At 47.2% G+C, this 71,898-nt stretch overlaps 1 protein-coding gene and 2 long non-coding RNA genes across 4 annotated transcripts; 1 reads left to right on the top strand and 2 right to left on the bottom strand.

Annotated features, from left to right (window-relative positions):
- Nucleotides 1-16,162: 16,162 nt before the first annotated feature.
- On the bottom strand, nucleotides 16,163-31,250 carry LOC146177886 (uncharacterized). Of its 2 annotated transcripts, none has more exons than XR_014701387.1 (3): nucleotides 31,129-31,250; nucleotides 21,405-21,593; nucleotides 16,163-16,525 (listed from the first exon to the last, which is right to left on the bottom strand). It is a non-coding gene; the product is annotated as an uncharacterized LOC146177886 (long non-coding RNA). The 2 variants fall into 2 exon arrangements; XR_014701388.1 differs by lacking the exon at nucleotides 31,129-31,250 and adding an exon at nucleotides 30,893-31,089.
- Nucleotides 31,251-37,093: 5,843 nt separating this feature from the next.
- LOC146177885 (uncharacterized) lies at nucleotides 37,094-41,239 on the top strand. Its single transcript, XR_014701101.1, has 3 exons — nucleotides 37,094-37,163; nucleotides 37,397-37,462; nucleotides 41,201-41,239. It is a non-coding gene; the product is annotated as an uncharacterized LOC146177885 (long non-coding RNA).
- Nucleotides 41,240-41,366: 127 nt separating this feature from the next.
- LOC146177884 (uncharacterized) lies at nucleotides 41,367-47,026 on the bottom strand. Its single transcript, XM_084580629.1, has 3 exons — nucleotides 46,782-47,026; nucleotides 44,138-44,339; nucleotides 41,367-43,761 (listed from the first exon to the last, which is right to left on the bottom strand). The coding sequence occupies exons 1-3, from the start codon at nucleotides 46,823-46,825 to the stop codon at nucleotides 43,696-43,698; spliced, it is 312 nt and encodes a 103-aa protein (XP_084436755.1). The 5' UTR covers nucleotides 46,826-47,026; the 3' UTR covers nucleotides 41,367-43,695.
- Nucleotides 47,027-71,898: the final 24,872 nt, after the last annotated feature.

Genomic DNA, 71,898 nt, shown 5'->3' with positions numbered 1-71,898 from the left:
GATGTTGTCCATCCGGCGTATGTGTCGCCTTCCGACTATACAGGACAGTGTGCGTGGATCCGCCAGGTAGTGGAGGAACAGAGTGTGTGCTTGCCAATCGCGAACGTGGTCATCGAGGGCCCTTTCGGCAAGTTAACAGCCGAGGCTGCCGTTTCAGGAAAGCTTCCTAAGTGCTATCCGTATTTGTTCTCCAACAAATCGGACATGCTACTGCGAAAGAGGGGCATCCTTTTCGGAGACAGAGTTGTGCAAGCCTTAACACGTTCAAAGGCGCGAGAACTAGCTACACTGCTCATTCCAGAGAAAGCCACAGCGGAGGAAACGGCAGTTAAAACAGTGGTCGAAGCGGAAGACAGCAGGTCAGAAAACTTTGAGAGCGAGGCATCTCAAATAGGTCAACTTGAAAGTGAGCTTGATGAGACGCGGAATGAGGACGTTCTTGAGAATAACCTCTTGCCGCCAGTGTCTAATAATCTCACGAGACTTTTAAGTGGAACCCAAGAGGACTTAGCTATGAAGCCTTATGTGCAGAGGGAAGCCGTGGTAAATCTAACGTTAAACCTTCCCGAGGAGATGGAGGACAACTTGATTTGCATCAGCGGAAAAGGAAGCAACGCTCAGGAGCTTCTCAAAAAGACGGAGCAGAGAGGAGAACTAAAGAAATCCCAGCTGTCCGATCTGGGCGAAATAATAACAGAGTTTGAGGCCTGTTTCGTGGACAGGCCAGGCAGGACTGATTTGACTGAGCACGCTATTGAGCTGACTTCAGACGTGCCAGTACGATCAAGGTGCTACCGATTCTCTCCAAGGCAAAGAGAAATTCTGGATAGGGAAGTAAATCGCATGCTGGAATTGGGAGTAATAAAACCCTCGGAAAGCGATTATGCTTCGCCTATGATCTTAGTAGAAGCTCCAGGTAAAGACCCTAGGCCTGTGGTAGACTACCGAAAGCTAAATTCTCTCACCAGGGATCAAGTGTATCCTATTCAGAATATTGAGGAGAGAGTAGAACAGGTCAGTAGAGCGGCATTTGTGACTACGCTGGACCTTACTCGAGGATACTGGCAAGTACCGCTCACTGAACGCGCCAGCAGATACGCGGCTTTCGTCACTCCGACGGGCAGCTACCAGCCAACAATGATGAGTTTCGGGCTCAAAAATGCTCCATTTTGTTTTTCCCGACTCATGGATAGGGTTTTAAAGGGGTGTGAAACATTCTCGGTGCCTTATTTAGACGACATTGCGGTTTTTTCCGACTCATGGGCGGACCATATGGTACATCTAAGAGCTGTACTGAGCCTTTTGCGTCAAGCTGGACTAACCGTAAAGGCCGAGAAATGTTGCCTGGCAAGGGCGACCGTGGACTACTTGGGTCACAATGTAGGTCAAGGTTTCAGGAAACCCAGCGAGATTAAGATTTCTGCGGTAGCAGACTACCCGCGGCCGAGCACGAAGACGGAAATTCGAGCATTCCTGGGCCCTGGGTAAACGGCTCATCCAGTCGCTTCTCGCTATGAACTCTTAACGCTTGCCATTTTGCTGATGTACCCTTCTTTTTCGTGTAAATAACCTTGTAAATAAGTTTCTCAAAGTGCCATTAAACCTGCTTGTACATATTTCACCAACTTCGAAGATTCAATCCTACTTCAACCCCGAGTCTCTGCACGCTACCAAGTGAAGGCCGGGTCGACGTAGCCCCAGCGTCACGACAACTGGTGGCAGCGGTGGGATACGAACCCACGCCCCCGAAGAGAGGGGCTGGACATAGGGGGTTTTAAGGACGCTGCAGAGCACGAAATGGCGCTCTGGGCCCTGGGTAAACGGCTCATCCAGTCGCTTCTCGCTATGAACTCTTAACGCTTGCCATTTTGCTGATGTACCCTTCTTTTTCGTGTAAATAATCTTGTAAATAAGTTTCTCAAAGTGCCATTAAACCTGCTTGTACATATTTCACCAACTTCGAAGATTCAATCCTACTTCAACCCCGAGTCTCTGCACGCTACCAAGTGAAGGCCGGGTCGACATAGCCCCAGCGTCACGACAGTCCACAAAGCAAATGTGACAGATACTGCGCCTTTCCCTTCCTGTGAACCAACCAACCAACGGATTCGTTATTGCGCGTAATAAGGCTTCAGACGAACAACATGTACAATTTCTGGGCGCGCGCGTCGCCGTTGTGATGCTGTCGTACCGTCTGGAATGACTTCATAGTCCAGTTGTCTGACACGGCGAAAGATTTTGTATGGCCCAAAGTATAGACGCAGCAGCTTTTCACTTAGTTCACGGCAGCGAATTGGAGTCCAAACCCAGACTTTGTCTCCTGGTTTGTACTCTGCGTGGCGTCGTCGTAAGTTGTATGGTCGGGTGTCGGTGCACTGTTGGTCTTTAATACGCAGCCGTGCGAGTCATCGGGCTTCCTCTGCACGCTGCAGGTAGGCGGCGACGTCAAAGTTGTCCTCCTTGATGACGTGCGGCATCACTGCGTCGAGTCTCGTCGTCGGCTCCCTGCCGTACACAAGCTTGAACGGGGCCGCTCTGGTCGTCTCCTGGACTGCTGTGTTATACGCAAAGATCACGTACGGCAAGATGTAGTCCCAGGTCTTGTGTTCAGCGTCGACATACATGGCTAGCATGTTCAGGCGCTCCATAAGGGCATTGGTCTGGGGATGGTATGCAGGTGCTCGCCGATGGCTTGTATGACTGTATTCCAGGATGTCTTGCGTCAAATCTGCCGCAAACGCGGTTCCCCTGTCCGTGATGAGCACTTGTGGGGCGCCGTGTCGCAAGAGAATTTGCTTGACAAAAAATTTGGAAACTTCTGGCACGGTACCACTGGCCAGAGCTTCTGCTTCGGAGTAACAGGTGAGGTAGTCAGTGGCCACGATGATCCACTTAACGATAGACGAAGCTAGAAAGAGGTCGATGAGATCCATTCCAATTTGTTGAAAGGGCAGGTCTGGAGGCGGATTCGGGTTTAGTAGTCCTGCTGGTCTGATCAGCGGAGTTTTGCGTCGTTGTCACTCACGATATGTCTTCACGTAGTGGGCAACTTCGGCAGGCAGTCGCGGCCAGTAGTACTTCTGCTAGATTCGACGCAACGTGCGTGCAAACCCGAGATGGCCTGCTGTGGGCTCATCGTGCAACGCCTGCAGAATTTCTTGCCGGAGATTCTTACTCACAAGAAGCTGCGCGGTCCTATTGCGTGCCACGTTCTTCTTAACGAGAGGCCATTGCTTAACGCGAACGATGATAAATGTCGCCGGAACACAGCAGGAGGGGAAGCGGGCTTTTGTTCCAAGTAATCGGCTAGCGCTTTCAGCTCAGGGTCTGATCGCTCTTCTACGAAACTGCTGGCGCTAACCGGTCCTAAAAAGACGTCTTCGTCGTCTTCTTTCGCCGGCGCATCAACAGGGGCTCACGGCAAGCAGTCTGCATCGGAGCGCTTGCTGACTGACTTGTAGACGACTGTAAATACTTAAAGACGTTGGCTCCATCGGGCAAAGCGGCCGGAGGGGTACTTCAAATTTGCCAGCCAGCAGAGCGCGTGGTGATCGCTTACCAGTTACCACCTTGAATGGTCGTCCGTACATGCACGGGAGGAACTTTGAAGTGGCCCAGATGATCGCAAGGCACTCCTCGGTGGACGATAATACTCTTCAGTTTTAGAGAGGGACCTGCTAGCGTAGGCGTTGACTTTTTCCTGTCCGGCATTCTTCTGAATGCGAATGGCGCTTAGGCCCAGACTGCTCGCGTCGGAATGTATCTCAGTCTCGGCGTTCTTATCGATGTGGCCTAGCACAGGAGGAGACTGTAGGCGGCGGTTACGTTCCTCGAAGGCTTCCGCTTGCGGTTCTTCCCATTAAAATGGTACGTCTGCCTTTGTAAGCTGCGTCAAAGGTTTTGCGAGGTGCGAAAAGTTCTTTAAGAATCGTCGGTAATATGCGCGTAGTCCGAGGAATCGGCGCACAGCCTTTTTGTCACCTGGCTGTGGAAACTGTGCGATCACATCTGTTTTCTGTGGGTAGGGGGCAAACTCCTTCCTTGCTGACAATATGACCAAGAAACAACATCTCGTTGTAGGCGGTGTGACATTTCTCTGCTTTGAACGTTTAACCTGGCGACTTGATTGCGTCAAGTACTGTTCCAAGCCTTCTCAGATGGTCATCAATGTTTGACGAGAACACAACGACGTCGTCCAAGTATACCAAGCAAATCTGTCACATTAAGTCCGCCAGGACAGTGTCCATTACGGGTTTAAATGTGGCTGGTGCGGAGCACAAGCCAAATAGCATTACCTTGAATTCTAAGAGGCCGTCCAGTGTAATGAACGCCGTCTTTTCGCGGTCTCTTTCATCAACCTCAATTTGCCAGTACCCGCTCTTCAACGCTGCATTCAACGTTAAACCTGAGGACTTGATTGCGTCAAGTACTGTTCCAAGCCTTCTCAGATGGTCTTCAAAGTTTGACGAGAACACAACGACGTCGTCAAGTATCCCCAAAAAAATCTGGCACCTTAGGCCCGCCAGGACAGTGTCCATTACGCGTTGAAATGTGGCTGGTGCGGAGCACAAGCCAAATGGCATTACCTTGAATTCGAAGAGGCCGTCCGGTATTATGAACGCCGTCTTCTCGTGGTCTCTTTCGTCAACCTCAATTTTCCAGTACCCGCTCTTCAGTTTCGAGAAATACTTAGGGTTACAGAGCCGGTCCAGAGTGTCGTCGATGCGGGGAAGCGGGTAGACATCCTTCCTAGTTATGCCATTCAAGCGGCGATAATCAACGCAGAAGCGAAGTGTGCCGTCTTTCTTCGTCCCCAAAACGACTTGTGCCGCCCAGGGGCTGTTGGACGGCTGGATTACGTCATCACGCAGCATTTCCTCAACTTGATCGCGTATGGCTTGGCGTTCTCGCGGCGATACGGGTTTGACGTAGAGTCGAGCGTTTTTGTCCGTGATGATGCGGTGCTTTGCCAACGGAGTTCGCCGCACCTTCGACGCTGAAGAGAAGCACTCGCTGTAGTTTTCAAGAAGAGTGCGAATCCGGTCTTGCCTGTCTCGGGGGAGCGCTGGGTTAATGTCGAAATTGGGCTGCGTGGCCCGGTTGGGTGCATCGTCTTCAAGTTGGCTGGGAAGGGCGAAGACTTCTCGGGTGTGCGCTAGCTCGCCAAGGAAAGCAATCGTCATGCCCTTGTTCAGGTGCCGGTATTCGTCAGTGAAGTTCGTGACTAGCACGTCAGCTTGTCCATGAAGGAAACGGACGATGCCTCTTGCGATGCCAAGTCCTCTATCCAGTAACAACGGAGTGTTTCTTTCGGAGACCCCTTCCGTGATTTCGACTTCTGTGGTAACCACAGAGACAATGACGCTTGATCGGGGCGGTACGGTTAATTCTCCGTCGAAGACTTTGAGGGCGACGTGATGCGTCGAAGTCCTCGTAGCAGGTATGGCTTTGTCGGTCGAGAGCTTGATGAGTTTGGATCGGAGGTCGATCATCGAAAATCTATGCCCATAATCACATCCCGAGAACAGTGCTGTAGGACGACGAAGCCGGCAGGGTATGTACGTCCATTTACTGTAATCATTGCGGTGCATCGCGTCGACGGCGTGATAAGGTTACAACCGGCGGTGCGGATTAGCCGGCCGTCCCAAGGGGTCGTCACTTTCTTGAACTTGGCGGCGAAAGCTCCACTGATGACAGAGTAGTCGGAACCGGTGTCCACTAGGGCGGTAACCGTGCGTCTGTCGACAGCAATCTCAAGGTCGGTTGTTCGCGTCCTTGTATTGAACGTTGGCTTAGTGTTCAATCTCTGCTTCGTCTTCTGCTTACGTCGCGGCCGGGGCACACCGTCGTAACTTCGCTGGGCGGCGATGTCAACTTGTAGTCTAGTCGTGATCGCGTCGACGTCGTCTTGTGGATCGGCGATTTATTGGTTGTGTCGTCGTCACTCATCGCCGGCGATGGAGGATCTTCGTGTTTGCGTCGTGAAACAACCTCACCTCCAAAGGTTGTTCTCTTTAGCTTCCCCGGTGTGGGCTTGGGGACCTTCCGCGCACACTCTCATTGTAGTCACGGCCTGGTGACGCAAGGCGGGCTCTGTAAGGCGATGGAGACCTGAATCGACGGCTTGTTGGCGCAATCTCACCGCTTCGTAGATAGTTGTCGATTTCTTACGGTCGTTCACCTGGACGTGGCCGCGGAGCTTCGACTGCAAATCCACGGAGACGATTCGTGGGTATGGACAGTGGCGCAGAATGTGGCTGGCCTTACCGCAGTGGAAGCATAATTGCCGATTGTTCGCTGTCCTTCAGGCGTCGCACTTGCTGGGGCTAGGAGTCGTTGGTAGGCTTGGCGGGCGGGGGCCAAGGGGCGGCTTTCAGGAACAGGATGGCAGCGGCGACAGCTTGGAAAGTCATCACGTCGGGGCGCTGGGCGACGTAATGCAGCTGCGTAGTTCATCGCTGTTGCCTTTTGCTCTGAAAAAGTCGCCGCCGTCGCTTGAGGAACGCCCAGCGCCTGCTGAACTTCTTCACCGACGACGTCCGCGAGCGTCGCCACCTGGGGTTGTTGCGATGATGGCAGCACTCGGCGGAGCTCCTCTCCCACGATCTCTCGGATGAGGTCCCGAAGGTGCTCTCCGCTTGCAGGTGCGCTGGGGTAGGGGCTTGAGTAGTCCGGTTGAAGTAGTTGCTCGTAGTGGCGCATCCGGGTGTCCAACGTCTTCTCGATGGTCGATGCTTCACTTTCAAATTCGTCCACAGTTTTCGCGGGTTGCGGACAAGCCCTGAAAAAAGCGATTCTTTAACTCCTCGAATCAAAAATTTCTCTCTCTCACCTTCAGTCATATTAGGCTCGATGCGGCGAAACAAGCGCTTCATCTCCTCGACGTAAACCAGGACTGACTCATTTGGGAGTTGAAACCTTGATTGAAGAATGACCTTGGCTCTTTCCTTTCGAATGGCATTTGCAAAGGCACTAAAAAAACTCTTTCTTGAATATCTCCCAATCCTTTAAAGAAATCTCGTGATTTTCGAACCAAATTCGGGAATGTCCTTAAAGAATAAAGTAGACTTGCCTGAGTTTCACAGTGTCATTCCAGCCGTCGAAGTCTGCCGCACGGTCGAAAAGGTCCATCCAGTCTTCCGCATCTTCGTCTGGTCGTCCGTGATAGCATGGGGGCTCACGGGTTTGGACGAAAACAACTGGTGCTGTAGGCTGGGCCATTGTCAACGTCGATGCCTTCCGAGATCGAATGGGGTCCGGCAGCAGACCATGTTCAGGTTGGCGCCCTTGAAGCCGGTGACTTGTTCGGTGGCCTGTTGGCTAGTCCTCCAGGGTAACAGGAACAAGGCTGGGGTCTTCGCTTGAAGGATCAAAGGCAGCGCCTCCACCAGATGTCACGTATTGGTGACGAGGCCGTAGACACCAAATGAAGACACAGGCTTGATGGTACTGAAATGAACTCTTTATTGGGCTGACTTGCGCCCGCAAAAGAACTAAAAAACTCGGCGGCGGCGATAACAACAAACGTGCTCGTCGATCGTCGAACAAAGAATGCCCGGCACTCTCGTCAGCGCTCAATTTAAAGGCTGCTCAGAACAATCTAGATAACGTCACAAATTGCTGCTAGCACAACCTGGAACATTGTAGAAATATATGCATGAGATCAGAGTCTTCGAGGCAGAATTCGGCGCATCGTTCGCGACAAAGAAAATGATAACGCGTTGTATCGCGACTACGAGCATGAACAGACACGAGATACAGAATTGATACGCGTGCCAGAATCACAGTGATAAGTTCGCATGCCGGCGGCTGTTAAAAAACAACAAATGCAGCTTTGAAGGTTTTGCTGCAATGCATGTCAATCCAGAGCGCAGCTTTGTACAGTGTTGAAGGTCATTTCTGTGACCAGTGGCTGTTTTTTGCCTTTTTATTTCGCTACGAGCGCGTCATTCTCTGTACTCACCTACATATAGCATATTGTGAGGAAGCAGGTGTACAGTGGCTGACCAGTGGCTGACCAAAGTAACAAGTGCTGACCAGCAATATTGTTCACTTTTTGGGATGCACCAACGACAGCCCTAATGACGTCCAGCAGCTGCTACAGTGGGCCATTAAACCTTATCCATCAGCTCCGGAATTACTGAACATGGTTAGGCAAGTGGTAACTCCAGCTCCTGCGGCTGATCTTGATCGTTGTGTGAGTGCAGTTGTGTGTCCTCCTTCGCCTCCTCCTTAGCTAGCCGGCGGTGTTTTTTACACAAGACATCCTTTATCAGCTACATTTCTAGTGAAATATTTGTACAGTTAGTGTTGAGCACAAACAAACAAGTATGGCGCAACTCTGCTGCTGGTGAGGAAGAGTTCATAAGGTTTTCGAAATATTTTATAATATTCAATGACTATTCTAAGTACAGATATATGAAATTGTTATGTGTGAAATCAGTGTTTTATTCTTTTTTGGCATTTTTATTTCAGTTTTTTCACACTTAAAGAAGTCGACCTGAGAGCAAGCACTGAAAAGTTGCGACACTGCATGACAGAATAATGGTGCATGACAGAAATAGTCATTTGGCATCAAGAAATTCTATGCCTCCACTGCCTTGCATTAGCTAAAGACACCGATAGTTAGAGTTTAACTGACTAGGGTCTAATTGCAAAACAGTGATCAAGTGTACTGGAATGTCATTTATTTGACAGGCCAGCGTAGATTTGATGAAAGTTTAACTTGAGTGTAAACATGAAAAACTATACTTCTATGATGTATGTCATATCTACCCGAATCCTTTGCTTTGTTAACACAAATTTACAAGGCCATGCATCAAGTTAATTGTGCAGTGAATACATGTATCCTCAATACAACTTAAACAACAGAAACCAGTTGTAGTGGCTTATAAACACACCGTCCAGCTTTCCAAAAGAGTCATGACAAAATTCCACTTTGTCGTATCAAATTAAAAATCTCCTGAAAATACAACGTCAAATAAAGCTGTGCTTGGAACAGTGACCTGTCGCATAAAAGGAAAATGAAAGAAAGGGAGTGTATGGGGATGTTGGGAGTCCTTGCCACGGCAGGCTAAATGCCTTGCGAACCGCGATGTTTTGTACTCGATAGTTTGTATAAGAAGTAACAAATGGTAAGATAAGACGCAGAGGCTAATAAAGCAGCACTGAACTGCAAGGTGTTTACTAGAATATTAATATTATTGCATACAATGAGAAAGGTGCTGGATTATCTTGTCAGTCCGGTAACGTGAGTGCCAGGGTCCTAGAAGGCCGATTCTGATAGAACCGTCCCATGTGAAACGAGAGACCCAAGTTGGCAGCTCCTGGCAGCCCACACCCTACTGTAACGTGGGGTGTGACGTCAGAGCGTCACCTGGGTAAGACGTGGCTACCGGCCGCGCTACGCTGAAGGCTCAAAACCTAGAGTAGTATTGCTTTCGCAATAATAAGGTGCACAAGAAGCAGTAGTGCTGGCCAATGTAATTCGATGCAGCCCACAGACCTGGACAGTGAATGAAGGGAAACAACAAGTACATAAGTGAAAATGCCAGAGCAGGAAATGAACACACAACTCAGGCAAGAAAGCATCCTGAATGCTTGACAGGAATTTGAGCATGAGCCTGGAAACACCTAAAATTTTAAACATCCAAACACAGGCGAAAGAACAAAAAATAAATCATACAATCAAGAATGCATACAGAAACCCATAGGCACCTAACACGTAACAGAATGACATACAGCATGAGCTCTACAGTTGAGCAGAATCTGGTGGGGCGATCTAACCTCAGGGCTGTTGAACCAGGTGCAAACTAGAACCTTTCAGTGGCAATGAAGCGAGGGCGCCGTTACGCATTCAAGAAATTGTAACCCAGCATAAAATGACCAATACAACAGCGCAAGGACACGATCACAGAAAAGAACAGGGAAAGGAAGGTGCTCTTTCTATCCGTCTTCTTTTCCTGTGATCGTGTCCTTGCGCCATTCCTTTGGTCAGTATGGACCAACTAGCTAGAGTAAGTACTTCTACAAGCATAAGATGGTCAACAAGTGTGACATCCTAGCGGCATGTTTCCATTTCGAAGCAGATGTTATTTGGGACCAGTTGCAAATGGCTATTACACTTCACTCGTCCATACATTTACATTCAATGCTTTTGTAGTGACAGACTCCCTGACGGAGGATCCTCTATTGTTTGTCCAAAGCACCAAATGTGTTATTTACGACACCTGCAGCTTGGTGATAAATTAACATGACCCAGAAGTCTTCACGTGCATGTAAGTGCTCAAATTTGAATGAACAATCCAAAACACTAAAAGTAGATTAGGTGGATTTTTAAGCATAGGTGGCATTGAGGAAAAAAAGCGCTACCACTTTCAGTTGATTAAACGAATAAATGTAAGTAAACAATACAACCACAATTTCAAACGGTTTACTGAAGGGCGTTCCAGAATTTCTTTAATCGATCTGGAACAGGCCAGGTCATTAAAAGTCATTAAAAGCGTTATTCTTGGACTGACAAGATAATCCAGCACCTTTCTCATTGTATGCAATAATATTAATATTCTAGTAAACACCTTCCCTATAGGCCACTAAGGCACGTTCATACGGGTTGGTTGAAGCATGGCTTTATATGTGGGCTGAGAAACAAGAAAAAGAGAAGAAGAGCGCTCGGTCACCCACAGCTAATGCTTTCGCTCAACATTTGATTCAGCAGCGTTGAACCCTTGCAATTTTTTATTTTATGCTTTTCGTTGCCACCTCGCTCTCCTTGAAATTGAAGAGAAACGAATCATTGTAGCTTCACCCTTGGCAGAACCTATCTGCTTTAATGTGTAGTAGAGGACGGGTAGTGGGGGGTTGTTATGTTATATGCCGTTTTATGGCACATAATCAACAGTGGCTATCATGTGCCAATATAATACTGTTGGTCGCACCATGTGAACTGGCAGACAATGCTGTTTCCCCTTTGAGCAGAGTGGATGACCATATTGTAGGGCTCTTTTCTATCCCAAATTGAATAAATAGATCAGTTGGGAAAGCGCTACTCTCGCTTTTTCATTGCAGTTGTGTTTTCTCCACGCATGCAGCTTTGTAATGTAGTCTCACTCCTCCACACTTATGTAGTGTTGCATTCGAACACCACAGCAAAGAAACACAAGACGAGCGCTGGAAGCCATGGAAGCGGCGCAGAAGAATTTTGTCCCTGTTTCGGCAAAACCAGGAAAGGAAAAAGGCAGAGCTCTGCTCTTGTTGCAAAGCTTGAACCTGGAACGTCTTAAAGCAGGTGTCAATAAGGCGAAAGGTCTGAATTTGAAAATTTTCTTTTCAGCAAAACGCACAAAGAAGGCATGACGTTTCGAGCTATTGTGACTGAAGAAAAAAACAGCTCTCGTCTTGTGTTCCTTTGGTGTGGTGTTCGTCTGTCGCGCTGTTTTTACATCCCTTATGTTCCCCCATCTCGCCTGCTTGGCTATGGTGTTGCATTCGCATATAAGCTCTGTGGAATTTCCTATACAAAGGGGTCCTTCCAATGGCTATGTACAGTGACACCTTCATTCAGGGGAACATTATGAAAACCGGCCAGTGAGTTCAACAGGGAAAGCGAAGTGCATTACTATGAGAGGACACATAACATGTTCTAAAGTGCTGTGTTCCGGAGTCATGAAGCGCATTAAGCTTGTGGTCCGTCCGAGATTGCTAATTAGGCACATGCTGACGCAACAGCGTGAATTGTGACTTGACAACCATATCCTTGGAAAACGTGGAATCACTCCGGTGATTTTAGGCTCATGTAATATAACGTTTCTAAAATATCAGGTTGTTTGTGTACTTGACAGTAATTCTTCACTGCTCTGATTGAAAGCAGGGAAATTCAACTAGGTAAATGATAGTTTATCCACATTTTTGCATGCTAGACAAAGAACACAAAATGAACATTTCCTGTCTGTAGCTGCAAGCTTAAGCTGTTATACGCATATTCCCAGTTGCAGCGTCTTGCATCTGTGCTACCAGCAGTGGTTGTTGAAGCGGGTTAATTGGAGAAATATAGGATAGGCCTTCGCCCTGCAATGGGTATAGTCAGGCTGATGATGAACATGATGAAGCTAGAAAATAAATATTCATCCTCCCCATTCTGGTTCTATTCCACATTTGGTTCTTGGTCATTTCTTTTTTTTTCCTACACAAAGCAGCGGTATTTAACATTCTGCAGGAGCATCTGTTCATGCAGCTCAGGGTAATTAAAGGTAATGTGGTTTTGCGACAGGATTTCAACCGAATTATTATGTTGTACAGGGTTCACACTATCGGACCTTGATGATTTGGTCCCAAGGATTGCTTGTTTGAAAATTCATCTTGCTCAGTTGCAACTCATTATTTGAATTCGTCTTGCCCTCAGTGTAATAAAGGGCCCTGTCCTGACAAAATTGTGCAAGTATCTGTATATTTGTATCACTGCAACTGGAAGAATGTTTAGCCAATTTGAAAATGTCATTCATAGTGTACATTTCTTTTTAAATTCTGCACAATAAATTATCCAACGCATTTCAGTTATATGGTGGACCTTACCATCTTTCTCAGCCATTCATTTGGTGGTATCTTGCTCTGTTGGGACAAGGGCAGAACGAGAGTAAGATGATCATACGGTATGTGCTCTGTTGGGACACGAATCTCAAACCTCTTGTTTTCAGCTCAGCGCCAAACCCTTGATACCCATCTAGATATGTATCCTTTCTAGAGAGACAAGAAAAATAACAATACCGTCGGCACGCCATCATGATGCCAGCGCCCATAACACAACGATTAATTACAACAAGATGTGACATAGGCAAGACAGGCCTGCTATAATCGAGCTATAATCCAAAGAAATATGCTCCATGAAGAATCAAGCCACTGAGTGGTGCCGATGCTTCTGTAGTGGCGTCAGAAAGCAGACAGCCGAAACCATTTAATGTATGCAAAATAGGTTTCAGGAAGTTCACATCGTACCTAAGGCTGTTTTCAGACACAGTACACACGAGCCACGATCAATATTGAAGACGGACACATCACCTATGCCTGCATGGCCACTACAGGGAGAGGAACAAACGCGACTACCTTCACACATCGAACAGCATTTAGAAAGCAAGATATCAGTCGCGAGCTTTTCAAACAAATAAAATACTTGTAGGGAATTTCAACCATGAAAACAATCAAGAAAAAATAAATAAAAATAAAAATACAGCAATGAAAGCAGGAAATTTGCACTGAATAATTTAAGCATGTTATAGCGATTATGATAAGCATTTTGTTTTTTTTTTGCTGTTCATAAGACAAAACGGAAATTTGAATTAGACGACAGTAATTGGTACAGTATATAGTTTAGCACTGCTGTTAGAGGGACTAGAGGGTATGAAATGGGATGTCATAGGGCTTAGTGAGGTTAGAAGGCCGAATGAGGCATATACTGCACTGAAGGATGGGCTTGTAGTGTGTTATCAAGGTTTACCGGAGAGGTGAGAACTAAGAGTAAGTTTCCTTGTCAATAAGTACATAGCGGGTAATATAGATGAATTCTATAGTATAAATTAGAGGATGGCAGGCATCGTAATCAGGCTTAATAAGCGGTATAAGCTGAAGATTGTAAAGGCCTATGCACCCACATGTAGTAACGACGACCAGGCAGTTGAAAGCTTCTACGAAGATGTAGAATCGGCAATGCGAAAAGTAAAGACGCAGTATACTGTACTAATAGGCGACTTCAATGCCAAGGTTGGGAAAAGGCAGGCAGGAGACCAGGCAGTAGGTGACTATGACATTGGTTCTAGGAATATCAGGGGGAGTTACTAGTTGAATTTGCAGTGCGCAATAACTTAAGAATCATCAATATCTTCTTCAGCAAACGGAAGAACAAGAAATGGACATAGAAACGTCCTAACGGGGAGACTAAAAATGAAATTGACTTCATACTGTGTTTAACACCCGCCATTATGCAAGATGTAGAGGTAATCGTTAAAGTGCGATGCAGTGACCAAAGGATGGTGAGGTCCCGAATTAGCCTAAATCTGAAGGAACCCAACAGGTTAGTAAGAAAGAAATTAGCGATGAGGAGGAGGGCAGAAGAGTTCAGGATCTCGCTACAGAATAGATATCGAGCTCTAACCGATGATGGCGACATTACCCTAGAAGCAATGGACAATTTTTTCAGGGATATCATTACTTTGTGCGCTGTAGAAGTAGGCGGTAGGATAATTAGAGAGGATACCGGTAAGTTGTCTAAGGAGACGAAAAATTTGATTAAGAAGCGCCAGAGTGTGAAAGCTTCCACTCCAACAGACCAGATAGAATTGGCCGAGATATCCAAGCTAATCAGTAAGCGTAAGGTGGTCGATATAAGGAAGTATACCCTGGGGAAAATTGAGCATGCTGTAAAGAACGGGGGAAGCCTTCAAGCGGTAAAAAAGAAATTGGGAATAGGCAAAAACCAGCTGTATGCGATAAGGGACAAGGCGGGAAACGTCATCAAGAATATGGACATGATAGTCAAAGTAGCCGAGGAGGTCTATACATATCTATACAGTAGCCAAAATAGTCAGGACCGTAATGAGATTGGCGGTAGGAAAAAACAGTCAGACGTTCCACCAGTGACGCAGGACGAGGTCAAGAAAGCATAAAAAACTAAAAAAAACTATGAAAAGGGGGAAATCAGCTGGAGAGGATCAGACAACTACAAATTTGTTAAAGGCCGGGGGGGGGGGGGGGGGGGATATCGCGCTAGAAAAACTGGCCACCATCTAAACGGAGTACCTGGTGTCATCGACGGTACCGGAACCATGGAAGAATGCAAACATTATCCTCATTCATAAACAAGGGGACTCTAAGGACCTTAAAAATTACAGACCAATCAGCTTACTGTCTATTACGTATAAGGTATTTACTAAGGTAATCGCTAATAAAATCAGGACAACCTTATACTGCAATCAAGCAAAAGATCAAGCACGTTTTCGGAAACGGTACTCTCCTATCGATCATATCTGTACCATCAACTAGGTGATAGAAAAACGCTCGGAATATAACCAGCCTTTATACATAGCATTCATTGATTCAAACTGAGCACTGGACTCAGTTGAAACCTCGGCGATGATACAGGCATTGCGAAATCAGGGGGGTGGAAGAGCCGTACGTGGAAGGGCTAGAAGATATATACAGCGGCTGTACAGCAACCATAGTTCTGCATAAAGAAAGTAACAAAATTCCCATAAAAAAGATGTTAGGCAAGGAGACACGATGTCCCCAGTATTATTCACAGCTTGCTTAGAGGAAGTATTCAGACTTGGAATGGGAGCAGTTAGGGATAAGGGTAGATGGAGAGTACCTCAGTAATCTGCGATTTGGTGACGACATTGCCTTGCTAAGTAACTCGGGGAATGAACTGCATATAATGATTGATGACCTATAGAGGAAAAGTAGAAATGTAGGCTTAAAAAACAATCTGCAGAAGACTAAGTAAGGTATGTTCAACAGCCTCGAGAAGGAACAGCAGTTTACGTTAGGTAGCGAAGCACTGAAAGTAGTAGGCGAATATGTCTACTTAGGACAGGTAGTAACCGCACATCCGGACCATGAAAAGTAAATAACAAGAAGAATATGATTGGGATGGATCACATTTGGCAAGCACTCGCAGATTATGACTAGCAGCTTACCGGTATCGCTGAAGAGGAAAGTATACAACAGTTGTATCGTACCTATACTCACCTGTGGGGCTGACACGTGGAGGCTAACCGAGAGGGTTCTGTTTAAGCTGAGGACAACACAGAGAGCTGTGGAACGAATAATGGGAAGTGTAACATTAAGAGATAGGAAGCGTGCAGAGTGGGTGAGAGAAATAACTCAAGTTACTGACATTCTAGCGGAAATTAAGAAGAATAAATGGACATGGGTAGGACATGTAGTGCGAAGAGAGGATAACCGATGGTCGCTTAGGGTAACAAACTGGATTCGAATGGAAGGAAAGCGTAGCAGGGGGCGGCAGAACGTTAGGTGGGCGGATGAGTTTAAGAAGTTCGCAGGGGTCAAGTGGATTCAGCTAGCACAGAACCGGGTTAATTGGAGAAATATGGGAGAGGTCTTCGCCCTGCAGTGGGTATAGTCAGGCTGATGATGATGATGATGATGATGATGATTTAGTGCCGAATTTCTTGCCGCTGGCCAGCTGTTCACAGGAGTTCACGTGACGTCTGAAGTGTTTACATGTGCATACTGCCTGTCTTGGGAGTCTAAAAGCTTTTGGGATGCTATTTCTTTTTTTATTGTAATACATTTGAAAGAACTATGTAGGAGCCAGGTGCAAGGATATAGTGGAATTAAATGGAATGCAGCAACCCATCTCTGAGGAAACCACGCCCTCATTCATAACGTGCGTAGACTCGACGCTCCACCTCCACACCGCGGATTGGAGAAAACAGCCGCTACACCACTCCAGGGCCTCTTCGAATTCGCAAACGCTCCTCGGCGTTTCTTCCGGCAGTCTCCCCGACAACACGTCCTGCACTCGAAGCAAAGTAAATGGCGTATGGGGATGAGATTAATTGTAACGTTTGGCCTGAAAACTGGATGCTGAATTGTGTAACATGATCCGTTGTTCCTGTCAAGCATTCTAAACAACTTTCACAAGCAATTTCGACTTTAACTGCGTAGTAAAACTTGTTTCGCGGGCTGGATGAAAACGTTGACTGCTAAAATGGCGGAAAATGCTTTTGCATTTGGCAACAGTCGCTGCTGGTGATATAGAGTTTACGTAGAACATCAGGTAGCCTTCACAGAAATAGCATAAATACTTGGGCTTATTTGTTTAGTGTGAGATCTACGCTCGCCCTTTGTGCAGTTTTTATTGCTACACTTTCTAAATACACTACATAAAGAAAATGTAAAGCCGCCAGCTCTGGCCTTCAGAGGACTTGGGCGAGCGGCGGAAACATGCGTACTGTTTCGCAGCGCGCTGCTAAGCATGTACACTTAATTTGACTCTCCAGAAGTAATTGCTGCCAGCGGTTTTCTAACACGCTGGGAGCCCTAATTGAAAACGTGCTTGAAAAGCCATGCCCTTAACTTTACTCACAGCGCGCCAAAACAGGACTGCATGCGAAGAATAAACGCACCCAAATTTCCGATTTACCACGCCCTTCACCGGCCGCGAATATCACAGGACAAGCGCACCAACGTGCTCCTTCGACAGCGCCGCGCGTCTGAAGACGTATTGCGTACTCTCAGATGCCGGGCAAGCCATTGATACGCGGGTTGCAGCACGGATGTCCGCACAGCCCCATTGCGCCTCCGATGACCATCAGCTTAATACATGCAATACGCTGTTGCCCCCAAGTTTGCCGTCGTCTGCGGAAGTCACCGCGTAGGGCGAGCCACGGAAAAAGTGCGCAGCTGCCTCTTGAGTCTGGCCCCGTGCGATCTCAACATTATCGGTCAAATTACGTCTCAACTCGGCACTCGGTAGGTTCCTAAAACTTCAGTTCTTTGGTGACGACTGGAAATCTGCCCGTGCCGCAGAAGCATAATGCAATGATCAACTACAGCACTGGCGTCGACGGCTGATCATAGTTATCCATGCTCGGCGTGAGCGTTGGGATGACTAGCCACGGCCGCACCCGTGAAACGATAACGTGACTTGCCAGAAGCCCCGTGTCGCTGTCACTCTAAGCCAATGCTTTACAGAAAGGTTTGACTCGAAATTCTAGAGAAAACTTGACTTTTGTCCGTCATTGGAGGAGAGATTCGAGTGGACGTTCCTTTCTGAAACGAAAATAACGTTTCGAGGCTTGGAGTAGAAGTTCGTGTGAAGGCGTGTTCGTAAATACGGTGGTCAGTATGAGGTCACCTGTTCTATATATTACCACTGTGACGCGAACACTTCTGATCCTCATAGAACTCGACCTTAATCAAGGTAGAAGAATTGAAGCATCTGGTGCTGCACGCCTGTTTTGAATGACCATTGAGAAGTTTCCTTCGTATGCGTTCTGTGACGTCGAGGGTGGCGACGCCCGCACTAGAATATGCTCAAGAGCGCTGTAGGAACAGCTTCGATCTAAGCAGGATCGGGCTCCGTTGCACGGGTTGAATGCAGATCGTGTTCATTGAGGATCGAACGTCTTCGTGTGACAGGGGTATTAAATGCTTAATAATATTCTGCTCATTAATTCCTGCTATAAATACTAAGATCTTCGCTCCTTGAGCTGAGAGTACCAGCATTCACCATTTTCATGAGGTGTTAGTGCTTAAAGGTTAAGGTGTGCCAGATGGAAACATTCGTCTTGTGTCATGTTTATGCCGTTCAGGGTTCACACTATCCTTTGTCAGCCGCATGATAAACCTAAATCCATGGAGCATTATACACTTTCGTGCAGGTGGTTTTCTACTGAGAGAACTTGTTTGCAGATACTTCTTACTCATATTACTGCTCCTATTGCGAGTTTTGGTTTTCCTCTTTTTAGTGGGAATATCATGAGGACTGTCCTGCACAGTGTAGAAAACTTCCATCCTTCTATCCTTGTACTGCGCCAATTGGGAAACTGTGAATCCCACATAAGATGGAATTTCATTTGAGATTGTGTCTTTACCACATACAGACCTTCCAGCTTTATCAGCAATTTCTACGGTGATCCTTCCATTTACAGTACCAGAGTATGAAATTATTTTTTTCTCAACACTAAAACTTGATAAAGAGCCCGCCGTTGATACGTGCCCAAAAATCATGCTATATATAATAAGGCCAAGAACATTATCAACAATGCCATCGGCTCACGGTTGTAATAAAAGCATTCGTAGCCCAACGATTAATCGCAATAAATGCATCAGACAAGACATCAGACGAAGCAGCGATAATAAGCAACCATCGCCACCATCACGAAGCATCAAACAGCAGATTGATGCCGACGTCCCAACGCTTTTTCGTACAGCCAAAATGGTTTTGCGCGCTTAAACTCCAGTTCTGAGAATTGTCACGTCACACCCGCGGCAGTTCTGAAGCACACAACACACACGAAACACGATTGATATCAGTGATCGGCACGTAACACGAACATCTCACGCTCGCGATCCCTTCAAGCATACACATGAATGCGACTAGCAGCACAGCTCAACATTCATTTCTGCATTCGGAAAACAATACGTGCACAGTGAGCTTTTCACCCATAACAGATACTTGCAGGTGATTTCACCATCTTGACAAAAAACAGTCGTTTCGAACGTGATCACTTTCGCTACACTCCCTATTGACGCTGCTATGAAACTGACCGCGCACATGAGAATATTGCACGGTGGGGAGCTACTTCTTGTTGCTGTCTGGGAAAATCCGGCAACAGTCACAAACGGCGCCGAATAAACACGTCGAGGCACCGCAACTTTTTACGTAGGTTTCACGGCCACTCGTCAACTCCGTGGAGACCAACACAACTTGGGGGAACTCTACGCACAGGCAACGTCGCTTTGGAGAACCATAATAAACGAGCAATAACGACATGAAGCCACTATGTTTCGGCCCCATCCGCCTGTTTCACACTACGCTCGGCAGGCGCTTCGCGAACGGCCATCTTTTCAAAAGTAGGAGGGGCTGTGTTCGTAGAGCTAGGCGTAAGGGTTATCGTCCTACTCAAGGATATAGACGGGTTAGTTAAAATAAATATTTGCGATGGCACTGCTACGAACACGTAAGCATAAAGTCAGGTTTTAGCGGAAAGCTAGTGCTGACTCATCGCATTGCATGGCCCCTTTGAGGGCGTCATATTAACGAATTATTCCCGTCCAACAGCTACGGGGTGGTGGCGGCGCCGGAAACCAATTTACGACAAATGCTTTGTCATTGATGACTTGGACAAGCCGGCGAGCACGACTGCTAAGAAAAAATAACGCAGCACCGAAATTAAATTCGCTACTCATATCTCGTATTAACATTCTAAGAGTGGGAAAGCACCCTGCTTTGCACTCTAGAGTGTTAATACGTGCACTGTTTAATATTTAACACGACCGAAGCTATGACTCAAGAAAAGTTTACCCAAGGGCTGCCCAGCGACGTAATGCTCTAAACTAAACCCCACTTTTGTGTGGCTTCGTGTCTTAAAATTCATTAGGACAAAAGGGCTTATAGATGATTTCAGTGTAGCATTGAGTTGTGGGCGTTAGCAGTAGCCTTTGTACGGCGCAGCAATGAGTTTACCATGGTATCGAATCAATAGCTGGTGGGCCCACCATTGCGACCTCGTCCGCATTTGTTTGTGTTCGTGTTTGCAAACTGCCATGAAGCTGCGTGCAACGTCTTCATGTTTCAAGGGGGGTATGCGCTAAACACATGGACAGTGTCCGATTTGCATCAGAGAGCACAAAGTGTCATGTGATAGGAGGAAGACTGGGGACAAGTGACAGAACTATCATAAGCGACTTCATGTCCAAGTTTGAACATGACCTCCTGTGCATAATGAAGTACGTAGCGATATCAGATTACCTGTCACCATTACAGGCGAAGCGTGCGGAAGGAAAGCTCAAGTAAACAAGGAAAGCAAAGTTGGTATGTCAAAAGAAAATCAACTGCCAAAAAATGTACTTACCACACAGCTAGTAGTGCATGAACTAAGGTGCTTACCGGGCACGTGTTTAACGCGATCCTGCAACTCCTAGAGTGTGGTGGAGTGCGCAGTATTCTTCGTTGCCGACGGGAATTGTAGACGTCGCTCTAGGACCTCTTACCTCATGTCTGCACGGCAGCGCCCTTAATTTGTGTTTATATAAGGTGGTACGAGTGTGCAATTAAAGTCACTTTCTGTCCATTATTCATGGAAATTAGTAGTTTCATTTCATCTAGCACTGAGCCACAAAGTCTACGCTGGCCTCGACGTAGATGATGGAGACGACTCGAGATTGTTAATGCGTTTCGAAATTTTCCCCAATGTAGCAGTAAAATGGGAGATTAAAGTAAAATTCACGTTTGCTAAAGCAATCCGCCCTTAATTTAACTCGTAGTTGAAAACGAAGATGAAACACAAATTGCCTTTGTGGGAACGAACGTAAATCTAAACGTGTCTGATGTCATGTTTCTTTCATGATATGTAATGATCACTGTTTCTGTTGGCTTTTAGTTAACGTGAAAAATCTTGGATGTCAATTTTTCATTACATCTTATGATAGTAGATACTGTTTCTTAAGCTCGGTAACCTACTGTATTGCACTTGCTTGAAAGAGGAAGCGGCATTACAAAAAAAGGCGCTCTGTGTTCATTCGTGAGATTGTCCTTATGTCGTTAGAATACTTCAGTTTCGCAGCATCCCCGCGCACGCAGGTAACTGGGGCGTAAGCGTCAGTGAGTGGTGCGGAAGACAATGCTCGAGTTAAGATGAAATGATTGAATTCAAAATCTTGCTCACCTCGCTATCTGTGTTATCACTTGAACGTCTTTCAGTCTTCTGCCGACGCTGGGTCTTGGGTTTCGGCAGAGGTTTCCCGCTGCTCTTACGCCGTGGAGCCGCTGGCCTCGGTGTCACCACTGCCGGCCCGCTAGGCAGGTCCGCTGCTGGGCTTTCGGCTGTCCTCACTTTGTTCGGAGCGATGGCTAGCTGCAACATTCATGCCCAGATGCTGCATTATTTACAATGTTGCGCGAGCATCAAAGGGCATATTCTGAGGTGTTGCGGGCCTTATCAAAATTGTTGTGCAGATTTCCTTCAGGCTTTGTCATGTTTTGTGCGAATAGTCTTATCGAGTGGCATTTTTTGTTTCGACATCAAATGAACTTGAAACAATATTCAATGCTCTGACCAAGATTTTATGTCTACTTCGGTAGATAATATATGCCGCATAAATTTTCTAGGTACCTAATAGAAGACTACATACATTCTAGTTATTAGACACACTCTACTATATTTCCACTGATCGGTTTGGTTTACTTTATGGGTTTTAACCTCCCAATGGGACACGGACTATGCGAGACACCATAGTGAAGGAATGCAGAAATTTCATCCACCAGTGGTTCTTTGCCGTTCGCTGACATCGCACAGAACACGGGCGACTAGCTTTTCGCCTCCACCGAAAAACGGCCGCAGATGCCGGGGTTCGATACCTCAGGAGCATTAGTTGAACCACTGCGCCACCCCGGCGGGGAGCCCGGAAATACAAGATCTGAAATGAGTATTTATTCGTTCCTATATAAAAAACTTCAGTCAAAGTTGCACAAGCTGCCATCTTTCACGAATTTCAGACTCACACTCAACTGAACTCCAAGAAATAGTCAGAAGCAAGGTACTATATGCACTACTGCAAACTTTCCGTGAACTTTAACTGACAAATTTCTGGGAAGAAAACGGTTTTCATTAGTTGTTTTAAGGCGTCAGATATTGATACTTCGGTACATCGTCCCGAGCGTGCTGCATTGCCGGTCTGGAGGGCTTAGAAAGTTTGCTGTTATACCGAACACACCCATACTAGTCGGGGAATAAAGTCCCTCAAGTTCACTAATGAAAGCAGCAATGATTGAAAGATAAGAGGATGGAGATCAGCTAAGAGAAAGAAATCAAGACGCAGCGGAAGGACGCTGGTCATAAGAGGAAACATAAAAGAGGACAAAAAAAAAAAGAACAAAACGTAGGCGGCTCCTTTCCGACTTAACGCTTTTGGTATAGTCACTGCTTTGGCCTAACAAAAAATCATACGGGAGACGGGTACCGATAGAAGTTGTTTCCCTCGCTGTATCGCTCCTAGCCTTGTCTTCTAATCTCTTCATCATATACCCTGGAGCTGAAGTTGGAAGCGGATCTTATCGCTGCAGGCGAAGCGAAAGCGCGGGAAGCGCTTATGTCTGAGTTGTCGCGAAAGCCAGGTTTTCATTTTGTTGCTACAATGTTTAATTTCTTTTCTATACTTTTTTGCTTTGTTTCCTGTGCGCACAGCAACCCCTTCGCTAGGTACCTCTCTAAATGTGTGATACAGAAGACAAACGTAGCCTATGCGTTTGTTCCCGACCTGGTATGAAGTGGGCCCGGTTTTGAACCTCTTGGCGGTAAATTTATTCTACACTATAACAAAAAAGCCGCCTGAAGTGGAGAGTAACGTCAACTTTGGTCCTCCGCGAGAGGAGCAACGGCTGCAAGAACCGTGCCGTGACAAAATTTGGAGGAATAATGTTTAGTTCTGGCTCGAAAAAGAGGAGGAAGACGAACTGCTCACTTGATCCCTTCCCGCCTCTCTAGTCACGCGTTTCAGGTGCAGAGAATGTATATCTGGTTCGAGGACAAAACGTGCATCTATGTTGCTGGAATGGCATACTACGTTCTGGCGAGAAGTGCTGCATGTGCGCTGGGGCCCCACTGGGCCCAGTATCGCTTTAAAAATAATCGGAAGTCCGGAAAGTGGGAGGCGAGAAATAATGCGCATATGAAAAATATGGTTCAAGTAAGCACTTTTTGCTACGTAGTTGCTGCACACCTGTAAGAAAACAAAGGCAGTATCCTTTTTCTAAAGTTTTCATGTTTCGATAGGTCGTTTCGAGCGTCTCGAGAGAGACCACGATCGCGCGCCTCTGATATCTCATGACACATTGGCGATTAACGTGCAACTAAAACTGGAATTGAATAATGTGGGCTAACATGCATAACAAACTTCACAGCTGATCTTGAAGGCACTCTAACACAATGATTACTGTCAAAATGTTCGATGCGGGCTCAATCGCAGGCTCCAAACAGGGCCTACGCGAGCGTAGCCTGCACCACGGCCCAGTGTAAACAGCAGAAAGAAAAAAAAATAAGACGAGGAAGAGTATAGTTTACCGAGCGATGGGCCCATGAGAGATAAAAAAGAACATACAGAGCTTGTAATGCATAATATTTTGCGTGTTTCTCAAGCTTTTGCGCTCCTTGCATAAACCAGCCGAGCCCTCGGTCATCGAAACGTTTCCCGAAATGTTTGGATAGAAATAAGATTTAGTTACCAGCACAATAGTGCTGTCGCTGCTGCGCTTGCCGGTATTGAAGCTTGGTCGCGCTTTTTTCCTTAAGATTTTGTACTACAGCTCCGTGTTCAGTGACAATTACGCCCAAAGTAGCTGAACATCACCGAAGAGCCGGCGCTGGCAAATTGGCCAGCGATGTCAAACTCCACATGCTAAAGTGATTCGAGTGCACAAAATAGTGCGCATAGGAATCCAGAACATTAGTTGCAATACGTGAGAGCAGGCAGCAAGCTCCAACAGTCAAGAAGTGCAACTGTTAGAGAGGCAGCAATGGCCTGTACACACCGAAACATGGAATCCCAACTACATTATAAACGCGGTCATGACATAACATGCAAAAATACTTCATGAATTCCCATTTCTCTGCGTAGTTAGTGTAGCAAGCTTCTGAGTATGAGGTACCGAGTTCGAAACGCGCTAGTGCAGATGTTTTCTTTTCTTCTAGTTTTTATTTTTTAGTTTTAGTTTTTTAAATGTTCTTGAGGTGCTTCGTTACTTTTTAGCTTTTACTTTTTAGCTGATGCCTTTTTTCTCCGGGCGACCAGTGCCACATGTGCCCTCCTTAGGATCATTTTCGAGGATCGAATGTTAGTCTCTTGGGGATCATCGGCAAGGAGCAAACATTCCTCCTACAGTTCATCCTTTGGAGACTAAGTGTTTATCCCCTTGCAGTTAGTCCCCAAAAGGATTAATGGTTGTGGCAAACCAGTTGGTCCCCAAGAGTAGTAACCTCACTACTCCTTTTAGTCCTTTTTTCCTTAGAATGTATTGAATTACTTCTTTTTCTCAAATGTATCCAATCGATAGCCTCCTCTCAAATATAGGTATAATTTCGAATCTCCCCAAATTATGTAGCTTTATTTGAAAGTGGGGAGCCAGGTCACGTGAATATGGTTTCATGACCTTGTCGAGTAAATATGAATTTTTCCTTCATGTTTCACGACTGTTGGCGCGACGCGCTGTTGCGGTGACGGCCGTAACCTCGTCCTTTGCGCAGGGTTTAGGGTGATGCGATAGCATTTCGCTATGCATTGTGAGCGATTCCTCTGCCCGAGGGGCACACGAACTGACTCGTGGTGGATCATGTAAACATAGGGGTTTGTTCCCCATATGACAGGAGATCAGGGGTGTTGTGGTCGGGAGCCAGCAGTGGAAGCACCCGCACAGAAGGCGTTCCGGAGATGATGAGCGAGAGGCGACGGCGTGCGCTCCCCTGTATAGCCCCCGCGCCGGGACCGGTTATCCCGGACGGGCGGGGAGAGGAAAAGGGTAAAGGGCTGCGCATCCGTAGCCATGGCAAAAGCGCTCTCTTCAAATGTGGCTGGCGCGGTTCCCACATCCTTCCTTCTCTCAACGTGCGACCCGGGGCCCCGCAACAGCCGGGGCATGTCCGAGCCCGGGTCGGCATGCAATGAACAGGCTTGTCACATGGCTCTGGCGGGATGCTCGCTCAGGTGTTGAGGAGAACAGCGCCTCAGGCGTAGCCATCAGCTCCGCTTAGCTGGTCCGTAAGGCGGCATGAAACAGCAGGCGTGCCGTGACTGTTACGTCTGGTCCCTCTCCGGCGGCGGCCACTTCCTCAGGGTCACAGCGCAGTTGTGAGCTTGGCCGCTGATACGCCCGGCAGCGGCCCGCAGCTGCTCCTCCACATCGCTGTCGACCCCTTTCCACGTGGCGCTGTACTGGATTCTCCGGGACCCCTTTTCAGCAGCGTTTCCAATCCGGGCACACCTGGCTCCCTAAGGCTCGTAGTCCAGGCCTGGGCAGCGGGATCCAAAACCAGCCTCTTTGAAGACGGCCAGAATGGCCGCGCTGGTCGTGATGATGGGCCACAAACCATGAAAAACTAAAGGGGGGCGCCCCATTTAAGCGGCCTCTCTTTGAACCATGCGCCAGGTGCGGTTTTCCGCCCCAGTGACGGCGTTCCTCTGACTTCACCAAAACATTATCAGAATGCATTCTGAAAGAAGCAAAGATGTTAGACGAAGTAGTGCACTACCTTAGTGTTAGGTTATAGCATCGGTTGCGAACAGGGTTGCTACCTGTAAGCCTTACTTGGGGGAAGATCGCTGCATCGCCCTGAACTTCCACCTCTTCGCAGTTATCATCCTTGCGAAGGTGGTAAGGCTTCAAGTTTGCGACGTGCAGCGGACCAGCGGTTTCACCGCTCAGCAACCGCATTTAGTAGGTGAGCGGCGTAGTCCGCATGCCGTAACTTCGAACGGTCCAACCCACTTGTGCGTAAGCAATGCGGCGAAACCACGCGCTGCGTTGCTAAGCGGGTGCGTTCTTTTCAGTACCAGGTCTCCTGTAGTGAAAACGACGTGACGACGACCTTTGTTGTACTGGTGCGCCTGCTCCATGCGCGCGACATCGTGGTTTTCACGCGCCGCGCGCTGCGTGGCTCCAAGGCGCTCGCGGAGCTTTGCCGCGTACTGCGTAAGCGGAGGGGGTGCGGGCCACGCCGCGTCAAGTAGAGCATTCTCCAGCGGAAAAGCGATCTCTTACCCAAAATTCAAGTAAGCGGGTGTCATACCCGCCGACCTGATCACGGTTGTTCTTGTGGCGAACGCCAGTTCAGACAGCCGTGCGTCTCTATCTCTGTGCTGCTCGGTCGTCACGACCAGCAGACTCTTAATATTCCGATTCACCCTCTCGGCTATGCTGCTCTGAGAGTGTAAGGGACTCGTTTCCCTGTGGCGGCTTTGAATCGCCTTACAGGATCCACAAAGACTTTGCTTGTGGTATACGAAGCATTGTCTGTAATGAGATCGGAAGGGAACCGAAACGAGTGAATGTCTACCTAAGGGGGAAAACCAAAAACCACTTCGAATAGTGGTCCGCTATTACCAGGATGTATTGGTTTCCGCTCGCGTACCGAGGGAGGGTCCCATAATATCGCACGCCACCACTTGCTAGCTACCGGCTTCATCATACTAGCGGGCTTCCCCGCCCGAGGCTTGGCTATACCTGGCAAACAAGGCATGTGCTGGCTTATCCCAGTACATTATTTCTCATACCTGGCCAGGTCTCGACGCGGCATAACGTGTCGTAAGTCTTACTGCCGCTGCCATGGCCTGCCAACGCTGAGTCATGAATGTACCGAAGGAATCGTTTGCGCAACCTTCTCGGGACTACAACAAGGAAAGGGGATGTAATCGTCTTTTCCTCGTGCAGTTGAGGGATGCAGCGGAGCAGTAAGACATCATCGCCCAGCTGTTATGCGTCGTACTTACCCTCGGCATTTCCGGTGCAAGCTGCGCTACTCGCAAGCTCTGTCAGCACCCGCTGACATAGGCTTGTCTGCTTTCTGGGCCTCAATTAGCTCTTCCCTACTGACCGCTACTCCCCAAGAGAGATTTCTCTCTGTCCCGCTCCTTGGTAGGCGAGCAGTCGCTGCCACCAGCTGCTGCACCTTCTGTCTCTCGCAGGACAGCGCGGGACCTCTGTCCACCTCCTCGCTCTCTTGAACTAAACAGGGCGCGACACTCACGTCCGCCTTCTCCTCCTCTCCAATAGCGGCGACGCCGCTTTCAGCAGTGGTGGACTGCGCCTTTGATGCGCTTCCGCCAGCTTTCCATGTTGCGTGCGATAAAGCATCGGCCACCTTATTCGTGCTGCCCCGGCGGTACTCAGTGGCTTACCCGTAACATTGCAACGGCAGCGCCCATCTCGCGAGTCTGCCTAAGGGATTTTTCAATCTCTTTACCCACAACAGTGCCTGGTGATCTGTCTGCACGGTTAAGACCGCTCCGTCGAGGGACCATTTTTTCCAAAAGTAACCAGGCTGCGTGTTTCGTTTTCAGACGGATAGTAGAGCATTCGTACCACTTCTGGAACTGTAAATCTGTACAAAGTAAAGGTTAGCGCCTGTTATCACTTCTTAATAGGTTTTGATCTGGGAATACTTATTAGCTTTAGAATACAAGCAAGAAGCAAAACATGAAGCCTGGTTACTTTGGCAAAGACGGTACATGCCAAACTTTGACAATGCGAACGTTGCCGCCAGGCATTCCTTTTCGGTCACTGAGTAATTCCGCTCCGCCGATGTGAGCGTGCGGCTAGCGAACGCAACAGGGCGCAGCTTGATCTCGTGTTCCTGCAACAAAACAGCTCCAGCACCGTCATCACTAGCATCTGTCTGCAAGACAAACAACTAGTTTACATAGAGGAGGCGCAAACTAACGGTGTTCGCTATCGTGCGAGCCAAGGAAGCAAATGCGTCCTTCGGTTTCTCGCCCCATACCCACTTCGAGCCTTTACGCAACAGCAGTTTCCACGGCCTTGCGAGCTCTGATCAAGGAGGGAAGAATTGCCTGCAGAAAACAATCATGCCCGAAAACCTCTGCAAGCTTTTGACGTCCATCGGGCAGGGCTAGTTCAGAATTACCTGCAGTATATGTCATCGTTCGCTCTCAAAGTGCCATCATCAACCATAAAGCCCAAGTGGTTCACTCTCTTTGATGCCAACTGCACTTTCATTCTGTTGATTGTTAGACCCGCACGTCTAATCCTTTCAAGAACGGAGAGCAAACGAATGAGGTACTTTTCTAACGACTGTGAGAATATCACGACGTCATCGAGGTACGCCATCGTGTAGTTGAACCTAGGATCGCCCTGGACGATAGCCATTAATCGAACGAATGCACTCGGGGCATTAGACAAACCAAACGGGTGCCAATAAATTAGAAGAGCCTGCGGCGGCAGGTGAATGTGGTTTTCTGAATGTCACATCCCGCTAAATCAATCTCCCGGTACCCTCTGCTTGCATCCAGGACTGTGAAGAACCTTTCATTCCCGAACGCGTACTTCACAGCATCGATCGACTGGAAAGGGTACGCAACCGTAGGCGTCAGTGAGTTGAGCTTTCGATAATCAGCACACAGATTGCCTGAACCATCTCTCTTTGGCGCTAGAACAACTGGGGACGCGCAGGGACTTTGTGAGGGTTTCACTGCGCCGGTATTAATCATCTCGTCAAAAGCGCTGTCGAGAAGCTGTCTCTTATGCGCGTTTAACGGCCGCGGGGGTACATCTGAAAGGGCGCGCATCACCCGTTTCGATCTCGTGCTGAAGCACGTCGCTTCCGCCCGGCTTCTCTCAAGCAATCCGAAAACGGCAGTAAAGTTTCTGCAAGCCTTCGGTGCTGACTACCAGGTCCTGAGAAGTATGCGATAATTGCTTCCAGTGGGCTACCGTCTTTCGGTGTCGCGGGGAATCCGTCTGCCACAGAAGCGTGGACGCCCGCCCGCTGGCCGATGTATTCCTGCCTGGGTGCGCTAATAAAGGCAATGAGGAAGGTGAAGGGGCTGTAGCGATAGCTGTTCTCTTCTATGTTAAGAACAATGCCTTCGCTCGAAAGAAAATCTCTCCCCAGAATGACTGGTATTGCCATGCCTCGCAGATAGACGAAGCGATGGCTCCGCTTTCTGCCGTCAAAGCGCACCACGAGACGCACTGCTCCATTCCTTTTTTACCTCTCGGCTGCTAAGCTCCATGGGGTTTCGGCTGGCCTGACACGGATGTTACATCTACGGCAGGCCTCGAAAATGTCGTCACCGACCAGTGACAGCGTTGAGCCCGTGCCAACAAGTGCAGAGTAGCTTTGATCAGCTAACCGCACTAGCATAAAAGGGCTTGAGCGCGACAACCCTCCATGCGTTCTACAGGCGAGGGGAAAAAGGTATCTTCGCCGTCCGATGCAGCATGGGAGTACCCTTCCCATTTTTCGCTATGGCCACCGCGAAATTCTCCCGCCGACGGCGACAGGCTGGTGCTACCAATTATCGTCGCTGGCGATCCGCGTTTCCCTGTATACGCCCTGTTTGACACACGCGTGCCACGTTGCCCAGCTGGTTGCAATTCCAACAAAGCCGACCGTTCACCTACCGCACGTTCGCAAGACCCCGCGTTCGACGAAGCGGTTGGGTACGTCTGTCCTTTATCTCCGCGCCTACTGATGAGCCCGATGAGCCCAGCTCGATGCCGCTAAACGAACGCGAAGGGGTTAAGAGTGTGAGGAATAGCGAAGCCTTCCACTTGCCTTTCTTGCCCTACCGTCATTAGGTCCGCCCCTCTGGTGCGCGGCGCGGAGTCTTGGCATCCGCCCTAGCGCATCCCGGCTCTAGCGATTCGGCTGGCCTGAGGGTCGGCTGGCCTGAGGGTTGGCTGGCAGCGCAATAAAGCGAGTAAATCCGCCTGTACTACCTTCGCTTCCTGTGTTAGGGATTCGAGGTTTGCAAAACCACGTGTCCGGAATTATGGCTTGAAGCGAGGATGACACTGCCTGATCCCGCGCGCGACCTGATCATGATCGGTTGCCGTGGGATCTGCTCTCTTGTAGAGCTACATTGCGCGTACATACTCGAGGAGGCTCTCCTCTGGGTGATCCATAACTACAGCACAAAAGACAGGACAGAGATGAAGGAGGGACGCCACAGAGCGCTGTGCGGTGTCCCTCCATCTCTGTCCTGTTTTTGGTGCTGTAGTTATGGATCATCGAAAACACCAACTCGCTGAACAACTGCTTTTGCCGAACTCCTCTGGGTGCTGTGTGTGCAACGCTAGCTCCTCAAGCATCCGGCGCTCGTAATCGGATGGCAAGAACTCGGCACGGAAGCGATCGGTGATATCTGTCATCGACTGGAATACCGGCTGGCAGTGTCTCCATCGCGCCACGCTCTCAAGAGGTGCTACGGAAATCACCTGAGCTAGCACCACGTCCTATGGGGAACCCAGTGCCGTCTGATAATCCTCAAGTTCTTGTAAAAACTCGTGGACTGACTTCACGTCCGCTTGGTTGGCGCTAGTCACCGAACCGAGCTGACTGGTTAACACCGAAATCATTTCGGTCATCTGATTCATCAGGGTGGCCGCATCGGTAACCTGCGCAGGTAGTACAGCGTCCCTTACCTCACATCCGGACGCACTGGTGTCCGAAGCGGTGGGCCTATCTTGCACATTTCTTCTCGGCGGCAATTCCACTCAATAACTAAGGCCGACCGAAAGGGACAGACCAGCTGCTCGCGCACGACTACCACCTATCCCGCTTCAGGAGGCTAGTCACAAAGGCTAATCGCGGCGAGAGCACATTAAAACTAACATATACATGCATGTCTATCTACAAAAACAAAATACGAACAACTTACATTACAGTCTATGTCGGGCCTTCGGCCGTTGGCTGCGCCAACGCAATCGCTTACGCCGCGCGCCCACAGCAGGCGCGGCTGCACATGCGCGTGAGAGCAAATCAGCGCTTGGAAGAGTGGTTTCCCGATAAGAAGGCCGTGCGAGAGGGGGGCAAGGCTTTTTGCTTCGTCGGGCATGGGCGAGGCGTACGTGCACGGAGCGTTCATTCATTGCTGCTGCGTTTGGACGCTGATTCTGGACGTTCGGCGTGAGTGCCTGATTTTGGTGGTGTTCCTTTCAAGTTTTCTGTTTGGTGAAGATTGTTAACTTCACACTTTCGCGGCCTTCCGTCTTTTTGTTTGTCGCTAAAGCAGTGACTTTGTTATTCTTTTTCGGATTGCCCGAAGTAAAAGCTGTTCACCCAATTTGGTTTGTGGTTGTTCGTCGCACGGATCGCACCTCACGGACCCTCCCCCTTCACCGGGGCGCTTTCATCTGGCGCTCAACACGATTTTTTTTTCTTTCTTTTTTCACTGCTTTGCCGTTGTGATTGCTTTTGCTTTTTTCATTCTTTTCGAGATGCCTCCGCACTGCGAGACTACGAGCACCGGGAAGCGCCCCTATCTCAGATCCTGTCGTGGACATTTCGCCAGCGCTCCTTTTGATGTCGGACGGTATGGCATTTGCGCCAAAAAAATCGCGACAACGTAAGCTCCGCAAATATTTCTGTCCATCAGCCCTCGCAACACCCGTCCAGTGTTTAGTTACCGGCAATATTTTGCGGGTGTTTCGTTTGTGCCTTTTCTATGCCAGACAAGCATTGCCGCTAATTCGATGCACTTGGGTTCCGGAAAGGTTACGCGAACCACTATTGCGATGTCCGACGACGAAAAAGCTACCTCCCCACCGGATATGTCCGGCATCGTCACCCAGTTAGCCGCAATACCAGAACGCCAAGTGCAGGTGACACCGGCAGATAGCTCCCGCCTGCGGTTCGCAGTGCCAACTTATGACGGCCACACTGATAAAAAATCGGTGGCAGATTGTCTTCAAGAGATGGCTGATTATCGCAACGCGCAAGCCTTAACTCATGGCATACTCCTTCAGCGCGTTTTGCCAGTGGCCCTAACGGATTGCGCCACCCGTTGGCGTCGTCGTCAGTCATTTCAAAGTTGGTCTCACTTGGAGCAGCTCCTCCTAGCAGAGTTCCTCCCCCCAGACTATGCGGTCGTATGAAAGACGAACTTCGCGCTCGCACTCAAGCAGAGGACGAAAGCCTCCAGGAATACACACGGTCATTTCAGGAGCTTTATGAGTGCGCAGATCCCCCTGGCACCTGAATCAGAAAGAGTGACTCGGGCGATCCGCCAGTCCCCTCACTCTTCCAGGCCTGTCTAAGGGGCCGCACCTTCCTCTTTCTTGACGACCTGACAGAAGCTGCGTCGGATATTCTGGCGGCAATGTTGGCGGAAATTTGTTTCAACCCCCACCGACTCCTAGCGCCTCCCTTGAGCCATCATGTGCGTGGCATGGTTCGTCTGTTTCAAGCAGGGTGATTCCGGCGCCGCCCCCCCCCCCCGGACAGTGGACCCGTTCTACCATCACTCCATAGCAGCCCGGGCTCCCTTTCAACCTATCTCCCTGGAATCGGATCCGGCACTACGTGCCCGAGGCCGTGGCAAGACAACCCAGTGCCCAGCCTACAGGGCTACGGGTGGCTCACATACGAACCCTCCGCTCTGCTTCCAGTGTGGTGGGCGAGGTCACCTCAAGAGCCAGTGTTTGAGCCACCGGGGGTCCCGCCAGCAGGGAAAATATGAAGGCTGGCGGTGGTGAGGTGCTACCATATGCCGGCCAGCCCCTAGCTTTTTTGCTACATACAGACCCTGCGAACCCTCATCCGCTGACTGGCCGATTTCCGGGGGTGGCAGACCAGACCTGGTCTCCTCCGGCGACTGGCCGAGTGCAGGGAGTGGCAGGCCGGACCGGGCCTCTTCCGTTGACTGGCTGACTGCGGTGGTGGCAGGTCGGACCGGGCCTCCTTCGGTGACTGGCTGACTGCAGGGGGTGGCAGGCCGGACCGGGCCTCCTCCTGTGACTGGCCGAGTGCAGGAGGTGTAGGCCGGACCGGGCCTCCTCTTGTGACTAGCCGAGTGCAAGGGGTGGCAGGCCGGTCCGGGCCTCCTCCAGTGACTGGCCGAGTGCAAAGGGTGCCAGGCCGGACCGGGCCTACTCCGGTGACTGGCCGACGGCAGGGTGTGGTAGGCATGAACGGGCCTCCTCCGGCTGCCGCTTGCTACAATGCGGCAAAGGAACAATGTGGCTCGCATGGAGCCTGGTGTTTTGGTCGTCGGATCACCAGGCGGCCAGGGTACGGGGCTGCTGCAGACGTCCGTCTAAGCGAAGCAAGAGACGGGGAAAAAAGCCGTCTCCTCTGGGCCAGACAGCCCCGGCACCACAGGTGACTGGCAGCCCCTTGGAGCGTGAAACACGGCCCCAGGACATCGAGGACCAAACAGTAAGCGATTTGCTATTCACTTTCCGCCTCCAGGATGCCCACCCTGATAATGCAGTTTTGGTGGCTGTCAAAATAGCGGGGATGGATCTACTGGACACAGGATCAACTGTTTTTGTTTTTGGCAATGAGGTCAAGTGAGCATGCGGTGCAAGACATTTTCCGTTACGAGACGTGACCACGACGCTTCGGATGGCATCGCCACAGATAGCATCGGCAACCTCTGCAGCTCGTCTGACATTCACCGTGAATGGTCGCAAAATAAGGCAGCGCTTCCTGCATCATCGCGGACTCTCTTGCCCGGTAATTTTGGGGCGTAACTTCCTCTCGAAGGCAGGAGTCATTGTCGGCCTACATTCAGGCAGCAACCGCTACGGCATTAATGCAGAACCACTCAAGTTTAATACAAAGATAACAGAGCGTCACACAAAACTTCTGGTAGCACCCCCCCCCCCCCCCTCAGTCGACTCCGACTGCCACTCTCTTCTGCCACTCCGACTGAGTGGCAGAAAGTGGTGCTCCCACTGTCCTGAGGTGTTTCACAGGGTCACAAACGGAAATATACAGAATCCGGGCAACACTTGAACATGGAGGCTCCTGGAAATGCTAACGTGCTGACGCACAGGATTGACACCGGCAGCTCCCGCCCGATCCGTTTCACCCCGGGGCCGTTGAACATCCACAAGCGAGGACTCCTGGATGCCGCTGTGGATAAAATGGTGGCTACCGGTGCAGTAAGACCCTTAAAGAGCCTATGGGCTTTTCCCGTTGTTCTTGCGCCTAATACCGGTTTCCATTGGGCGAACAGGAGCAAGAGCAACGAGCAGCCAGAGCAGCGCACGAGAGCACTCGTCTTCCCAACGAAACATTCACGCTTCTCGGAGAGCAGCGTAGCCAGGTGGATCCGGTGACGTCAGGCGTCCTATGATCCACGTTTACCCGCGCTCGCGTTGCCCTTATCCGCTGGCCGAATGCCACCGCGACCATCTTCCGCGATTTTTCTCGACCGTCCTGCCCGGGCTCCGAGCCACGGTGCTCCGGGCGAATAACCAGAAGTTTGGTTTGGATGCTATCGCCATCTATGAACCGGCAACAGCACCAATCGATGCTATCGCCATCTATGAACCGGCAACGGCACCAACCTTTTCATTCTTTTCTTTCCTTCTTTCCCCTGACCCCTCTGACTATATAATACCCCTTGATCTGGAAATAAACCGTCGTACTTTTGGCCTGGCTACACTGTCAGATGCATCACTCGGGAGCGGCGTTCCCATTGACTACGCCTTTCCAACAGTGGCGTTCCCATTGACCGCGCCTTTCCAACAGTGGCGACGAGGCTGAAGCAAGGATATCGGGCCCAGGACAGCGCCAGACATGGGTCACAAGCTACCGGACTTCGATGAGGAAAAAGATAAGTGGCAAGCTTACCTGGTGAAAGTAGAAGCGTACTTTGAGGCCAATGAAATCTCAGCTGATGCAAAGAAGAGGGCTTTACTAGTAGCCGCCCTTGGGACGAAGACCGTTCAAGTTTTATGCAGTAAAGTAGCGCCAGCAAAAACAAGTTCGTTGAGCTACGACAAGGTAGTCGAGACCTTGAACAGCTACTATGATCCTACACCAAACGAAATAGCAGAAAGTTTTAAGTTCTTCAACCGCTATCAGAAAGAAGAAGAATCCGTGCAGGAATTTATTGTCGCTATACGACAAATAGCACAGAACTGCAATTTTTCGTCTATGCTAGACAGAATGATCAGAGACCGTATCGTGTGTGGCGTCCGATCAAAGAGTTTACAAAAGCAGCTTCTGGCAATAAAAGACCTGTCGCTAAAGGAAGCAGAGGCTCTAGAACTAGCTGCAGAAAGCGCCGAACTAGATTCGCGAGGCATAACCGGCGAGGCTCGGGATCCAAACGTGTTCAAGATAACTCATCGGCGCCAATCAGAGATACGAACGCAACCGCGAACGCAATGCCAGTGCTGCGGTAACTACAGCCACAAGACTGCAGTATGTCGCTTTAACAGAAGGCAATAGAGAGATTTAGCTTACCGGAGACGTATTACGTCTCCCGGAGACGTACAGACGTAGACGTATCGGACGCCTACTGCGCATGCGTGAAAACTACCGATACGTACAGGCGCTGGAGACGTACTCCGGAGACGTATGCCGCGTGACGTCCAGCTTGCCGTAATCTCGCGAGATCTCACGAGATTTCAGCAGCCAAGCCAAGCGCCGATGGGGTGGTGCTACGAGTGCTTGTAGAGTGCTGCTGTGCGCAACGGGCCACATAGTTCTCCCGTTTTCACATTGGCGTCATCAAATGCTGTAATACCCTTGCCCCGGCCGTGCCAAGAAAACATCATGCGCAAGCGTTTCAGTGCGGCGGACGACCAGCAAGTAGCTCGAGATCGCCACCATCCTGTACACTGTACAGCGCAGGGAGAAGGCGCCGTCGAAAGAAGTTACAACGATTTCTAGGGATCCGCCGACGGCGAACGAGCGCTCGCTCCGCTGCGCAATAAGGGCGTTCGTAAAGGCCTTTGCAAGCCATCCAGCGTCAGAAAAAAAAAAAAAAAAAGATTCTGGTTAGTCACTACTCACTACCTTCTCTGTTCAGACGATCGGACTGGACAGCGGACTGTCCGAGCGGAACAATTAGTTATCATATGTGACGAAAACGGCACTTTCGAGTAGCTCGGAATGGCAGTGACTCGGCGCCTGCCGATCGCGTGCGCTCCGAGTAGGAGTGATGGTGGATGATGCTTTCCCACGATACATACGGCCCGCCCGTCTGAACACCGCCTAGTCGATTGCTGGGGAATAGCAGCGCAAAGTAAAAAGCCACTTACGTTGTGCGAATTAGATACATGATATTTCAGCATTTTTGCTAAGCATGGCTCGAGTTGCATAATATAATACACGTCGTGTAGCTGCTTTTGTTTACATGTGCATGTAAATGTGCACAGCCACCAGGAGCCACAATAAATGAAAATTGTTTGCAAGATGATTTAATTTATCTTCTCAGACAATTGTCTGGCACCATTAACTAACAGCACATGCTGAATGCAGTGCCAAAGCCAAATACTGCAAGAGGTCATTTATTTTATTATTATTTTTTTTTTGCCCCAAGCTTATGAACTTGTGTCCCTGTGTCAGCACGTGAAATGAAGTGCGCCAATATTTTATGCTGTTGGACAAAACATTCAGGCACTGGAAGTCCTATTAGCATTTACAAGTCGCAGAGGCTGAACTGGTTTGCTCATTGTGTTATAAAAACACCTGAAACTTAAAAAAGGATCCTTGTTAAGGACCATTGCATTGAATGAAGGCAACAGTGTCTGCGTCGTGGCACTTTTCTAGTGTCCTGGCGCAACTTTCAGCTGCACAATTACATCCTGTATTATGTTGGCAAGTTAATTACCAATCATCTGTGTCTCATATGGTTATTCCCTTTCAGATGAAAATGAGCCTGCAAGTGCCTGAATGACATGGTGACCAGAGAGACTCATGATGATGAAAGCAATCATTACAACTCCCAGAATAGTCAGCGACAACACTTCTTATATTACTTTCTTCAATGTTCTTGTTGAACATGTTACAGCTATTTACAAAGCACTGCAATGCTAAGTCTTGATTCTCTTACTGCTGTGTACAAGGTCTAGCCAGAGTGCTAAAGTAAGTTCGTGCATGTTGTTATGCACCGGAAAACAGCCCAAGATCTCATGGCTGCAGAAATAATTATTTCTTTCATTTGTTTGCTTGCTTCCATGGCACAGCCACAAGTCTGCACAGTGTGGAGCCGCTGCTGTCAACACCAAGCCTGCAGTCAGTGCCCCTGAGGGGTGAGGACATATTTACGTTATTTTGAGCAGCACCAATTTGTAAAAAGTTTTATTTATCTCAATGCCTTAGCAACTTACTGTAGTTTAAAACTCAAAACTGCTTAGTACAACTGCACTAGAACCTAGTTGTTAGCTTTTGCATTCATGCCAAATCTATGCACGGACCAGCAGCAGCAACAGTGCATTATACAAAATGCAATGGTCTATGAAAGCAGCGATAAATGAAATAAATTAGTAGGAAAACAAATTATTCACAAATTTTCATGTTCATGGTGCACACTCACGAGACCATCGCAATGCTTTGTGTATTGTTATGCTTGTCTCAGACTGTTTTGAACCTACACTCCATTTGGTGGCATGACTGAGTCTTCGGTTTGAGAGAAGAATGACATTTCGAAGATGAGAGAACAAAAACAATAAAATTTGATTGCACTTCTCCAGACTTATGTACATACTTCAAAGGTCTTAACAGCAAAAGGTCAAAAGCAAGTTCATAGCAATGATAGACTATTGAGCCTCTTGCCCAGGGCCAGTATTTTTTTACTCCACAAGAAGCCTTTAAACAATCAATCCAGCCCTCTCACAGAACTTTGGCCAATAAAACACGGCACATCTCTCTGGGTCAATCAGCCAGTCAATCAAACAGTATTGGTAAGCAATGTTCTTGCAGTCATACCTTGGGAACAGGCGAGGAGACATAGAAACTTCCTTTTTCACTTCGATAGCATTGCAATAGTCGAACAAGGAGTCTGTCTGCCAGAAAAACACAGGGCATGTCTGATGTCACATACAGCGGATCAAAATAGCATCTGTAGAACTCAACTAATGGATCAGTGTAATGGTTTTATGGCCATGTCCCTTCTCCCAAACAGCCACCGTATCTTCCTGTGTGGTGTGCCCTCAGGCACCCCTCTCCAGAATGTATTCATCATCGGGCAAAGCGTGGGAAGTTCCCACATGCTTTTTCTTTTTGCGGCTTCACACTTTTGTGTGATGTTTGCCTGGACGTGTGATGCATTTCCAGCTCTTAGGTCATTGCACCATGACCTAAGAGCATAATGTGCATAATCAATGCAAAAGCTCAGAAGTAATATTTTATAGAGACATTTCTACTGCAATTACCCATTTGGTGAATTTTATTTATCCTCAAGAAAAGGATGGCAAAATTATATTGTTTACTCCACCCTCCACTGTGGTCTTAATGCATTGGTTGATGTGAAAAAATGATTCAATTTGTTTTCAATGTGCATCAGAAGGAGCGTTCACTGACATAAAATAACATCAAATACCATGGAAAATCTTTTGCATATGCCAGCAACAGGCAAGTCCTAGTACAGATTGCTGTTTAACGTGACACTTAGTATTCTCTGCGAGCCTACAATTGTAATGTTCCGGCTCTCATTGCTGACAGCACGATTAAAAAGAAAATTTCTTTCTGGGAAAATAACTAGCGTTGTCTTTGAACAATTTATATTAAGTTTGTTTGATTGAAGCCACAACAATAATGTTAACAGGAAGGCTTTGCTTTGCTTTGTCAACGTGTCTGCATCTGTGCCGGTCATAATAGAACAGTTATCTGCATGTGGTGGTGGCAAAACTAATAAATATCCAACAGGCGCAAGATAGGTGTCAACTTATCTGCAAAGATGTCGGCCTGGAGTCCTTGGACATGGGCGACGTCAGCTAGTCGGATTAGACCTAGCAGAGTTTCAGGGCGTGAGCTCGACAGTAGTTTCCCAAAATTATTTTTTGTCTCTCGATTTATATTTTAGATTTCTGAACACGCCCATATCATATGTACCAGATCCACCCTATATATGTACGACAAATTTAATGGATATGTTGATGTGGGCAATGTCTTTGATGAACACTTTCAACAACAGTGGCCAAAGCAGGCATCCTTGTGAAACACTGTTAGTGACTGTTAGATCGTTCAAATGGTGATTACTCAGGCATGCTATTTGTGTTTATTCTCCTCTCCTTCGGGGCAAGTGCCAAGGGATATACCCTACAACCTGTGTGCAATTCTGTTCACAACTATATAATCACACCAGGTAGATTGCTACAATGAGAATTCACTGCCTTTTCTTTTCCTTTCTTTTTTTTTTCATGAAATTCTAGTTTAAGATTCGTAATTATCAAAATACTCAATTGCTTGTCCATGAACCTTTTGTACTTGCTATATACCATGGCCTTTTTACCCGCCGTGGGTATGTGCCATTACCACTAAAGACAGTCATCAATGGGTCTGATACATAGGTCAGGGGTGGAAGCAGGCTCAAGCATTTTGAAGCAGCTTTAGGAGCAGCGAGACAAAAGCTTTGGAGCAGCTTTGGAGCAATGAGACAAGAGTTTTGGAGCATTTGAATTATGTTTTGAAGCAGGTTCCTAAGGTCCAATGCCTCTGATGATTGTAGTAATTGTTTTTCTCTTTCTGACAGAAAAAGATGAGCTCTTCTTTTTTATGCAAGTTCAATGCCTCTCCAACTTCGCACTCATTTCTGACAAGACAACGGCCAACAACTTGGAACAGACTAGCAGCAAACAAAATGCTTGCTGGTGTGCTTTATAACTGAACACCTAGTGTGACCTTGTGACCTAACGCAGTTGCCTATTCTGACCTGACAGATTCAAATGTCGAGTTTACCACTTCAATGCACTCAAGCAATGCCACTAATTTGGAGCTCAGATTAATGGGCATGACATTTCTGCTCTCTATCTTGTGCATATCCCGTTTTGATCCTATGCCTGTGCTGATAAATTCCTGAGCAGTGGTCAGTAGTGCCTTCAGGAAATGTAGATAGCACTGAAGGGTAGCCTTAGCATTTTTACTTCACTACCTCCTTCCAATAGTTTTATCATTTGCTTGAGCAATGCTGGGGCTCATTTTTTAAATCTTGGCAATAGGCCCTGTATGGCTTTCCAACACTCTTGAGACGCTTCCTAGTGAGTGACATCTTTGGTGTACCAACCCATAACGATTCAAGTATGATTTTGTCTGCCGTAGGCCCGACAAGCTTGTTACTGAAAAAGAGGCTCGATAAGTGCCTGCTTGTTCTTAGACCACAACCATTAGAATAACTCATGTGGTTTTTCCAGTCGGACAAGTTTCCTTCCGAACAACTCACAGTAGTTTGCGCCTATCTGCTTCGCTTGCTGCTCTTGCTTCTCCCTCCACCGGCGATTCAAAAAGCTGAGAGGAGGTGCTACGGCACATGCACAGTGCATTTTTTTGCAATTATCTCCAATCGCCAGTGACTCATATTAAATTTACTTGCAAACAAATATTTATTATGCCACATGCTTCCTCCCCTTACAAAATTTTCGTTTGTATTAAGGCCAGTGCTAGATGCGTTATATCTTTGCCACTGGTGCAAAGACATTGTTTGCGTGTTGCACTAAATTTGATGGTAGAACATTAAAACAGCCAGTTTGGAGCAGTTTTGGAGCAATATTGCATTTTGGAGCAGGATAGAGCAGGAAAAGCAGTTTGGGAGCAGAATGGAGCAAATGGAGCGGCAATTCCACCCCCGATAGGTGCATTCACAAGAGGAGACTGCTGCACTTCTGTGCCATGATATAGGGGTATGCCATATGCCCAGACATTTCATGAATAATCATGTGCGTAGTTATTCACTGCAATACCAGCTGGAGAGCAATATTAAACAACCTCCAGCTTTCTCATAACAGCTTTAATTTTACAGTAATTTCTGTGAACACTGCACCTTTTCATTCCAGGAAGGCAGAAGAATACAACACGGATTTTTTATGCAGCACATGATGAAGAACACTGCCCCGTGTGAAGATGGACATGTGAAGATCAGCTGGTGAAATCTTGGCAATCAGTTGACAAGATGCTGATTGCGCTGATGAAAGAATGAAAGTTATTTATGTTGGCACTATATCACATTGCAGATAGCACCAGTTTATTTTGTCCAAAACTCTCTCGACCATGTTCACTTTGCCAAATAAATCCCAAATACATTTTTGCAACACAAATGCTGTCGGTGTGTTTCTGTTCTTGCATTTTATGGTGCATAAGTAGCTAAGGCTACAGTTTTGCAAATACAGGTCCAAAATTATCTGCAAAGGGCATTACACTAATTTTAAATTGCATATTTTAAGAAATATTTGCACTGTTAGAATTGTAAACATATGCAATGACTCGAAAAAAAAAAAAAATATATGTGCTCTCTCAAGTGAGCCTCAGCTACAACGTTGAAAACACTGTTAGTGGCCTGTGGTCACCACTTCACCAAAAGAAATTCAAAATGTCCTGTCACATAGTGGTAATTGCTAAAAGCATATCATAGGTCAGTGTTTCTCAAATAAGGGCTCACGAAGTGATTTTCAGGGTCCACGAAACCCACAGCTGCAAAAAAAGAAAAGAAGAATATGCGTGATAGCTTTGGCCTGACTAGACACAGTTTTGCAGGGTTAAAATCTAGGAGATCCAAAGGTGACTTTAGTTTATGAAAAAAAAAAAGAGTGCAGAAACAGAGGGAGAGGGCATCTGCGGCATTCGTTGATGCCAACGTTGGTAAAACTCGAGCTCTGGCTACACTACTGGATGGGGCTACAATGCAAAGCGTCTCGGGCATGACGACAACATGACAGCTCAATGAGAGTACAATTAACTCAGTAGTGTACAGAAAACTCTGAATAATGACTCTACCAGCACATGCGATCAATGAATATATGAGCTGTAAATTAGCGGCATGAAGTGAAAAACCATAAAATGGCATCATCACTTTTTGCATCTGGTAGCACAGGTTCTCGCTGAAGCCGTCAGACGGCCTGACAAAGACAAGCTGTGGTGGTTCGCCAAAGCAGATGGCACTTCACACATACAGACACTTTTATAACTCAGATGCCACCTTTCCTTAATCTAGACAATACACAAATGCACACACAACCGTTTGGGTGAAACACTAGAGACGGCCCACGCAGCACAACTCAAGTACAGCGTTCAGACTGGTGGTCTAGTGCATATTTGCAGTCACAAGCATCTCGTGCCACTAACAATTCGAAGTTAGCGTTGGGAACAAGTGAAGCCGTTGGTCCGGAGCGCAGCTGTCGGGTGTTCACCGGTAGACGGTCACGCAGTCAAAGGAGCATGGGAGACAACGCCGAACCAAAGTCATCGCGTCCTTTCAGTTCGCCAAGTAGCGAGATGGCAAACCGAAGCTGTCATATCGCTGCACACTCAGGCAAAAACCCCTGCATTTGAACACGAACACTATCACACGCCACCCTAAACGCCACCACGCACACACCATGTCATGTTGAACACTGTGAGACGAGAACAACGAGAAAGTAGTCATGCACTGCTGCAATCAATCGAGATAAATATTGCAGCATCTCGCATAAAAAAAAAATTCATAAAGCTGCATCTCGGCATAACAGCATCAACAAATGAACAGCATAAATCTTTGGGTAGCATTGTTGCATGCAGTGATGCTCATCTCGGAAATGGAGTAACTGTTCTAGAAAACACGGACAACAGAAACAGAAGTGGACATGGACGCACATAGGCTCACAACTGTATTTTACTAACCGAAAGAGGACATATATACAGCAAGCAAAAGTATAGCGTTGAGCATGCGGTTTTGTGCACTTTATATGTGTCATCTTTACTTAGTAAATCCAGTTGTGAGTCTGCAAGCCTCCTGTCCACTTGTTTCTGATGTCCAAGTTTCCTAGTGCATTTACCCTATTTACAAGATATGCACCACTGCATGCTGCAATTATTGCTGTAAGGAATACAGAGATGAATTCTGTGACTGTTGACAAATGCCTCAACTATGAAGGTCACTGCTTGCCATGCTTGTCTATATTTTACTGAGAAAGTAAGCCTAAAAAAAAAAAAAAAAATGTTCCAAATTTTTTGACCGCAGGACGTAGGCCGACACTTATGTCTGAAAAGGCACAAGGTACTGACTAACTGAGGCAGACACAAGACAAAGTACATAGGCACATGACAACTGTACAAAGATGTTCGGCAGTTCATTGCGCAACTTTATACATGCGCCCTACCTGTTACCATCTCAAAGTTTGGTTCTTGAAATAGTCAATAAAAGCAAAATCCCGTGCTATGCTGCCAAACCCTTCCTCTACAGCTTTCCTAACACTGCTCATTGCCTTGTTGAAGGCAACATGATGAGGCTGCAGTACGGCACCTCCAAACAGCTTGTAGAGTAGAGGCCATCGGGGGTAGGCTGCATCACTATAGATCACATATTTATGACCCATGGTGATCTTCTGCAGGTTCTCAAAGTGCACCGTCTCCTTGAAGATCCCTAAAAGATAGCAAGAATTAAAAATATAACCAATGCGGGTCTACACAGGTGCCTCTGTTCTTTTTGTATAATGAGATGTAATTACAGTTGCCAGTTTTTAGATACAATTTTTTCCTACAAATTTATAAAATGCCACATGCTAACACAATCTTGCATCACATACTTAAGTGCCACGTTTCTTTACAGATGAAAAGCTGTTTTTCATGAGGTGGGTCATTGAGTACCCTTTCCCAAAAACCAACTCAAAAAATATAAAAGTACTTGTGGAATTTTCGCAGCAGAGATGTTAGGCTTTAATTTGGAAATGGACTCCCCTGAATATGAAAAACATATTACAGCTAGTTACTGCAATGAAGACATGACTGAACAGGCTTACCTGCATCGTGACGCCTGCCTTTAAATGGCCCACTGGCAGACTATGGCATTGGTACACATTAGTGCCTGATATTTCTGCACAGGCTCCACTTGTGCCCAGAGAAGTCCTCCTTCTGAGCCACAGACGGTCGACAAATTTGCCTTGCTGTGCCATGATGAAGCCCCAGCAGTTGAGCACGGGGGCCTTCCTTTGCATGCACCGCCTGAGGAGGAAAAATTGAAGCGGCTGCAAGCAACGATCGCTTATAGAGTCCCTATAAAGTGGTCATGAAAAAATAATCTTTCAGTGTGCACCTTCTTTACTGTGCCGTAGCATAATACTTATTGCATTGCTTTTGGAAGAGTTCACTAGCGTTACCTCGTACAGGCCCATCAATTTTAAGGTGAAAATCTTTAATGGCTCATACTGTCGGCATTCGTTTGTTTGGTCACACTATAGCTGTCAATCAAATGACGTCATGATGATGCCATCAGAAAAAATTTAAATCCTGTTTCCGCTGGGAGCCGAACCTCTATCCCTCGCATCCCCATCCGAGCGCTTTAGCCAACTGTGCAACGCTCGGGATCGTGAAACACACATCAAAATTCTCCTTGTCTACAGTAGCGATGACAATGAAGTTGGAATTAGCAGTGATGACATTAGCAATGATAATGACTGTGCATTTAATTCATAATGATGAGAGCAAACGTGATGCATTGTGTGCACCAGCAACGCTTAGATTTTCACATTTCTGCACTGTAGATTCCGCAGTGCTCCCGGATTTTTTCAACACTATCATCGACACTTGATTATTATTTTTATTTTTTTTTTCAAAGCAAGCGAAATTCAGAAACCTACACTAGTTATTTTCTTCTTCTTCTTCTTTTTTTTTTTGTAATTGAAAGACCATATATACATCTCACTTTTGCAAACGGTTTGACACAGTAAGGATATAAATAAAGACCAGGAATTTCACAGAAATCATGTGCCAAATCAAAAATGAGCCAGATTCTACTGATGTGCAGATGGAAATGAGCCAAATCTATTTTATTCTTGACAGCTTTCTTTCTCAGCTTTAGCATGATAGGGTGGACTACTGCAAGTGTAAATTCAATTATTGCTTCTCCATAGCTACTTCCTTATCACTGTCTAGGATATGAAGAGATCACAGGAAAATCTGAAGCCAGAAGATAAAAACACTGGGAACATAGGCCTGCAGCAGACGAAGCAGTTTGTGCATAAAGCTCGCAAAATAACTTATAAAAGACTACATTTAGTTTAGCCTGTTGGCAGCGGCTTTCTGCATTTAGCAACATAAGCAAATAGCCGAAACTGGCAAGAAACGACAATATTTGCCGCTGTCTTGTCGCTTTGCATCCTATGTGCATCTACCATTCCCCGGCAATACAATGGTGCACCGAATTAAAATAGCTCTTCATTAAACACATTCCTACTAATTTCTACCAATAGAAAATAGCCTCACATCTTTGCTTGAAGCAGAAGCCCACTAAGCAGTTATTTGCTCACTTTAGAGCAAATCAGTGCTGCTGATTGTGTGACAATGAATACTACAACTCTTCATCAGCTGTATTCACAATATGATCATTTACAGGTATTATTTTCACAAAGAGACCAGAAACGACTCTGAAACAAATTTCATTCAAAGTAGGGTCAAATATAGATTTTCATATCGATAAGGGCCAAATCCAAAATTGCTTACATTGTTTAAATTATTGCATAAAATTTTATGAAATTTCTGTGTTGAGTATTTCTAATACATGAAGCAAATTAAAAAATAACTTGTGCTGGTAAAAACCTTTTGCGTATTTCTCAGTTTTTGTTTCCGTGGACTTCCCTAATTTAATCAAAAAAAAATATTGACTTGTAAGTGTGCTAGTGTTTATGTTGATGACCTTATGCTGTGCTAGTAGGCAAGATAGAAAAGCAGCATAGCACTGGTTGCATTCGGGACGTTAAACAGTTTCACTAAATTTGATGTCGACAAGAGAGCACCTTCCCGAAGCTCTACAACCGAGTTGGAGAGCAGGGGTATATATATATATATATGCCTTTGCACAAGTGTGCCTAAGTTAATTGACGTAAAAAAAAAAAAAAATGAATGATTACAGCAGACGTTCGGTGACTGATGTTTTACAGTAGCCAAAACTGCTCGCCTGCTAGAAACGACACAACGCCGTTACGCGCCAGAGAGCATTGGCCCCATGCAATCATCCCTAGGAGCATGAGCACTGGTGCCTTTCGACTACAAAATGATAGGGTTTTGACGTAGTTATATCGAGTAGAAGGCTCGGTAGCGTTCATGCACACATGGAAGCTGATGGGGATGATGTGCAATGAGTAGCGCGAGAGTGCGTAGCAGTGTGCACGCGGGATGATACGACATCCCGCCCCGCTTCTCACAAGGAATTTATCTCTTTAATTCCGCTTGAAAGCGGTCGCACAAGTGTTAGACTGTTTTGATAAGCTCTGAACCTCAGGATTAGCGCTAATTCGCATTCAAAGATGACTACTGAAACGCCACAGCCAGTCAGCTTTGCTTTACATGTTTCGGCGGGCATATTTATTTGACACAGAAAGCACTGCTATCAATAATTTGGCTTGTAACCGTCAAGCCACCACAGCCACCACACCATGCGCTACTTACCTCGGAGAATCGCTGAAGAGCTTGCAGATCAAGCCACTTGTCATACCGTAGAGTAGATGACCGAAGTAAAAGTCGAGCTGTGCCAAGGTGCCTCGGAGCCAGAGACTCTCTTTCTAGAATCTAAAAATCCCGTTGAACACTGTGTTGTTGTTGGCGCCGATGTTGAAGGGTACCACGCTCACGTAAGTTCCTTCGAGGCTTTGGAATATCGCGCTCCCGTTGAAATCTATGCATGTCTTCAATTTCATCCCCTGATAGGGTGCTTAAAAGCTGCCTGTCGTGAAGGGTGAAGGATGCTGTCGGCATGATGTAACGTAACGTGGGCAGGTTGCACCGATAGCAGGAGCAAATAAATTCTAGCACACGACCGAACACCAGCAAACACGAGCAGTTGTTTCCTTCCTCCATGTGAGCACCAAAACAAACGGATTTAATGCAACTAGGCTTGGATTGTTCAGGCTTGCTGCAGGTGGCAAAGTGGTTAAAAGTGAGCTCAAATTAATAATTATTCAAAACACAGCTAACACGTCAACATGATGACTTCGGGGGATCTGCATGTGACATTTTTGTGACATTATTTGAAGTATTTATTACAAATAACTTCTCTTTTTTTTTTTATTGGATAACCATCATCATCATCTGCATGTACGTCTAGCGATATGTCTTACGTATGGGCGATACGTACAGCTAAAACGTGTTTTGCCCGGTGTCAGCCGAATACGTCTACATCAATTTTCACGCATGCGCAGTAGGCGTTCGATACGTCTACGTCTGTACGTCTCCGGGAGACGTAATACGTCTCCGGTAAGCTAAATCTCTCTAATGTTTTAAATGCAGACGATACGGGCATCTAGCGAAGATGTGCTCAGCGGCTGACAGCGTTAACAGAACTGGTACCATGGAAGCACAGAAGCGGCAGGAATCGGAAGACAGTGATAGCAGTACATCGCAGATATGGTCCCTCCGTACGGCGGCGCAGACGCTGCTACCGCCCATTCAGGAAACATTCACATGGAACGGCGTTGACCTAAAAATGGACATTGATACTGGATCCCCAGTCTGCGTCATTTCAAAAGCTATTTATGACAAACATCGCAATGAATGGCCTCCGCTCGCGAAATCGCCGATAAAGTTATTGTGCTATCTCGGAAAGCTACCAGTGCTGGGCGTCATGAACATGGACGTGCGTTATCAAGCAACTACAGTGGAATGCAATCTGGTGGTGTTAAACTGCAGAGGCCCCAGTCTTTGTGGCCGGGATTCATTGCAGAAACTGAAGGACACCGGAATGACTCTCCTGCACCTAAAGGCGCAGACTAACGTGGCCAGCACAGTTCCGCCAGCTGCCCATCAACCTGCCGGGGAAATTCTGAACAGCTATGCTGATCTTTTCGGCGAGGGCACCGGTCTCTTGAAAGGCCCGCCAGCACGGATTCATCTCAAGAGCGGAGCAACCTTCAAGTTTTTCAAGGCAAGGAAGGTTCCTTTTGCGTACAAAGAAAAAGTTTCACAGGAGTTGGATAGGCTTACGAAAGCAGGGATAATATCGCCTGTACCATATTCGGAATGGGCCACACCCATTGTTCCCGTCTTGAAGAAGGCCGGCTCAGTGCGCCTTTGCGGAGATTTTAAAGCCACACTAAATCCTGTGTGTGAGATTGAGCAATACCCGCTACCAGTTATTGACGACATGTTTGCCTAGTTTAGCGGGAGGAGAACGGTTCAGTGTGCTAGACCTGCGAGACGCCTATAGCCAGGTAGCGTTGGACGAGGAGTCGCGGAAACTGGCCGTCATCAACACTCAAAAAGGGCTATACTGCTACAATCGGCTACCATTTGGAATCTCTTTTGCGCCAGCAATGTTTCAGCGGAAAATTGAATCCGTGCTCCAAGGGTTAACCGGCGTGCAGGTCTATCTTGACGATGTGCTGATAGCTGACAAGAGCCAAGATGACTCAAACCTGAAAGCCGTACTGCAACGCTTCAGGGAAAATGGCATTAAGCTGCGCGCTGACAAATGTCGCTTCGCCGAGCAAGCGGTAACGTATCTCGGTCACCGCATTGATAAAAACGAGTTGCACCCGGTTGAAAAGAACATCGACGCTATCAGACTAGCCCCTTCTCCGCGTAATGTTACAGAGTTGCGTGCCTTTCTTGGGTTTATCACCTTCTACCATAAGTTTCTCCATAACCTGTCCACCTTACTTGCGCCTTTGTATAAGCTACTGACGAAAGGAGCCAGGTGGATGTGGAGCGATAAAGAACAAGCAGCATTCGAACTGTCGAAAAAGGCTCTTTGCGCAGCCCCTGTGTTGACATATTTCAATCCGAAGCTCGAACTACTTTTGGAATGCGATGCCTCGCCTCACGGTGTGAGAGCGGCACTTTTCCATCGCATTAATGGGGAAATGAGGCCCATCGGAGTTCGGTCCCGGACCTTAACTTCGGCCGAAAAGAAGTATTCTCAGATCGAACGTGAAGCGTTGGCTCTCGTTTTTGGTGTTTCACGTTTCCGGGACTACCTCCTTGGCCGGGAGTTCACCCTGGTGACGGATCATCGGCCACTGCTTGGCCTTCTACGAATGGATCGTCAGACCCCCATCATGGCCGCCGCGAGAATACAAAGATGGGCTCTTCTGCTGGGAGCGTACAAATACAAGCTGCTTTGAAATCCGGAAAAATGATGGTTAACGCGGACACCCTAAGCCGTTTACCTCAAACCTTGCAGGAAACGGAGACCGCAACGGAAGGAGACGCAGAGTTTGTCCTCGCCATCGACCAGTGGGACCAGTCGGCCATCACTATAGAAGAATTGCGGTCACTTACAGAAACGGATGTGGTACTAGCACTTGTCCGCAGGTACGTCCAGGAGGGTTGGCCCAAAGCATGTTGCTCCGGTAACACGGAGATGTTGCATTACTACAAAAAGAGACATGAATTATCTGTTCAGGATGGCCTCCTACTGTGGGGACATCGTGTAGTAGTCCCCAAACAGGGGCGCGGTAGACTGCTGATGATATTGCACGAAGCCCATCAGGGTGTCTGCACCATGAAGAAGGTAGCACGGTCCAAATTTTGGTGGCCGGAGATCGACCGGGACATTAGCCGAATAGCCGATGAATGCAGAAACTGTGTCCAGGCTTTACCAATGCCTCCAGCACGTGAACCAGTAAACTGGTCAGCTACAGAAGAAAAATGGTCCCGATTGCACCTCGATTTCGCTGGACCTATCAGGGACAAAATGTTGCTGATTGTGGTTGATTTCCACAGCAAATGGATCGAGGCCATCCCACTCTCGAGTGCAACGTCAAGCAGCACGGTAAACGCGCTGCGTACGCTCTTCAGCCAGTTCGGACTACCGCGCACTGTAGTAACTGATAACGGCACGCCCTTTACCGGGTCGGATTTCGCCGAATTCATGAACAGGAATGGCATTGCCCACATTCGAACACCGCCCTACCACCCACAAAGCAATGGGCTGGCAGAACGCGCGGTCAAAACGGTTAAGGATGGGTTAAAGAAGATGCCTGGCGTGGATCTCTCAACCGCACTCGCACAAATTTTGTGTCGATACCGGAATGCCCCAAGGCAACCAAGCCTATCACCTTCAGAGTTACTGTTAGGTTATCGACTACGCACCAGACTTGACATGTGTTTTCCTCTCAGGAACAAACCTGTCCATAGCAGAGCAGCTACACCAGAGTCGGACGACGCCAGCGTGAGTTTAGCTCCGGGGGACCCTGTACTATTCCGTAACTACGGTGTTGGTGACAAGTGGACACCCGGAAAGGTGAAAACAACAGGAGCTCGACTAGTCACCGTCAAGACGGAGGATAATGTGGTGGTCCGTCGTCATGCTGATCAAATCCGCAAGCGCAGCGTCGAGGGATCCACACTCACGGGTACAGACAGTCCAGCAGCAGAACCAGTGGACCACCCGCTGGCAATTCAGAACACCGCATCCACGTCAGAGCCCGCAGACCCTGCTCCCCAAGAGACACAGCTGCGCTGGTCTACCCGGGTCAAGAAACCTGTGGATCGCTAGGGTTATTAGGAGGAAGGGATGCTATCGCCATCTATGAACCGGCAACGGCACCAACCTTTTCATTCTTTCTTCCCTTCTTTCCCCTCACCCCTCTGACTATATATAACCCCTTGATCTGGAAATAAACCGTCGTACTTTTGGCCTGGCTACGCTGTCAGATGCATCACTCGGGAGCGGCGTTCCCATTGACTACGCCTTTCCAACAGTGGCGTTCCCATTGACTGCGCCTTTCCAACAGTTTGGTTTGTGGGGTTGAACGTCCCAAAGCAACTCAGGCTATGAGAGACGCCGTAGTGGAGGACTCCGGAAATTTCGACCACCTGGGGTTCTTTATCGTGCACTGACATCGCACAGCACACGGGCGCCTTGCTTTTGGCCTCCACCGAAAAGCGGCCGCCGAGGCGACGTCAAAAAGGTCACGTGACTTCCTCCGTTCTCCCTGTACTCCGCCGCTGGCGACGGAGCACCAAGGACTGCTGCTGGCTGCCCTCAGGACCAAGAAAGCGCGACTCCTCTGCCAATAGAACACAATGCTACTGCTCCTGTTCGACCCCTGGTAGGCGCCGAAACTTACGAGAGAACTTTCAGTGTAGCAAAAAATGCTCCTGTTCGCCCAATAGAACCCGGTATAAGAAAGCCGGCACAGCACGCGTATGTGTCGACTATCGGCGATTGAACGCAGAAGCAGTCAGAGATTCTCGTACCCCTTTCCGTCAGTCGACACTGTAATATAGGCGCTTGAATCAGCAAAGTTGTTCACTACTCTAGACTGTAGCAGGGGCTTTCGCAAATACCTATTGAACAGAGTAACATCGAAAAAACTGCATTCGCTTGCCATTGGGGAATATTCGAGTTTGTCCGACTGCCTTTCGGTTTATGCAATTCACCTGCTACCTTTCAGCGCGTGATGGATATAGTGCTCGGAAACGCGAAATTCAATTATACAGTGGCAAACATGGACAACGTCGTGGTGTTTTCAGAAAGCCTTGATGAGTATCTGATTCATTTAACCACTGTTTTGCAACGAATGAAGGACGCAGGCATCACAATTCACCCCTGCAAGGTGCAGTTGTTTTCACGCAGAATTCACCTGCTTGGTTGCATTGTTGAAAAGGGCACAGTCCGGCCTGACGAGGAGAAACTGCACGCCATATTGCAGTTGCCATCATCAACAAACATCAAGAGTCTGCAGCTATTCTTGGGCATGGTGGGTTCTACCGCCACGTCATTCCAAACTGCGCCGACTTGGCAAGACCCCTTCATCAGCTTCTCCGGAAAGGTGCCCGTTGGTCCTGGACATACACGGAGCAGGGATCGTTTCGGGCGCTGTCACACACTCTCATCGCTGAAGCAAAACTAAACTGCAACAGAGGAACAGTGCTTGGCGATTGTATTTGCACTAAAAAAAGTTCAACATGTAATTGGATGGGGCTGAATTTATGATTAAGACCGATCATCAGGCATTATATTGGTTGTCAAAAATAAAAACCCAGCCGGCTGTCTAGCCCGCTGGGCGCTCGCTCTTCAAAATATAGTTACAGGGTGGAATACAAGACAAGCATCTTCAACAAGGTAGCTGACGCCCTGTCCCGAGCTTCGTTAACTGCGGGCGGCGAGCAAGCACCGCAAGTCCTGGTTATGTCAGAAGCTGCAGATGCGTGGAGCACACTGGTCTCCCATCAGCAGCTGCTCGAAGCTCCGCTCAGCGATCCTCAGTGCATCCAGATACGAAGTAGCCTGGACAGCACCAACCCTGCAGGAAGTACAGCGCCTACCCGCCGCTATGACTGCTACTTGGAAGCCGAGGATGGATTTCTCCTACGGTATATACCCGCTGCCGAAACGGACAGTGGTGAGTCTCCATTTCGTGTTGTCGTACCGAAGAGCCTCCGCAAGCTCTTTTTAGAGTATTTTCACGACACACGCCTTATAGGCCATAGCGATGGCAAGAAAACATATGAAAAGTAGGGTCTCGTCGCAACTTGCCTAGCATGAGAAAGGATGTTGTGACATACGTCCGTACTTGTCTTACATGCGAGACAGCGAATCCAAGGGGAGGGAAACCACTGGGCTTCTTGCAACCTGTGGAGTGCCGTTCACCGTGGGAAAATGTTCCCTGTGACGTAATGGGCCCTTATTCTAGATAATTGAAAGGAAACCGCTACTTGCTAGTGGTCACTGACCAGTTGCCTAAATGGGTAGAATTACACCCGCTGCGTAAACTGGACTCTAAGGTGATCTGGCACAAGATCCTTAACGCATTCACTAGGTTCGGCTTCCCGGCGCAGCTTATCATTGACACTGCTGCGTATTTCACAGGCAGGGCATTTGCTGACACCTACAAATCTCTCGGGGTACAGCATAATAATACTACTCCCTACCACCCTCAGGATAACATAACAGAAGGGGTTAACCGAAACCTGAAAACCATGCTTGTTGCTTTCACAGACCGTCACAAAGACTGGGATTCCCGTGTGCAGGCCTTCACTACACGAGTGTCACCCGTTAATAATTATGGAGGTATTATTAACGACGTGCCCTTAACGGTGCGCACACTCCCAGACACCCTTAGAGTGAGTGGGGGTAGCTGTTCCGGTCGCAAAGGAGATACCCTCGACCTGCGTGGCAAGCTCAGCCGGAATTCAACTACCTTGTAGTGACATAAGGGGGTGGTCGTTTGGTGCCCAGCTGTCGCCGGTTCAAGCCAGAGTAAGGTTGTGAGTCAGAAGTAACAAACAAAACAAACTTTATACATAGCAAGAGATGATAGAGAGGAATACACAAACACTTAAAATTGCACAGACGAGAGGTTCACAGAATACAAACGCTAAGCATGCAATTACAGAGGTATTCAATAACACAGAGGCTTTACAACACAGATGAAAAACGAGAGAGTTACATAAACAAACATCAAATTGTTCACCGGGCACTGTTGCAGTCCGACGCCTCAAGAGTCACGGTGTGGCCGCCATACAAGATGAGCGCCGCTCCCTTGCAGGTCCGTGGGCTTGCCAGCAGCGGGTGATCCACGGGAGTCCAGTCGAAACACTAGCGAGCACGCCGCAACCACTGGCTGACTGGCTACAAAAGCGGTGCGGGCCGCGTCTGTCAGCCGTGTGGTGCGGACGCGTCTTCCATCGCTCCTCCGATTGCACGTGGCTACCGGAAACGGACGGACTGGCGACAGCGGGAGCTTCCGAAGCGTCAAATAGATGAGGTCTTTCTTTTAACTTTATTTCGTTTTCAGCTAGTTAGGTTAGGTGAAGCCTAAAGAATAGATTTTAGCTCTTTGTCATAGCGGCCTGGTTTTTCGTGCCGGCAACTAGATTTTCTTGGCGTTCATTCTTTAACTATCTTGTTTAGATTAATACTTTTTTACTAGGCTATTGCCATTTGCAGAATTGGTTTTTAACGCGTGTTTGCTAGTCGTTTCTTGTGTCTTCTTTTGGCAATTTGTATATTCTGAGAATTCGTAATAGATATAGTTCAGTCAATGCATGCTTATGATGTGCAATCAAAAGAAGGTAAAGTGTACTAAGTGTGAGGCGCAGGTTAATCTCAAGGAAACGCGTTTTGACTCTGTAGGTGAAGCGGAAGGCAGCGACTTTTTGTGTCGATGTTGCGTACTGAGTGCGCGTCTAGATAGATTTGATCAAGGGGCAGTTTAGTGTCTCGTGTGGATGATTTAAAAAATGAAGTACGTTTGTTAAGGGCGGAAAATCCGAAACTGCTTGGACAGCTTCCTCAAATTGAAAAAGAAAGGGGGCCGACTTTATCCTTGGAACCAACGAGGACGAACATTCCAGCGTGGGCTACGTGGCTGGGGCCAGCACTGGCATGGAAGGCATAAGCAAAGTAGGTCAGGCGGATCCGAACCTTCGGAGTTATTTAGAAGCAGCTACTAAGAAGCCGGAAAAGAGGAAGAAGTAAGGAACAATGAAAATCCCAGAGATAAGGACACAGATAACAGAAAGCAGGAGCCAACAGTTGGGAGAGGGAGAGAGAAGGCCTAGGTGCTTATCGCCGGAGATCATAACATGAACAGGTGCAAGAGAGATATCTTGGAACCTGTAACGGGTGATAAGAGAGTGTTAGTTGGAGCCTTCCCAGGGAGCACAATGAGGGCAGTGCAGAAAGAGAGTAAAAATAGGCTGTTGAAGAATTCCGCAGAGCGCAGTATGGTAATAGTAGCCGCGGGGCTGAACAATGTCCTAAATGGTGACGCTGCAGGAGTGGTGGAAAGTTTAGCTAAGGGAGTGGACGAGATCAGAGAGATAGCACAGCAAACGCAGATAGTTGTATGCACAGTACCAGAGGTGCTAGGATTGAACGGAAAACTGGAAAAAGACGTGGTGACAGTTAATCAGGACATAAGAAAGTTAAGCCTGGAGAAGCGTTTCGAAGTGGTTGAGGTAAACAGGGAGGTACATAAAGCAGGTTTTGGTAGGGCTTTTCAGCGAGATGGCATTCATTTTAACAGGAGGGTGGGAGCAGAGATCGGCTGGCGCCTGGCAGGCAGGGTTGTAGCTTTTTTAGGAGGTCCGCGAGGACTCCGTGCACAGAGGTAGTTAGAAGTGAAGCAGAAGAAAGTGTAATAACGGAGGCTGAGCCCCTAAAAATGGCAAAGAGTAGGTCGAGAAAGAAAAGTACAAAAAAGAAATTTAATACTAGGATCAGCTACATAAACATGCAAGGAGGTAGAAAAAGAGCGAAATGCATGGCTAGAGATAGAACAGCAGTTGAAGGATGACAAAATAGGTGTGTACGCTCTTTGCGAGGCTCGATCATCTCAGGGATCTAGAAGATCCGCCGTTTATACAAGGCTACGTCTGGGAAGGGTGCAACAGAACGAGAACGGAAAAAAAGGGTGGAGGGGTAGGTATGTTGATACATCAGGGAACAAATTGGCAAAGAAATAAATCATCTTATAAAGAACATATCTGGGTTTCAGGAACAGTTGCCGGCATAAGGACATGGCTAGGGGTAGTCTATTTAGGAACAGGACATCAATGCAGGCAAGAAAACAGGGATCTTGTTGAATGTCTCAGTGACGATATAAGCCAGTTTGGAAACGGGACCAATATTATTCTACTGGGGGACATGAACGGCCACATCGACGATCTGGATGGATACACGGATTGTAACGGCAAGCTAATGCTAGATTTCTATGAGCGACACGATATAGTTATAGTAAATAGAGAAACAAAATGTGAAGGCCAAATCACGTGAGAATTCTGCAACAGGCAGACGACCATAGCAAGGTCAGAAAAATGGAAATAGACGAAGAAGGGGAGTGTAGTCTTGGAAGTGATCATAAACGTATTAGTCTGCAGATGGGGCCCTTGATGAAAAGAGAAATGGAACTTAGACAAAACGTAAACGCAAAATTAAACGACGATCAAATAGCGCAGATAGCAGCAAACATAGAGGAAGCAATAGAGAAAAGCCCCATGGAAGACTGGGATTATGAACAGGTAGAACTACCCATAACGAGGAAAATTAAGGAGGTTAAAGTAGCAAACCGCTGGAATGGAAAGAGGAAGCCACGGAGCTGGTGGAATAAGGAAATCCGGGAAGCTATTGAACAACGACGGGCTGCTTCAAGGGAACACTGAATGGCAAAGAAAGTGCAGGTATCTCAGGAGGAAATAGACCAAAAATGTGAATCATATCGACAAAAGAGACTTGAGGCGCAGGCCCTCGTCCAAAGTAAAATAAGGCAGTCCACCGATCGCTGGATGGCTGACATACACGATGCCTCTAGAGGCGGAGCAAGAAAGGTCTGGAACCATATAAGCTGGCTAGGGAAGAAGAATCAAAGAAAGCAGGAACGGATTCAAGATAACGAGGGAAATTGTTTAAAGGGAGGCAACGCAGTGAACTACAAAACATCAGTTATAGCCGAGTCATTTAAGAGCGACGATAGGGCAATCTCTGCAAATCAGGAAGCAACACAAGGTAGCAGAATACAAAGCAGCTTAGAACTGACCAATCTAAACTGGAAAAAGGCTGAAACTTCTTTCTCCTCACTGAATGCCTCTCAGCGGGTTAAATGGTGATAGTTACCAAAAGGTGTCTCTGAACGCAACCTTAAAAACACATCTATATTCCTCAAAAACATTCAATATTCCTAAAAAAATATTCCTAAAAACACATCTACAGGAATAGATGGAATTCCGATCAAGCTGATTAATGAACTCGGTCCAAAGAGTAAGGAAACGTTGTTAAAAGCTCTGGAAACCGTCATAACGAATAAACAAATTCCGGACAGCTGGCGGCAGAGTAAAATGAATTTGATTTATAAAGGGAAAGGAGACAGGATGCACATAAAATCCTACAGGCCGATTACCATAACATCTGTTATGTACAGGTTGGCCATGCAGGCGGTGAAATTAAAGGTGCAAGCATGGGTAGAAAGTAACAAGCTACTCGGAGAACTTCAGAACGGCTTTAGAAATGGTAGGCGCTTAGATGATAGCCTGTTCGTGCTTACCCAGTGCATCGAAATATCTAGAGTGGAAAACAGACCTTTGTTTTGGCCTTCCTGGACATAAACGGGGCGTACGACAACGCAAGCAGGAAACTCCTGTGGAACATGTTAAAAGAAGAAGGTATCGGTTATCAGATAATAGAGTTCCTACAGGAAATATACCGGGATAACAAAGTAGAAATTATGTGGGAAGGGAGAAGAAGTACGGAAGTTGTCAAAGTATGCAAAGGATTAAGACAAGGCTGTCCTCTATCACCGGTGCTGTTCCTGCTTTATATGATAAACCTGGAAGGGAGGATACAAGACAGTAACCTAGGTTTTAACCTGTCATATAGATTAGGTGGAAAGGCGGTCGAGCAGCGCCTCCCCGGTGTGATGTATGCAGACGATATTGTGCTGCTAGCTGAGAGTCTGGAAGAATTGCAAACACTAGTTAAGTAATGCGGAGCCGAAGGGGACGCTCTAGGCTTCGGTTTCAGCGCAGTTAAGTCGGGTCTGATGATTTTCAACGGCTCAACTGATCAGGGTCTTAAAATACAAGGCCATGAAATACCTAGAGTAGCAGAATATAAATATCTGGGCGTGTGGGTAAACGAAGGATTGGCATACATTGGAAGGCATGAGCAATCACTTAAGGCCAAAGGGCGAAGGAATGCCGGGATAATGAAGCCTAAGACATTGTGGGGATACAGTAGGTATGAGGTTTTGAGCGGTATTTGGAAAGGAATTATGGTGCCCGGATTTACTTTCGGAAATGCGGTTTTGTGCCTAAAATCAGAGGTACAGTCGACATTAGAAATAAATTAGAGATCCGTTGGACGATTAGTGGCGGTACAGGGAGATATGGGCTGGGCATCTTTCGAAGTACGGGAAGCTCAGAGTAAAATATTATATGAGGAACGTCTGAGGAAATTGGACAGTAACAGATGGGCAGCTAAAGTATTTAAATACCTTTACTTAAAAAGCGTTGACTCACAATGGAGGAAAAAAACTAGGAAACTAACTAGTAAGCATGCTAGTCACAAGGACGGAGAAATGAAGAACATTAAGCAACAGGTGAAAAATACAGAAGGTAAAAATTGGATAAATGCGATGGAAAAGAAAAAGAGTGTAGAATTATACCGAAAGTGGAAAATGCAGATCAGGAAGGAAGATTTCTTTGATAACTCAAGAGGCAGTGCCCTACTTTTTGAAGCTAGATCAGGGTGCCTTAGAACACGCAGCTACAAAAAGAAATTTAACAATGGAGATGACACATGTGCCGTATGTGGTAACTCCAGTGAAACAATTGACCATATTATACTCGAATGTAACGGTATCCATCCGGAAGTTGATGCAGGCGCAATCACTGTTCCTGAAGCTTTGGGGTTTAGAGATAACAGTGGTCGGGTGAATGAACCGGCGGTGGAAACTAGCAAAAAACGACTGGAAGATTGGTGGCTTAAAAGCAGAGAAGTGACATAATGTTAGTAATGTAGGAACAAAAATTTATTAAATAGAATGATGGTTTAGTTAACCATTCTAAATCAATAAATAAGATATTGGGAGAAAAATGAGCATGATAGCTACTGCTACCACCCCGTTTCAAAGGGGACGCCCCTATTATCCATCCATCCATCCATCCATCCATCCATCCATCCATCCATCCATCCATCCATCCATCCATCCATCCATCCATCCATCCATCCATCCATCCATCCATCCATCCATCCATCCATAAATCCATCCATCCATCCGTCCATCAATCCATCCGTCCATCCATCCGTCCGTCCATCCATCCGTCCATCCATCCGTCCATCCGTCCGTCCATCCGTCCGTCCGTCCGTCCATCCATCCGTCCGTCCATCCGTCCATCCGTCCGTCCGTCCGTCCGTCCGTCCAAGGCGCGCTAAGGCTAGCGCGCACACACACTTAACTTCGCTGGTTAGAGCGCTCTCTCTTACTCCCATCGAGCCGCGCGTCGTCATTGGCTAGCTCCCATAAAATGTTCTGGGATGTTCTGGCATAATCAAGACTGATGTGTCAGCTTCATCGCCGGGTGATGAGAAAGAGGGCGACGGCGACGCGTACAAAGTTACGTGCTCTCTCGTGCGGGGGAGGAGGCTTTTTCTCGAACTGTGTGGAAGAAACCATGCGGCGCCGCACGGGCCTCGCGCCGCGCCGACTTGATAAAAATGTGCGTCGATTTCGTGACAGCGACACAACAGAAACAGAAACATAATGACATCACGATGAAATATGCTTTAATGGCCAGCGGGCCTGGCACGAGTGCTCCGCCCCGCGCCACAGAGCGATCGTCCCGATCGATTGCTAGAAATCTAATGCATGACGTGACGATGAACACAGACACAGGATTGGAACATGAAACGATGGACACCACAATGAATGCGAGGATAGGAAGAATGCTTGCAGTGGAGCCTGAAGTCCAGTCTTCACCGTTTGCCGAAGGCCAAGGCTCATGGACACGCCGAACGGCTGGAGCAGGGGTGCTGTCTTCGCTCGAGTGGTCGTGAGGTCGCTTCGTCGTGGGGTCGGTGGGGTCGGTAGGGTCGGCTTTGGGCTCTTCCTGGTCGTCGTGTGTTGTGGTCAGGGCTGTGGACGAGGCTGGGGGCAACGGTTGGTCGGGTCTGAGCAAAAAGGGCTGGGGGCAGAGCTGGGCGGCGATCGCCACGGGCTTTCGGCAGATGGACCCGGCGTACGGTTGGCTTCGACGGTGCAAGGCGAGGATGAGGATGAATCGCACCTCCAAACAAATGTTACGTGGAGGCATGACAAGCGATGGAACATGGCGACACAACAGAAACAGAACGACATGATGACATGCGATGAAATATGCTTTAATGGCCAGCGGGCCTGGCGCGAGCGCTCCGCCCCACGCCACTGCCCGCTTTGTCATCATCGTAGCAATATTGTATTCAGAGGGCTGGGTCAGGTTGTGTTAGCGATACCTTAGTTGTTTTGTACAACGCAGAAAAAATTTTCCTTCCTAAGTTCTTGAGATAAAAGGTGTGATGCGTTTCGTTTTTATCTTTTCCCTGGCACGGTATGCGCCTGCGCGTCTGGTTGTATATAACTCTTGTGTGCGTCGAAAAATAAACCGTTGTGAGTCAGCGCTGTGCTCGTCCCTATAGTCTTCTTTCTTCTTCTTTCCTTTAGCCGTGTGCCTTTGCGCTGAAAACTATTTCCTAAAGGTATCTGAAATGTTCGATTTCATAACGGTTCTGGTAGAAACGCTGCAGAAAACTTTTACCGAGAATTTTTCAATCAGTCCATGTGCCCGTTTTTATGTAGTCCAATGCTGGGTGACTATTTGTGGTCAGCAAAAAAGACGTACCGAAAACAAATATAAATTTCACTCGGCAGACAGCAATCGGACATTGTTTGCGTAGAGAAGCATCCTTTTCTGTTTCACACTCGATGCTGTTAGGGCAAAATAACGCAGCATCGTCGACGAAAGTTATAGTGGGCACTACCACCGCTTCATTTACGAAATTCCAAATACTGTGACGCCAACTAGTGGCAAAACCTGAAAGCATGCCTCTCGCGGTGCAAAAGGAGGGGTGGTTTTTATTTAAGGATTCACCGGAGAGAACGCAAAATGTAATAAATTATGACAAGGACTCCTAGAAGAAAAAGAAAAACAGTGTGCAGTTAAGCAAATCAGCGATATTTTGTGACATGTAGTCATGTGGGGTACCACAGTGAAAGAAATAGGGTTTCTCTGCTAGATAGCGCTTGTGTTGTTTTTATGCGATTTTCAATGGCAAATTAAAATTGTAAAGCCTCTTTACTTTGGATTGTAGTGCTGGATTTGTACTATATGAGGCAATATCTTTTCATCTCCACCATATTCTCATGACGTATTTTGGCTAGCTTTCTGTCCCTTTAAGGTGGCAAGCGATCACCACGCACTGTGCTGGCTCGCCAGCTTTAAATACCCATTCGCGGTCGTCTCGAAAGAAAGAGCTTATGCCTACAAGAATGTGATATCACGGTGGTCTACATGTCTAGTCGCAAGCATTCTGACGAAGGCTGCTTGTCACTGGCCTCTTTTGAGGCGCCCCCGAAAGACGATGGCGATGATGCCTTTTTAGGACCGGTACACCAGCAATATTGCACAGCAGCAGCGCTCGGACCTTGAATTGAGAGACCTAGCAGTTTACCCAGACGGCAAGACAACTTGTCCTCCGACTGTGTTCAGGCGTCACTTGTCATCCTCCGCGTTGCACAACAACGTCCTAGTGAAGACCTTCGCACCCAACAGGATGACATATCTGCGTGTTGTGCCGAAGGAACTAAGAAAAAAAAATTTTGCAAGCTCTCCACGATGAGCCGACAGCAGGACATCTCGGAATAGCACGCACGCTGCATCGAGTCCCAGAAAAGTATCATTGCCCGCAGTTACCAGCCGACGTCGCACATTACGTGAAAACATGCCGTGAGTGTCAGCTCACAAGATGCCTTCAATCAGGCCTACTGGGCTACTGAATTCCATATCCCCTCCCCCGACCAAGCCGTTTCAGTAAATTGGAATGAATCTCCTCGGCCCCTTTCCGGCTTCATCTACGGGTAAAAAGTGGGTCATCGCGGCCACCGATCACCTTGCTCTTTAAGCTGAAACAAAGGCACTGCATAACAGCACCGCAGAAGAAGAAACCAGGGTTTCCGCCCACCGCATTCTCCTGCGACATCGCGCCCCCGAAGTGCTCATCACGAACAGGGGAACAGAATTTACAGCGGAGCTCACTCAAACCATCTTGAAGTACTATCAGAGAGTTCCCCGGAGCATGACCGCCTGCCACCCGCAGACGAACGCACTCACGGAAAGTGTGAATAAAACTATAGCGGGTATGTGTTCGCCATGTACGTCGGCGCCGGACATAAGACCTGGGAAGCCTTCTGGATGCCGCGTATAACACGGGCATCCAAAAGACAACCAGAACGACCCCGTTCAAGCTCATGTACGGCAGGGAGGCCGCGCCAACGCTTGACGTGATGCTGCCGCACGTAAAAGAAGACAACCTCGACGTCGTCGCGTTCCTGCAGCGTGCAGAAGCCCGACGACTCGCACGGCTGCGTATTAACGCCACAGCGCACAGGCACCCGACCATACAACTTACGACGACGTCTCGCAGGTTACAAGCCGGGAGACCAAGTGTGGGTTTGGGCTGAGTGAAAAGCTACTACGCCGATACTTAGGGCCATACAAAGTCCTTCGGCACATAGGAAAACCTGATTACGAAATCATCCCCGACGGCACGACCACATCCTAGCGGTGCCGGGGGCGCCCAGAAATTGTCTATTGTGTGCGCCTGAAGCCTCATTTCGTGCGGTAAAGGACAGTAATTTTATAATTGAACGGCGGCGCAACACGGAAATGGACCCAGACAAGAAAGGGACACCACATTCGCACACTACCAACTATTTGTTAAACGGAAAGGTGGCATATTTAACGCCCAGCTCAAGCATGACACTCATCGAAAAAATCCGCTGCAAACCCAACACGTGAACGCCAGGCGGCACCATCAGGATATCAGACAAGATATCTCTAACCCCAGCAGATAAACTATCAAAAACGGGAAAAACATTTTTTTTTAAACGGAAGGCAGGTCATCTCTTAGCAAATGCAGAGTGGACCAAACATAGCAAAACAGCAGAGTAAGACATGCGAAGCAAGCCAGTCCAAACCCTAAACAAAAATTAAAACTAGAAAACAATCGTAGCAAAAGCAGAGTCAAAACAATTTGAGCAAAAGCAGTCAGAAAGCTAATAAAAAACCCTATACCAACAACAAAAGACCATTGTAGCAAAGCAGTCAGAAAAATAAGCAAACAACAGCAAAAAACAAAAGACAATCATAGCAAAAGCAGAGTCAAACAAAAGTAAAAACAGTCAGAAACCTAAACCAACACTCGTAGCTCAAGGAGAGTCAAAGAAATGAAGCAAAAGCAGTCAAAAAAACAAAAAACAACAACAAAAATACAATCGTATACCAAAGGCATAGTCAAAAAGTGAGCAAAAGCAGTCAGAAACCTAAAAGCAACAACTAAAAACGATCGTAGCAAGAGCAGAGTCGAGGGTCGGTTGGAAGAAGGTCGAGGGTCCCAGCTGGAGTTAAAGAAGAGTCTACTCCTCGGACCAATTTTTTTGTCCATGCAAGATGAGTAGGGATAAAGCTGCTCACCTGAAGCGATCCAAATGAATTGCATTTAAGCAGATCCTTAACGCAAATGATGTTTGGAGATCGGCACAGTATCCCGCCACGCCCAAACTGCCTCACTTCTGAAAGAGGCTACCTGGAGACCAGCTCGAACAGTCCCAGGGTTAGTCATTTTGATAAATCCGCCATTCTTGGGCACCAGCGCCACAGGAATGTTTGGGACGCCAGATCGTTGGAACGCTTCCAGAGGTAGATCGTGAGGCATAATAAAAGCAGCTCCCCTGGCCGGGAGGCTGCGTAGATATCACTACAGTTACAATCTCTGCGAGCGTTATCAACACGGTGAAAAGCGCAAATGCGCAGGGGAAAACTGAAAAAGAGGACCAGCCGCCCTATACATTAGTTGATTCACGCCTTCTGCTTGTAGCGCTGCCCTAATACTACAGTGAACTAGAATATTCTAGTTCACTGTACTAATACGTTAGAACGACGGGCCACCGGCCTATTCGTTCTTCTCTTCTGTATTGATTCTGTGTTGGTGTTGGTTTAGGTTTTTGACTTCTTTCGCTTCTTTTGTTTGACTCTGCTTTTGCTATGATCGTCTTTTGTTTTTTGTTGTTGTTGGCTTAGGTTTCTGACTGCTTTTGCTTCTTTTGGCTTGACTATGCTTTTGCTACGATCGTCTTTTGTTGTTGGATTAGGGTTTTTTATTAGGTTTCTGACTGCTTTTGCTCTAATTTTTTTTACTCTGCTTTTGCTACGATTGTTTTCTCGTTTTATTTTTTATTCCTTAGGGTTTGGGTTGATTTGCTTCTTATGTCTTACTCTGCTGTTTGCTATGTTTGGTCCACTCTGCATTTGCTAAGAGATGACCTGCCTTCCGTTTTAAAAAAAATGTTTTTCCCGTTTTTGATAATTTATCTGCTGGGGTTAGAGATATCTTGTCTGATATCCTGATGGTGCCACCTGGCGTTCACGTGTTGGGTTTGCAGCAGATTTTGGCAATGAGTCTCATGCTTGAGCTGGACGTATAAATAGGCCACCTTTCCGTTTAATAAATAGTTGGTAGTGTGCGCATATGGTGTCCCTTTCTTGTCTGTGTCCGTTTCCGTGTTGCACCGCCGTTCAATTCCATCATGCACCAACTCGCCCCTCAGGCCGTAATTCTGACAGTAATTTTAATTTCTAGCATTTTGTATAGCTTTCTATGTTTATTTTGTAAGCATCGAGGCAATGCCTTTTTAAGGAGAGAGTAATGCCGCTAACGATTCAAGTCTTCGTTTGTTGCATACGGCATTATCATAATGATACTAGCGCGAGGATGTCCTGTGTGCTCTCTGTCGCGAGATGCTGCTTTATCATTCGCTTTATGACGCAAGATGCAGCCAGAAGAATCTGCAATGTTCCAGATTGCTCTAGTCACGGTATACGCCTTTATCTCGATGTTTCTTTGCTGCCTTTAGATTGAGCGTTGGCGAGTGCGACGAGCATTCTTAGCTCAACGACCGACCAGCACAAGCACACGTTATTGGGCTAGTTGGTGCATTGCATGATGTAAGACTAACCGGCCAAGAAGACGCACACAGAAAGAAAGAGGCTGGAGCCTCTTCCTTTCGATTTTTCTTTCTTTCTTTCTTTCGATTTTTCCTGTGTGCGTCTTCTTGGCCGGTTAGTCTTACATCAGCACAAGCACAATTGTTGTTATCGCCGCCGCCATTTTTTTTTGTTTTGCGGGCGCAAGTCAGTCCAATAAAGAGTTTCATTGAAGTGCAACGGTGGTGTCTTTATTAATTGCTACTGGCTTGGCACCACTACGTGGCAATATTGTCTTTCTGATGCCGCATTTTGTGAGAAACGCATTCAGTTAATTTTTGTAGGGTGTGATGTTAAGCAATTCAATGCTTACCTTCATTCCTTCTTTGGTTTCGATAAATATCTTATACAACTGGTTTTTACGTTAAACCAATTTCAGTAATTCATTGCAAAGCATTGCTTTCAAGCTCCTGCACGTATTCTAATGGACGCATGAGATAGTGATCATTACAACTTCGTAAGAACGTCTAAAAAGGAACTATGCAGGAGCATCAGGTGAACAGCTTCGCTGCACCTCCTGCAATTAGTACATCCGATAGTATGTTTAAATAGCTAAAGCTGCCGCAACGTAGTAGCCTGCCATAGAAATGGTTTGTGGTTTTAGCTGTTAGGCTTACTACCATCTCCATTCGCCTTCTCCGACAGATCCCTTCTTCTTGTTTCAGGAAAGCGATCAGGCGTCCGATGGAGGCGAAACGAAGTGGAGTCCGTGTGCTGTGCGATGTCAGCGCACGTTAAAGATCCCCAGGTGGTCGAAATTACTTCGTAGCCCTCCACTATGGCTCCCATTTCTCTCTCTTTCCACTTTCACTCCCACATTCCTCCCTTCCCTTACGGCGCAGTTCAGGTGTCCACAGAGCAAGTGTGACTGATACTGCGCCTTTCCCTTCCTGTGAACCAACCAACCAACCGTTTCGCCCACACTTTATCACACGTTGGGGCTTCTGACGGTTATCTGTCTGGGCAAACTAATAAATATATCACAGTAGAACAATATTTAAATCATGCCTGTGATGGGGGTGGGACCAGTTACAACATGTTGCAATAAATTGGAGTGGAGATCGTTACTGAGATTTAAAGCATGTAAAAAATATACACTGATGCGCAAACTCTCTCCACTGAAAACAAAAGTAATATTTTTATAAGTTACGCCATAGAGTACACCAGTAATACTTGCTGCGGGGCTAGTTGCTGCATTTTCCTTTGAAACGATGTAGCGCCAAAACGGACGACCCTCAGAAAGAGACAGACAGGCCAGGTGCAACTTGCAACTGTTTATTCGCCGCAGAAAGAAGTGAATATAAGGCATGGCGAACCAGACAGAAAGGATCAATATCATGCACACCAGCGGTACATAATCAAAACTGCACAGAAAATCTAGGCACGCACGTGCCTATCTAAAAACGCACTTTCATTACTGTACATTGCAATAGATCGTGTGCTTACAAAGCTAGAGAAAACTAAGGGTGGAAGGAACATATTGAGGCAAATAGGTATACAACCGAAGGAATACTGGGACACAAGAGAGGAAGTGAGAGTGGAGGTCCGGAAACGGATCCATATCCCCCCATTACCAAAGAACATGCACCCTGAATATAATAAGCAAAGAAGAGAGAAAAGGGCTAAACACAGACACGGAGATTCTAGACGGAAAATTCAGGTAGAATTGCATATGTAGACGCTGCATACTGCGGCAAAGATAACATGAATGCAGTCGTACTCAATGACAAGCGAGAAATGGTTGCAGCAGTGTCTATAAAAACAAAATCGATACAGTCAGTGGAAAAGGCTGCAATAGCACTAGCTCTTGCTCAGACCGAGGCAAAATACATAGTCAGTGACAGGAAACGCGCAATCAGGAGCTACACCGCTGGAGTAATAGCAAAACTCACGGGTAGAATCCTCGATCAAAAGCGAATAGAAAGAGACGTCACCCTTGTTTGGACGCCAGCCCACGCAGGCGCGCCCGGAAACGAGGCGGCACAAACTAGCCCGAGATCTCACATACCGGGCTGGAGGAGTGCCACCGGAGCAAGGCAAACAAAAGGACCTGATTAACTATAGCGAAATAACAATGCACTACAGACTGAGCAGGAGGGTCCTACCACCACCAGCCTCCACGTTAGGCAAAACGGAAGCAGTAGCATGGAGAAAGCTACAGACAAATAAATACCCGAACCCAGTTCTTGTCAACCACATATGGCCAGAAATACGATCAGACCTATGTTCACTATGTAAGGAAAGGGGATCTCTAGGTCACATAGTATGGTAATGTGCAAAGTCACCAGGCAGGGCTAAAAATATAACTAAAGATGCCTGGGAGACCCTTTCTGCGAAGCTCAGACCCAAGAGCCCAAAGAGAAATTGTTCGACTGGCCGAAGATGCTGCCGGAGTGCAAGAGCTACCAGCCTGCAACTAAGGCGACTGTCCCACCTTCCGGGTCTAACCCCCGAAGAGCGGGATAGTCACTCTGTTGGAGGAATAAAAGTTATCTCTCTCTCTCTCTGTGCTTACAGAATTCCTACTTTTCTTTTCATTGATATAAAATGCCTTCAGCAGTTCCCGGACTATCTTATCCCTACTCTTTGACCTGTATTCTGAGTTTATGTCATTATAGAAGTGTAGCTATCTCCTGTGACCTCGAGTCATCTGATTGGTGAAAACGCCGGAACCGGGTGGTGCCACATTGGACATGCGCATAATTATATCGGAGAGAGGTTAAGAGGTTTAATAGCACGTAATATACAAAATCCATTTTTTACCTCCTCTGAAGAACGAGAGCCAGAAAAAGTTAGGCTTGACCAAAACTTTTCTCTAGTGCTGATGGAGAAATGCATAAATAATGAAAATTTAGATTGAAAAAATGAAGAGTAAATAGCACGCCTTTTTAAGTCAAATAATCTTGTGTAAAAGAGATTGCCCTTTACTTTTCCATTTATATCATTCATTAGTGAATGAAAGATTACACTATTTATTTCAAACTTTTTGTAGCTCTTCTCATTCTATATGGCTAATATGCTTGCAGCTGTTGGTTCACTTTCGGCCTTTTATCATGATTTAATGAATTTTAAGGACGGAACTGGAAGAGGTGGCAACATCATGTTCCGGCATTTCCACCAGTCAGATGACTTGAGGTCACATGAGATAGCGACACTTCGATAACGACGCAAACTCGGAATACGGGCGCTGTTTAAAATTTTTGCTTCTTTCAGCCTCGCTCCACAAGTTCCCGTGTTTTCCCACACAGGATTTACAGTGGTATGGTGGCTGGGATCAGGTCCCATTCTTCAAATCGTATTTGTGCTCTGATTGGCGATTATTATTACATCGGCCAGCTGTTGTATACCTTCCCGTGTGCATGATATCGGTTCTGTCTATCTAGTTTTCAATGCCTTATATTCACTTCCTTCTGGGGTGATTATACAGTTGCAAGATGCGCATGTCCGGTCTGTCTCTTTCTGGGTGTCGGCTGTTCTGGCGCTACATTTATTAAAAACAGTACAGCAAATTTGTAAGGTTTTTACTACGCGCAATATATCGGAAGAACTATATCTAGGTCAATTAATTGTAAAATTACACATCATTAGGATATTCATCGAGCAACACGAAAACACCTCCTCCTCTTTTCTTTGTCAGCTGATAGAAAAATCTGCTAACGCAGCAAAACGAGGGCAACATAGCCATGAGTGTGCTGAGGAAACGCGAGAACTTCAAAAGACTGTCGGAGAGTTTTCAGACATTGTCTTTTTCTACTGCACTGAAAGGAAGTTCGATTGAAAGAAAAACTGACGACTTTCTCGTCACATATGACAGAGGTGAATTGTTCATTGCTCAAATATATGTAATGCATCAGTGAAACAGGAAATCATTTCATGATTCAGTACAATTTAGGTAGTCCAATAGCGTTGTCATTTGGGCTTGTTGGTAGGACATGATGATGAAGACAAAACGCAAACACACAAGGACAGAGCAGAGTAGACGAGGCGAGCGCTAACTTGCAACAAACAAGTTAGCGCTTGTCTCGTCTACTTCTCTGCTCTGTCCTTGTGTGTTTGCGTTTTGTTCTTCATCATCATGACAATTTAGGTGTTCATTGATCAAAGAGCAACTTATATATATTTTTAATTAATCACCACCATCATCATCATCAGCTTGACTATACCTACTGCAGGGCTAACGCCTCTCCAATATTTCTTTAATTAGCCGCTTTAGTTAATACAGTTTGGGAACTAGAATTGAGCGTGACAAAGTTCGTTCATTTAACAAGCCATACCAAGTCATGGCTGACTCCTTAACCCAGGCCTTCACTGCGGCAAACCGAGCCCCTGTGTGTTTAGCAGCGTTCCCATAAAAGTGGGGTCTTCATTTCTTCGCCAGACCTCTTTCTTGTCTGGCCAGAATAGTCTTGTTAACCTTTTCTTGCCGAATGAAAAATCGCGCTTCGCATTTTTCTCTTTTTGGAGGCAACCTGTGCTGGTTATCTGCGTCAACCTTCCAAGCTCATTCGTTTCCCATTTTACTGCCATCTCATTTTCGTTCCCCGACCGATCTTTCCTGCTTGTTTCAGGAAAACAATCAGGCTTCTATTTCGCTATCCAAGGATATAGAAACCGAGCTTCAGCTGTTCAAACGTTTTTCGTAGTATCCTCGGTCATGATGCCATTCCTTCGGCTTCGTATATACTTTAGATCATTTTTCTTGGTGCTTCTTTGTGACTTGATGGTGACAAACGGTTCAGAAAACAGCTGCACTGACTTTTGCTTGCCCTTGCTTTACCGTTCAGTGGCAGGAGGGAATTTAGCTATTGCTCCATTTCAATAATAGTAGTTCGTAGTTAAGGACAACTTTAAGTAGAGCTGACAAAACGTCAGAAAATGAGCCGCCTAGCATGCAAGCCTACCGCATTATTACCCTTAGTGATTTGATAGTCACTGTTGGCTCAGACGTAACAGAACACTGGACTTGGTGAAAATTCGTATTCAAAGCAAAGAGTGGCGTTTGTGTCAAGCTGAGAATAACATAGGTAACAACGTGTCCTGATGGGTGCCAGTTTGTGGCAGCTGGAATATCTGCTTTCAGTTCTATAGGGACCGGACAGCTGAACGAGTGGCGCCGCCTCTCGGCGCATCGCTCAATCGCCGGAATGCGCCGGCTGGGGCCGGCGCATTGCCAGCGCATTTGAGCGTACTGTTTGTCGTTGGTTTGTGTGGAAATTGGAAATCCTGAGGTTTAGATGACGTTGTGCGTGAATATATCCTCAAGAGAACAGAAAGTTGGGCTAGTTGTGTGAACATGTCCAGTGAAATGAAGTCTGGCCAAACAAGGCTGGCGAAACGTGGTGCGTTGTTGGCTCCACTGGCAGCTACGCAAACTCGTCGGACGTTTTTAAGTCGATTCATTTCTACGGGTTTCCATCCAAGCATGAGTGGCGGGTGACCTAAGCATGGTTCTTTGAAAGGCAAAGGTACGAATCTACGTATTTGGTTACTGTGTGGTCATGGAAAGTGCCGAATTTTTTAAATTCCGCTTGCTACCGGATGCTCTGTGCCTTCTGTTCCCCAGGAGTGACGGCACGAGAGTCTCGTAGTCGAAGCCGCACTCCTTCATCTGTAGTCCCTTTATTGACAATAGGAAATCGAAGTAACCCAACAGCGTAAGTTACAACGCTAGCATTTCCCCGCCCAGCACGGAAAATGAAAAGTCAGCTCCACCATCGTCGTTCGGGCTGCGTTACGATCTTCAGTGATGGGCAGAGACAATGTTTGTGCAGATACTTTCGCTGACATAGTCAAAGATAATTTACTTTTTTCTCTTAACAGAAAGAGCAGATAGGAGACATGAACAATTCCTATTACCATGATCTTGTCATTTTTCCTCTTTTCGTTTGTCAACCAATGAAAATGCGCTGAGAGCTCTGCGTTGATACTCTTAGAATTTAACATTTGTTTGTGGCATGTCCATTTCGCTTAATAAAATCACTCATTTCACAGCTCAGTCAATACCGCATGGTCATAAAATCTGCTATTGGCTTCATATAAAATCGAACAAGAAAAAAAAATACAATTTAATTTGTGGAAACGAGCATAAACGTAGCATTCTTTTTTTAATTTCGAAGGCCGTGTAGCAGTTCGTTTTTTTTTTCGCATTCACGTTGCACCTGACACGGCTTTACGTATTTTCTCAGCAGTGTACATTTCCTGGCCCGCCTAAATGCATGTGTTTCTCATCGGCGTTTTAGTGAACGTGAGATTTCCTGATTGTGGCGTAGTATGACAAGACCGTTTTACCTCTCTCAGAAATTGCTTCTATGGCCAATGTAAACAGATTTAGCAGCAGTCCGGCAAGCAGCAGTGACAAAGTTGTAAAAGGAATGGCTTTCAGTTATCTGGATTCCTTTACGTACGAATAGAAAACTAAATAAAACTTGAAATTTCTCCAACCAACACTTTTATTTTATAAAACCCGACGTTTCGGAGCCGGCTCGGCTCCTTCTTCAGGGGTGCATGACGCCAGCGCCAGAAAAAAGTCGCCAGCGAGCACACCTGCACCTGCGGCACCCTCACTCGTCTAAACCCCCCTCCTTCCTTCTCATTTCTTTCACACACATCTCACCCCCTCCCCATTCTCCCCTCCCCCCCCACATTCTTCTCCCCCTCGACCATTCCTTTACTTATAGCTGCACGCAGCCCCGCGTCATGCACCCCTGAAGAAGGAGCCGAGCCGGCTCCGAAACGTCGGGTTTTATAAAATAAAAGTGTTGGTTGGAGAAATTTCAAGTTTTATTTAGTTATCAACCCAACCAGACAGGCAAATCTGTCGAAATGTTTA

Source organism: Amblyomma maculatum, chromosome 10, assembly GCF_055883805.1.
Source record: "Amblyomma maculatum isolate TAMU_Amacu chromosome 10, ASM5588380v1, whole genome shotgun sequence".
Lineage (NCBI taxonomy): Eukaryota > Metazoa > Arthropoda > Arachnida > Ixodida > Ixodidae > Amblyomma > Amblyomma maculatum.
This window is presented reverse-complemented; position numbering and strand designations above follow the sequence as displayed.

Coding starts and splice junctions, on each gene's coding strand:
- LOC146177884 (XM_084580629.1), bottom strand. CDS start 46,825: ATGACAAGTGGCTTGATCTGCAAGCTCTTCAGCGATTCTCCGAG. Junction 44,340..46,781: donor CTCTTCAGCGATTCTCCGAG/GTAAGTAGCGCA, acceptor TTTCCTCCTCAG/GCGGTGCATGCAAAGGAAGG. Junction 43,762..44,137: donor AGGCAGGCGTCACGATGCAG/GTAAGCCTGTTC, acceptor GCTATCTTTTAG/GGATCTTCAAGGAGACGGTG.